General features: G+C 35.9%; 2 protein-coding genes across 2 annotated transcripts in view; one reads left to right on the plus strand and one right to left on the minus strand.

The window, feature by feature from the left end:
- Positions 1–10040: 10040 nt before the first annotated feature.
- On the minus strand, positions 10041–28901 carry POLR3G (RNA polymerase III subunit G). Its single transcript, XM_044657655.1, has 4 exons — positions 28772–28901; positions 25476–25605; positions 12100–12165; positions 10041–10114 (listed from the first exon to the last, which is right to left on the minus strand). Exons 1-4 carry the CDS (start codon positions 28886–28888, stop codon positions 10041–10043), a joined length of 387 nt encoding a protein of 128 aa, XP_044513590.1. The 5' UTR covers positions 28889–28901.
- A 30908-nt stretch (positions 28902–59809) lies between these two features.
- LOC123251292 (metallo-beta-lactamase domain-containing protein 2-like) overlaps positions 59810–60316 on the plus strand; it is a 4841-nt gene continuing 4334 nt past the window's right edge. Inside the window, exon 1 of the mRNA XM_044680529.1 lies at positions 59810–60280. Coding sequence (XP_044536464.1) covers positions 59810–60280 — 471 coding nt within the window. The remainder of the gene's footprint in view (positions 60281–60316) is intronic.

The following is a 60316-nucleotide window of genomic DNA, read 5'->3' on the forward strand; positions in this document are numbered from 1 at the left end:
TCATCAATTTGGTTTTCTTTCCTTTTTTTTATTAGATTGACCAGTACTTTGTCTATTTTATCTGTTTTTTCAAAGTACCAGCTTCTAGTCTTATTTATTAATTCAATAGTTCTTTTATTTTTGATTTTATTAATTTCTCCCTTGGTTTTTAGTATTTCTAATTTAGTTTTCATCTGGGGATTTTTAATTTGCTCGCTTTCTAATTTTTTGAGTTACATGCCCAATTCATTGATCTCCGCCCTCCTTAATTTGTTAATATATGCACTCAAGGATATAAATTTCCCCCTGAGTACTGCCTTGGCTGCATCCCAAAGAGTTTGGTAGGATGTCTCATCATTGTCATTTTCTTCAATGAAATTGTTGATTCTTTCTATGATTCCTTCTTTGACAAATTGGTTTTGAAGAATCATATTATTTAATTTCCAATTAGTTTTTGATTTTCCTGTCCAGTTGCCCTTAGTAATTATTATTTATATTGCATTATGATCTGAGGTTACATTTATTATTTCTGCTCTTTTGCATTTGTTTGCAATGATTCTATGCCCTATAACATGGTCAATCTTTGTGAATGTACCATGTGCAGCTGAAAAGAAGGTGTATTCCTTTTTGTCCCTATTTATTTTTCTCCACATATCAATTAAATCTAATTTTTCTAGGACTTCATTCACCTCTCTTACCTCTTTCTTATTTATTTTTTGGTTTGATTTATCTAGATCTGACAGAGGAGTATTTAGATCTCCCTCTAGTATGGTTTTACTATCTATTTCCTTCTTGAGCTCTGCCAGTTTCTCCTTTATGAATTTGGGTGCTATGCCACTTGGTGCATACATATTGAGCAGTGTTATTTTCTCATTGTTTATACTGCCTTTAATCAGGATGTAATGACCTTCCCTGTCTTTTTTAATCATATCTATTTTTACTTTGGCTTTGTCAGAAATCATAATAGCCACTCCTGCCTTCTTTTTTTCATTTGACGCCCAAAAGATTTTGCTCAAACCATGAACCTTAAACTTGTGTATGTCCACCCGCCTCATATGTGTTTCTTGTAGACAACATATGGTAGGATTTTGGTTTCTAATCCACTCTGCTATTTGCTTCCATTTTATGGGCGAGTTCATCCCATTCACATTCAGAGTTATAATCATCAGTTGTGCATTTGCTGACATTTTCAAATCCTCCCCTCTTCTTACCCCCTTTTTCCTTATACTTTTTCCTTTTAAATCAGTGGTTTGCTATTGAGCCTCTATCCCTTATCCCCTCCCTTGATTAACTTCCCTTCCTACCCCCTCCCTTATTTTTCCCCTCTTTTTGTTTTTAAAGGCCTTATGAATTCCTTCCCTCTTCTCTCCTCCCTTTTTTTTGACCTCCCCACTCCCCTGCTACCCTTGGTTTATCCCTTCTAACTTTCTCAGAAGGGTTAGATAAGAGTTTTATGTCCCAATGGATAGTATAGCTACTCCTCCCTCTCTGGGTTGATTACACTAAGAGTAAGGTTTGATTATTACCTCTTAATGCTCTCTTCCTCTCCTTCTTATAATAGTATTTGTCCCCTCTCCCTCCCATGCCCTCTTTGTGTGTAATAGAATATCCTATTTTTCTTATTCACTCAAGTTTCTCTTGGTGTCCCCTGCTATTCACCCCCTCTTTCCTATCCCCCATGTCATCTTAGATTATTTAGTGTTCCACCCTCACACTGTGAATTATTCTTCTGATTACTATAATAGTGAATATAATAATAGTGAATAGAGTTCACTACAGAGAATTATACAAAACATTTCTCTACATAGGAATACAGATAATTAGATCTCACTGAGGCCCTTAAAAAGGCAAATTTAAAAATTATAAATTTTCTTTCTTTCCCCTCTGTATCTTATTTACCTTTTCATGTTTCTCTCGATTTTTGTGGTTGGATATCAAACTTTCCATTTAAGCCCTGGTCTTTTCTGTGCAAATACCTAGAATTCTTCAATTTTGTTGAATGTCCATACTTTCCCCTGGAAATATATAGTCAATTTTGATGGGTAGTTGATCCGTGGTTGCAGGCCCAGCTCTCTTTCCTTTCTGAATATCGTATTCCAAGCCTTGCGATCTTTTAGCATGGAGGCTGCCAGATCGTGTGTGATCCTGATTGGTGCTCCTTGATATTTGAATTGTCTCTTTCTGGCTTCTTGTAAGATTTTTTCTTTTGCTTGGAAACTCTTGAATTTGGCAATTATATTTCTGGGTGTTTTCTTTTCTGGATCGATTGTTGCAGGTGTTCTATGAATCGTTTCAATGTCTATATTGCCCTCTTTTAGTAGGACTTCAGGGCAATTTTGCTGAATTATTTCTTTTAGTATGGAGTCCACGTTTCTATTAATTTCTGGTTTTTCTGGAAGACCAATTATTCTCAAATTGTCTCTTCTACACCGGTTTTCTTGGTCTGTCACTCTCTCATTGAGATATTTCATGTTTCCTTCTATTTTTTCAGTCCTTTGACTTTGTTTTATTTGTTCTTGTTGTCTTGAGAGATCATTAGCTTCTACTTGCTCAATTCTAGCCTTTAGGGATTGATTTTCGGCTATAATCTTTCGGTTTTCGGCTATGATCTTTTGATTTTCGGCTGTAATCTTCTGGTTTTCAGCTGTAATCTTCTGGTTTTCGGCTGTAATCTTCTGGTTTTCGGCTATAATCTTCTGGTTTTCGGCCATGATCTTCTGGTTTTCGGCCATAATCTTCTGGTATTCCTTTTCAATCTGGTCATTTCTGGTGTTCAATTTGCTTATCAGTTCATTTGGTTTCTGAGCCTCACTTTCCAATTGCAAAATTCTCCCTTTTAAACTGTTATTTTCTTGCCAGATCTCTTCCATCTTTCTCATCATCTCTGATTTGAACTCTTCAATAACTTGTGAGCAGTTTTCATTATTTGAGGAGGGTCCGGATGCTCGTTTGTTCTCCTCTTCTGTTTGCTTGGTTGTCTAGATTTTCTCGGTGTAAAAGTTGTCGAGTATTAAAGACTTCTTTTTCTTGTTGTTAATCTTTCTCTTCTGAACTTCCTGAGACTGGGTAGCCATCGTTAGCCCAGCAGCTTCTCAGGTTTATCCTCGCGCTCAGGGTCTGTCTGCGGTCAAGCCCCCTGGTGGACCCCCTTGCTTGATCGTCTGCCGGAGGTTTCTTTACAAGTCTCAGGGCGCTGCTTCCACAGTCGTATACCCATCTGCACTGGTTCCCCACTCAGGGTTTCAGAGCTTTAGCTTGTGGCTGTGTCTGCCTCCACCCACACCTCCACCCATACCTGCGCTCTGCACCCTGCATCCACTCTCAGCGCCCTGCTCCCACGCTCAGATTTTGTGTGCGTTCATTAGCTTTTTGGGGTCCTAAATCTTGCTGCTCTCAGGAAAAGGCCCCGGAGCTGCCAATGACTCGATGGGTGCCCCAAACTTGCTCTATTTCTTTTTAGCTGGCTTCAGCGCTCTAGGTGTTGTGTGTGGAGGGGGTGGGGGTGGGGTAGTTGCTCAGCCCGCGATTTAGTGAGAGCTGTTTCACCCCTTTATAGCATGGAAATGCCTCGATTCCACATACCTTCCACGCTGTACCCTGTTGTAGGGTCCCTCCGTTCGTCTGGACTTGTTTTATGTCCTCTTGAGGAGTTTTGTGTGTTTTGGTCAGGAGAGGTTAAGAGCTGCTTCTTACTCTGCCTCCATCTTAACCCGGAACCCACTCGACAACTTTTACACAGAGAAAATCCAGACAACAGAGGAGGACAAACAAGTATCGAAACCTTCCCAAAACAATGAAAACTGGTCACAAGCTATGGAAGAGTTCAAAACTGAGATTTTGAAGAAGATGGAATAGATCTGGCAAGAAAATAACAGTTTAAAAGGCAGAATTTTGCAATTGGAAAGTGAGGCTCAGAAATCAAATGAACTGATAAGCAAATTGAACACCAGAAATGACCAGATTGAAAAGGAAAACCAGTCCCTAAAGGCTAGAATTGAACAATTAGAAGCCAATGATCTCTCAAGACAAAAAGAACAAATAAAACAAAGTCAAAAGACTGATAAAATAGAAGGAAACATGAAATATCTCAATGAGAAAGTGACAGACCAAGAAAACCGAGCTAGAAGAGACAATTTGAGAATCATTGGTGTTCCAGAAAAGGCAGAAATTAATAGAAACTTCGACTCCATACTTAAAGAAATTATTCAGCAAAATTGCCCTGAAGTTCTGCAACAAGAAGGCAATATAGACATTGAAAAAATCCATAGATCACCCTCTACACTGGACATAGAAAAGTCAACACCAAGGAATATAATAGCAAAATTTAAGAGCTTTCAAGTAAAAGAAAAAATCTTACAAGAAGCCAGAAAGAGACAATTCAAATATCAAGGAGCACCAATCAGGATCACACAGGATCTGGCAGCCTCCACGCTAAAAGACCGCAAGGCTTGGAACACAATATTCAGAAAGGCAAGAGAGATGGGTCTTCAGCCACGGATCAACTACCCATCGAAACTGACTATATACTTCCAGGGGAAAGTATGGGCATTCAACAAAATTGAAGAATTCCAAGTTTTTGCACAAAAGAGACCAGGACTAAATGGAAAGTTTGATACCCAACCACAAAAACCAAGAGAAACATGAAAAGGTAAATAAGAAACAGAGGGAAAAGAAAGAAAACTTTAATTCTTTAAATTTGACTCTTTAAGGGCTTAAATAAGATCTAATTATCGGTATTACTAGGTGGAGAAATGCTATGTATAATTCTCTGTAGTGAACTCTATTCACTAGTATAATATTCACTATTATAGCAACCAGAAGAATAATTCATATGGAGAGGATAGGATACTAAATAGTCTAAGAGGACATACGGGGGGGAAAGAGGGGGGGGGAATAGTAGGGGACACCAAGAAAAATCTGAGTGAATAAGAAAAATAGGATATTCTAATACACACAAAGAGGGCATGGGAAGGGGAGGGGATAAATACTATCATAAGAAGGAGAGGAATAGGGCATTAAGAGGGAATAATCAAACCTTACTCTCAGTATAATTAAGCCAGAGAGGGAAGAGTAGCTTTATTATCCATTGGGACATAAAACTCTTATCTAACCCTTCTGAGAAAGTTAGAAGGGATAAACCAAAGGGAACAGGGGAGTGGGGAGGTCAAAAAAGGGAGGGGAGAAGAAGGGGGAGGGAATTCATTAGGCCTTTAAAAATAAAAAGAAGGGAATAACAAGGGAGGGGATAAGGGACACCAGCTCAAAGCAAACCACTGGTTTAAAAGAAAATAGTGTAAGAAGAAGGGGTGGGTCTAGAGGAAAATACAAAAATGTCAGTGAATGCACAACTGATAATTGTAACTCTGAATGTGAATGGGATGAACTTGCTCACAAAAGGAAAGCAAATAGCAGAGTGGATTAGAAACCAAAATCCTACCATAGGTTCTACAAGAAACACATATGAGGTGGGTAGACACACACAAGTTTAAGGTTAAGGGCTTGAGCAAAATCTTTTGGGCTTCAAATGAAAAAAAGAAGGCAGGAGTGGCTATTATGATCTCTGACAAAGCCAAAGTAAAAATAGATATGATTAAAAAAGACAGGGAAGGTCATTACATCCTGATTAAAGGCAGTATAAACAATGAGAAAATAACACTGCTCAATATATATGCACCAAGTGGTATAGCATCCAAATTCATAAAGGAGAAAATGGCAGAGCTCAAGAAGGAAATAGATAGTAAAACCATAATAGTGGGAGATCTAAATATTCCTCTTTCAGATCTAGATAAATCAAACCGAAAAATAAATAAGAGGTAAGAGAGGTGAATGAAGTCCTAGAAAAATTAGATTTAATTGATATGTGGAGAAAAATAAATAGGGACAAAAAGGAATACACCTTCTTTTCAGCTGCACATGGTACATTCACAAAGATTGACCATGTAATAGGACATAGAATCATTGCAAACAAATACAAAAGAGCAGAAATAATAAATGTAAGCTTCTCAGATCATAATGCAATAAAAATAATAATTAGTAAGGGCACCTGGACAGGAAAATCAAAAACTAATTGGAAATTAAATAATATGATTCTCCAAAACCAATTTGTCAAAGAAGAAATCATAGAAAGAATCAACAATTTCATTGAAGAGAATGACAATGATGAGACATCCTACCAAACTCTTTGGGATGCAGCCAAGGCAGTACTCAGGGGGAAATTTATATCCTTGAATGCATATATTAACAAATTAAGGAGGGCAGAGATTAATGAATTGGGTATGCAACTCAAAAAATTAGAAAGCAAACAAATTAAAAACCTCAGATGAAAACTAAATTAGAAATACTAAAAATTAAGGGAGAAATTAATAAAATTGAAAGTAAAAGAACTATTGAATTAATAAATAAGACTAGAAGCTGGTATTTTGAAAAAACAGATAAAATAGACAAAGTACTGGTCAATCTAATAAGAAAAAGGAAAGAAGAAAACCAAATTGACAGTATCAAAGATGAAAAGGGAGACCTTACCTCTAATAAAGGGGAAATTAAGGTAATCATTAAAAACTCTTTTGCCCAATTATATGGCAAAAAATATAACAATTTAGGAGATATGGATGAATATCTACAAAAATATAAATTGCCTAGATTAACAGCAGAAGAAATAGAATACCTAAATAATCCCATATCAGAAATAGAAATTGAACAAGCCATCAAAGAACTCCCTAAGAAAAAATCACCAGGACCTGATGGATTCACAAGTGAATTCTATCAGACATTCAAAGAGCAACTAATCCCAATACTATACAAATTATTTGATATGATAAGCAAAGAAGGAGTCTACCAAATTCCTTTTATGACACAAATATGGTACTGATTCCAAAGCCAGGGAGACCAAAAACAGAGAAAAAAACTACAGACCAATCTCCCTAATGAACATAGATGCAAAAATCTTAAATAGAATACTAGCAAAGAGACTCCAGCAAGTAATTAAGAAGATCATCCACCATGATCAGGTGGGATTTATACCAGGAATGCAAGGTTGGTTCAACATTAGGAAAACCATCCACATAATTGACCATAAAACAAACAAAAATCACATAATTATCTCAATAGACGCTGAAAAAGCCTTTGACAAAATACAGCATCCATTTCTATTGAAAACACTGAAAAGTATAGGAATAAAAGGACCTTTCCTAAAAATAATAAACAGTATATACCTAAAACCATCAACAAGCATTATATGCAATGGAGATAAATTAGAAGCCTTCCCAATAAGATCAGGAGTGAAACAAGGATGTCCATTATCACCTCTATTATTCAACATAGTACTAGAAACACTAGCAATAGCAATTAGAGAAGAAAAAGAAATTGAAGGTATCAAAATAGGCAAGAAAGAGACTAAGCTATCACTCTTTGCAGATGATATGATGGTCTACTTAAAAAATCCTAGAGATTCAACTAAGAAGCTTGTAGAAATGATCAACAACTTTAGCAAAGTTGCAGGATACAAAATAAATGCACATAAATCATCAGCATTTCTATATATCCTGAACACATTAGAGCAGCAAGAGGTAGAAAGAGAAAGACCATTTAAAATTACCCTAGACAATATAAAATACTTAGGAATCTATCTACCAAAACAAACACAGCTATTATATGAAAACAACTACAAAACACTTTCCAAAAAAATAAAACTAGATCTCAACAATTGGGAAACCGTTAATTGTTCATGGGTAGGACGAGCTAACATAATAAAAATGAACATTCTATCCAAATTAATTTACCTATTTAGTGCCATACCTATCAAATTACCAAAAAACTTCTTTGCTGAATTAGGAAAAACTATAACAAAGTTCATTTGGAATAACAAAAGATCAAGAATATCAAGGCAAATAATGAAAAAAAATGTGAAGGAAGGGGGCCTAGCAGTACCAGATATTAAACTATACTATAAAGCAGCAGTCAACAAAACAATATGGAACTGGCTAAGAGATAGAAGGGAGGATCAGTGGAATAGACTTGGGGTTAATGACATCAGCAAGACAGTGTATGATAAATCCAAAGAGCCCAACTTTTGGGAAATGAATCCACTATTTGACAAAAACTGCTGGGAAATTTGGAAAATAATACGGGAGAGATTAGGTTTAGATCAACATCTCACACCCTACACCAAGATAAATTCAGAATGGGTGAATGACCTGAATATAAAGAGGGAAACTATAAATAAGTTAAGTGAACACAAAATAGTATACCTGTCAGATCTCTGGGAAAGGAAAGATTTTAAAACCAAGCAAGAGTTAGAGAAAATTACAAAATGTAAATTAAATGGTTTTGATTATATTAAGCTAAAAAGCTTTTGTACAAACAAAAACAATATAGTCAAAATCAGAAGGGAAACAACAAATTGGGAAAAAATCTTTATAACGAAAAACTCTGACAGGGGTCTAATTACTCAAATATACAAGGAGTTAAATCAATTGTATAAAAAATCAAGCCATTCCCCAATTGAAAAATGGGCAAGAGACATGAATAGGCAATTTTCAGGTAAAGAAATCAAAAGTATCAATAAGCACATGAGAAAGTGTTCTAAATCTCTAATAATTAGAGAAATGCAAATCAAAACAACTCTGAGGTATCACCTCACACCTAGCAGATTGGCTAAAATGAAAGAAGGGGAGAGTAATGAATGTTGGAGGGGATGTGGCAAAATTGGGACATTAATGCATTGCTGGTGTAGTTGTGAACTGATCCAACCATTCTGGATGGGAATTTGGAACTATGCTCAAAGGGCTATAAAAAATGCCTGCCCTTTGATCCAGCCATACCATTGTTGGGTTTGTACCCCAAAGAGATCATAGATAAACAGACTTGTACGAAAATATTAATAGCTGCACTTTTTGTGGTGGCAAAGAACTGGAAAGGGAGGGTATGTCCTTCAATTGGGGAATGGCTGAACAAATTGTGGTATATGCTGGTGATGGAATACTATTGTGCTAAAAGGAATAATAAACTGGAGGAGTTCCAGGGGAACTGGAGAGACCTCCAGGAACTGATGCAGAGTGAAAGGAGCAGAGCCAGAAGAACATTGTACACAGAGACTGATATACTGTGGTAAAATCGAATGTAATGGACTTCTGTACTAGCAGCAATGCAATGACACAAGAAAGCTCTGAGGGATTTATGGCAAAGAATGCTACCCACATTCAGAGGAAGATCTGCAGGAGAGGAAACATAGAAGATAAACAACTGCTTGAATGCATGGACTGAGGCTGACTTGATTGGGGATGTGGACTTGAAACTACCACACCAATGCAACTAACAACAATATGGAAATAGGCCCTGAACAAGGACACATGTTACAACCAGTGGAAATGTGCTTCGGCCATGGGTGGGGGGATAGAGGGGGGTGAAGGGGAAAGTAGGGGCATAAAGTATGTAAACAGGTTAACAATGAATATTAATAAATGTTTAAAAAAAAAGATAAAATGAGATCAATTATGCAAAATGCTTTCTAAATCTTAAAACATTGTGTAAACACCAGATATTAAGCAAAATATTTAAGTTTTAACTTATTTCCTAAATTTAAATAAACATCTTAAGGAAATACTTGACTCCTACACAAAACTGAAAAGCCTTTATGAGCCTATCAAGAAACTCCAATAAAAGCAGAATCTTAAAGAACTCTTAGGTCATTAAGTTTCATCAATTAAATTTGTTCAAGAGAGAAAGTATGAAATAATTTATAGAAAGTTGATATATAAATAAGGTATACTTGAGTAGAAGTCTTGCTTTTTACACATGCTGGCTATGTAACCTTAGATAATCAATTAATCTTCTAATGCCTCAGCCATCTCTATAATAATATTATAGGTAGATGAAATGTATTAATAGGAGTTGCTCCTATTAAGAGTTCCCTGAACATCAATGAAATCACAGTTCCAGATTCCAGACATCCCACCCAGGAAAAAAAAAAAAGACACACCAAAGCTTTGAAACAAAAAATGGAAATTTGGATAAAGCCAATACCAAGTAGTAATTTAAGAATCTGAACTTTTTTACCCCCATAACTATCCTTTTGTATATAACATACCTTTTGTGGTTTTTTTCCTTGGCATCATCTCTCTTGGAAGTCTTCTCCAATCTAGGACAAGGAGCAGGAGCAGGGGAAGGAAGGAGACAGAGGAGAGAGAAAGAGAGAGGCAAAGATAGGGATGTTACCAGTAATTCTGACTGAGGAGACCATGTCTCTGGGTTCGATATATAATCCAGACCAATATTTTCTCTGGCAGAGATGAAAGGGGTCAAAGGCTCTCTGTTCAAATAACTTTAAGACTGTACTTTAATTCATAATGTTAAGGTTCTTAGAGTAAGCATACTACTGCTGTGTCTGCCACCTGCAAGGAACAGTAAAGAATTGACAGTTCTCTGCATTACTCTAGTATAAAATCCATATAGTTGAGATAAAAGTAAACTATTTCAATCAAAAGGCAGCTTCTACCTTTAGTCGCCTTTATAATTACTACTATTTTCCTTATTTCTTCAACTGTGTAGACACGGTACCAAGCCTAAAAATGAAGCATCATTAAAAAGTAATACATCCAAAACATTGCCAAACCACAAAGAAAGCTCATTAAATTTGTGGCAGAAAATATTTAAATCTCAAGTTCATGTGGCACTCCCTAACTAATGATTTCTACACTCAATAGTTTATACTTAACAGAGAAAATGTTTCATAGAAAACCAAGCTAAAGTATGAGGAGATAATGGTTTAGGGACCAGTTAGAGCTGAATAAGAAAAAAAATAAGACATTTGAGACTTTTTCCATGGAAACGTGTCCTCATCAACAATAAATGCTGACTGACCATGTATGTGCACATTGTAAGACATAAAAGAGGTAAAGCTCTCTTAAGCCCCTTTTGAAAGGTCAGATGCAGGAAAACACTGAAAATACTGATTAAAATATGAGATGGGTAGTACAAAGAAAACAGCCCTAGTTTGAGAGAAAAGAGATCTAAGTCCAGGCTCTGGCATTTCCACTAACTCATTTAACCACTATGGCCTCAATTTCCTCATCTGTTTCTAAATATGAGAGGGGAAATGGATTAGGTGTTTCTCCCCAGGAGTCTGCAGAAAAAACTAACAAAACAAAAATGTTTACGTTTAAAATAAGTATTTGAATAAGTTTATTTCCATTGTATTCTTACATGTTTTATTTTTACTATTTTTGATAAAAATTTTACAAATTTTTCAAATAATTTTTTACAAATTATTCTGAGAAAGGATCTATCATCTACTTCACCTGACTGTCAAAGGGGTTTGGGCACACAAAAAGCTTAAGAATCCCTGGGTTAGATGATCTTTAAAAGTTCCATTCATCTCTAATTCTGTATCAAAGGTAAAATTTGTGGATACAAAGCAAAGTAGATGCTGTTAGAAAATGTACCCATACAACTAAAAATAAATTACATATGCATAAAGGAAAGAAAGGTTAAGTATTGTGAGTAGAGTGGAGAAAAATACATTTGAAAAGTAGAGTTTTAAGTGTTCAAATTCACTCAGAAGAGGGGTAAACCATTATTGATTTAACAATAGGGTTAAAAAGTCTGCATATGAAACAGGAAAGTACTATTATCATGGAAATGAAATGTTTTTGAGACTATAGTAGTCCCAACAAAAAGAAATGTCTTTTGCTAACAACTGTAACTAGATATTACACCTCATCCTTGTTTTCTAGTTCAGCCCTGTTTTAAAATGTGAAAAATCCTCTTTTTATACCAGCTCCTGTAGTATTCACATATCAGTTTATGCCAAGGCATGGACCATGGGTCACTTATTTTTGTAACATTTCTGGTGCTTAACATAAAGTTCTGCACAGATTAGGCATTTAATAAATATTTCTTTAACTGAATTATTGAAGCCCTAATAGCATATTATTAACTCAGATTATGTAAGAGAAGACAGAATTTTGAATTTGGGAAGAATGCTTTTACCTTTAAGGTACAAAGATAACAAAGAGATGCTCATGTTATTTTTCTGAGGTTCTCAAACAACAAAAAAACTGTTCTATCTAAAAGAAGACAAGAAATGCTTAAAATAAAAGTGTTAGCTACATATTTTCTATTTACCTGGTACCCATTCCAAATCGTCATCTTTGCAACTTTTCAGATATCTTTTGCTGTATCTTTCGATTTCTAGAAACAAAATAGAAATTATCCATTAGCATAAAACAACATAGTAACAAATAACAGCACCTCACAAGCCTGACTTCAGATCATATTTATTATAATTAAAGATACTGAATATTTCCCTTCGTTTCATGGATTTTTTTCTTCTTCTAGTATATTAAATACACATTTCTAAGTATATACAGAAACAATGGGTTACATATATATATATATATATATATATATATACACACACACACATACATATACATATATATATATATTCCTGACTTGGTCACAATGAGATTAAGAATTAGATATTTTAAAGTTCAGAGAAACTTCAGAGATCCTTTAATTTTACACATACAAAAAACTGAAGCCCAGAAAATATACATTACTTGCTCAGTTCAAAGAGCTGATTAGTTCAAAGAGTCAGGAATAGAACCTATAACTCTAGATTTAAAAAAAAAAGACTCTTTCCCTTACTTTATACTTTGATGTATTCTTTTTATAATTTATTTTAATGAATTTTCTTTTCCTTCAACCTACCCTTAACATTGAAAAATAAAACAAAACTCTTTTAACAAACATTCAGTCAAAAGAAATAATTTCCCATATTGAAGATGTCCAGAAAATATGTCTCATTCTGAATTGTGAATAGATCATCTGTTTATCAAGGAGTAGTGAAGTATGCTTCATCATCAATTCTCTGGAATCATGGTTAGTAGTTCCATTGGATCAGAATTCTTAAGTCTTTCAATATTATTTATTTTTATAGTGTGGTTTATTGTAAAAATTATCCTCCTGGTTCTGATCACTTCACTACATCAAATCATATAAATCTTTATGGTTCTCTCTGATATTGTCCCATTCAACTTTTTTTACAGCACTATAATATTCCATTACATTTATATACCATAATTTATTCACCTATTCTCCAAAGGATGAGCACCTTCCTTGGTTACCATATGTACATGAGTTCTTTTCCTCTTTCTTGGTCTCTTGGATACAGACCTAGTAGTGATATCCCTGGGCTAAAGAGTATGTCCAATATAGTAACTTTTCAAATTTCAAAATAACAGTTTCAAATTGCTTTCCCAAATGGCTGTTAAATTCATAATGAAATAAAAATAAATAGGTTGATAGTGAAATACTTGGTACTTTGGTGGTATAGTTCTTTGGGCCATTTATCAAAAGTCCTCAGGCTTGGGAAGGCTTTCAGAGAGAAACTGACAACCTACCACACTAATGTAACTCAGGGTTTTATTTAAACAAGGACAGGTAAGGGAAAAGGAATTGGGACGACTAGATGTAGAAACTAATTCCTCCCACCAAAATCCAGTAGTTGTCTTTAAACAGATGGTATCTACACTGACTCTCTACCTAAAGATCCCAGCTGCCTGTAATATCTTCCTAACCAAATCCCCCCCCACCTTTATGACTTATTAGAGTAGGGGAAGGCTGGAAGATAAACAGACCCACAGGATCAAAAGGGAGATGTCTCACAGCCAGTTGTCCTCTGGAGTTTGGCAAGAGTCCCAGTAGAAATCACAGAAGTAACAGGAACACACACAGCAACCAAACAGGAACAGATGTAAATCAACAAGAAGTTTAACTCACACAGTCCACCTGTGGAGTTTAGGAACCACTCTCAAGCATTTCCCAGAAGGTAAAACTGCTTATAGGAGAAATCCATATACACTGTCTCCCTCTAGAGATTAAGTCCAACCAACTCTCCCTCCAGAGTCACAGTCTCTCCAGGGTTCTGGAATCTCTCTGCCTCTGCTTTGCTACTTCCTGCTTTCCCTAGCATTTCTCTATAACAATGACTACATTAAGAATGCATTCATGTGTCTCTTTTCCTACAGCCCCTTCAGGATCTGTCATTGTCTTTCTTTGTCAACTTTGTTGATCTGATGGGTATGCGTTAGAACTTCTGAACTGGTTCTCTAATGCCTAGTGATTTGGAGTTTTTTGTTTGTTTTTTTCATATGGCTGTTGATAACTTGGATTTCTACTTTTGAAAACTGCCTGTTCATATCCCTTGACCATTTGTCAACTGAGGAATGGTTCTTATTCTTAATAGTGTAAAGTTTGAACGGTACTGGGATAAGGATGGGTTGGGAACAAGAAATGGGGAGGTGCAGGGCTGGAGCACTGGAGAGATAAAATGGAGGAAATACCCACTGTGGCTGAGAAGCTGCTTTTGAAATTCCCTCATAAACACCCACAAGAGAGGTACTCCTGGGTAAGGTTAGGTTAGGGATAACAGGACCAGTGTTTTTGATTAAACATCTGGGGATTAGTTGATAATCTTGGCAAAGATTGACTAGTAGTTGAACCCCAGGAGTTCCCCTTGTCTGACACACAGACTGTTACTGTTGGTTCTAGTTGTTATGCGTAGGCTATTAGCCTAAGCAAGCTTAGCCACCAGCCTCTCATTCTTTGTTCTCCCTCTAATATGAATCTGACTGCGATTCTCTATTTCTCAAGTAGTTTAATAATTATAGTAAATTTAGAAAGGGAATAGGTTTGAGGGGAGAGGAGACCCTACTAGGTTTCTTGTTGTCTTCAACTGTCAAGATGGCTCCGCTCCAACTGATCTATCTTCTTCTAAGCTAAGCAAAATCTCTATCCTACCTTAATAAGTGGCAAGTGTCCTTCTTGGAAGGTCAAGGGAATGAAAGGATCTTCAGGGTGACCCCCTGAAATTAAGGGATCAGCCCCTTCTCAGCCTCTATTGTTGTTTGCTTTTACTCCAATGGAGGCTCTCCACAACAGGAACCATCTTTCTCCTCTGAGTAAGGAAGAAATGCCACAAGGCTTTTCCACCTGTTGGGATCTAGAGCTCCTAGTCTTTTTCTCCGCAATCAACAGAGTTCATTCAGAGGGCAAAAACACTTCAGTTCGCGTTTCTCCTACAATCCTCTTCTTTCACTCCAATTGTCACTCCCCCTCCCATCATATTTTAAACACTGTCTGCTCCATCTCAGTGCACATTAATGCATAAGCTTGATTCACAGTTTTCCTTTCCACAATAGTCTGACTCATTTCCTTATATATCTTGAAAATAAGATTCCTATCAGCAAAACTTACCATAAAGATTTCCCCCCAAGATTCCATGTATTGCCATCATTCCATACTGCCTGTCTTGAACAGAGCAAGTCAATAACCCCCATTGCCTAGCCTTTACCTCTCTTCTGCCTTAGAACCAATACATAATATTGATTCAAAGATGGAAGGTAAGGGTTTTTAAAAAATGCATGGAAGAGAGTAAAATGAGATTGCAAGGAAAAGATAGCCTTGAATGTCAAACATACCCCACTGTTTTGTTCATGCTGGTCCCTCCCCAAAGATATACATTTCTTTCCTAATTGCTCACCTCTCAAAAAAAACCAAGCAAAGACACATACGCTTTAAGATTTAGCTGAAATGTGACCTGCTTCCTGAAAGGATAGTTCCATCTCTTTAGGCATTAATATCCTCTTTCTACTGAACTCCCATAGAAATTTGTACCTTTCTCATACCATTTAACCTATGTAAACTATTACATCAAACAGAATGTGGTATCCTCTGTGTCTAATTCTGTTTCTTGAAATCAAGGATCATATCTTGTGGAACTTTGTAGCCCTCCTCATAAAATCATTTTCTTCTTGGGCTTTAACTTTGTATTCAGAAATAGCCAAATAAATGAAATGGACATGAAAGTTAAATGGTTTTTTTTTTGAAATGCAAACATTTCTCAGAAATCAAGCCATGATAATGAACTTCAAGCAGCTTTGTTTTTAAAAATTAAACACACTAGCTATGTTTTCCATAATTATGAAATGCATGTAACATTAAGATGGATTACTTTCTCTTTCTAAGCCTTTCTGATGACAGGAAAAGTGAATGCATTTTTAATACTAATGGAATGTGATATTTCTATATGCATTCATCATCATATCTTAATGGCAGTATCTTTGATAATACAAGGATGCTATTGATTAGTCTAACTACAACAATGAAAGAAAAAACTAAGATCAATGCACTATGACTAAACTAGTTGCTTAGCAGAAGCTGCTAGGTATTTATGAAGACACTCAGCTCCACTTTAATTATAGTTAGATGAATAAAGTGCTCATCACAGTCATTAGCTACAAACAATGGTCAATTTAAGGTCTCAAAAAACTGAAGAATTTGTTTCTATAGCCTTAAATACAAGTCAAAGTCCATGCATATTTACTGAATGCCTACTTCATGCAAAGCTTTGACAGTTCTAGACATTGTGAGAGATACTAAGAAGAGTAAGACAGAATTTTTGACCATGGAGAAGCTTAAAGCCCAATAGAAGACACAGATCTCAATGAAACTCTATGCATATAACCAAAAGAAAAAAATATATTTAACCAACTAATGGAAACGAAATGATCATAATGTAACCATCTGAGTTCCAACTTCTAACGTAAAAAACTTGAGAGATGTTTTACTATCCAAACAACCCCTAAGTTTCATAAGATGATGTGCTTACTGAAAAAAATAAGAGAAACTACATAATTAACAAGCATGATTTTTAAATTAATATTTTTGTGTAAAAGCCCCAAATATAAAAACTTTCATCAATGTTCAAGTGAAAATACTCAAGATCAAGATTCTTCATTTTTCTTAAAGAGGAATAATCACTGATGTGCATGAAGAATTATATCTATACTCATAAAGGCTCCTTTTAAAAATGCTAAATATAAATGAAACTCATAATCATATTCAATGTCAAATAGCCAGTGGAAACAACAAATCTTGGACATGGCCATTTGTGTGGATTAGTTTTGCCTGACTATGGGTATTTGTTAGAAGGATGGTTTTTTTCTTTTTTTTTCTTTAATTGGAGAATTTAGATGGGAAGAATTGTGGGTAATTAACTAGAGTGGTACCAAAAAAACCCAAGAGGATCATTGTAACATGTTTTTAAAAGCCATAAAGGAGAATAAATGGAAGTTCAGAAGGAGACAAGAACTAATTGACAATAACATGTAGAATTGATCTTATAATTAAGAAAAACACAGGCAGGAAGAAATACATTCATTATTTCATATATAAATCTTCTTTTTCATCCTGCTGTCAATATGGTGCTTTTGATATTTAAATTCAAAATAAAGGTGTTTTTTTTTTAAAGATAAGATCTGGAAAGAACTAAGTAGGTCATAGATTGAATTTAGGGAGAAATTTGGTGAAATTTCAGAGAATCTCAGGAAAATCTAAAGAACCTTCAGATACTGCTCCAGATTTTACTTCTGGGTTGAAAAAGGAACTGCACCTCTATTTCCATATCTAAAAAATGAAGGATTGGTACTTGATGTTCTCTGACATCTCTTTCAAGACTATATCTAGGATCCTGAGATTCTATTATAACTAAGGAAAACATAAAATGATGGAGAATCAAGTAGGATTAGACATTTAAACTGAAGAAGAAAATTCAAGAAAAAGGAGGAGGCAGTTGACAAGACCAGGTAAGTAAATAAAATTTATTAGAAAGTAAAGCAAAACTGATAAAATTATATTGGCTGGTAGGAAAAACTGATGAAACAGCTAAGAAGCTAACAAGGAAGGAGATATGGTTATGGAGTTGTTGGAACTAAAGAAAGGAAGCTGAGTGGGACTGTCAAATCCTTAAAAGGTGATAATTGGCTATAAACATTTTAACCAGGCACTTAAAAGTAAAGGAATCAATATCCATAAAAATAGCTGTGGTTTTTTTTTTTAAGGATGAAAATCTCAGCCATTATGGGAAAAACAGAGAAAAATTTAGTGATTTATATAAAGTGTGCTGAAACATTTTGCCATAGCAAGGTGACTTTCCTCTGTGTTCCAAATGAAGACTGATCACCCTTCCTAAAGAAGTCAGTGCATTTGAAGAATAATTATCCACAATTCAGATTGTTAGGAAGAATGAAGTGTTCCAAAATGAAAAAGAGGCAAGTATTCTATGGGAGGGAGAGAACAAAGTAAAGAAAAGGAGATTTGGCCATTGTCTGAGTACTACAGAGTTTAAGTAGTTGCTAAAGAGAAGAATGGAAGGGGAAAAGAGCTGAACAAAAATGGGCTTAAAAAATTTGGGGGACTCTTCTGAAGAGGAGGGAGCTGAGATAATCATGTGATTTTTGTTTGTTAGCTTGTTGATATGGTCAATTATGTGGATGGTTTTCCTAATGTTGAACCATCCTTGCATTCCTGGTATGAATCCCATCTGATCATGATGGATAATCCTCATGATCACTTGCTGGAGTCTTTTTGCTAGTGTTCTGTTTCGGGTTTTTGCATCTATGTTCAATAGGGAGATTGATCTGTAATCTTCTTTCTCTGTTATTGGTCTGCCGGACTTTGGAATCAATACCATATTAGTGTCATAAAAGGAATTTGGTACAACTCCTTCTTTGCTTACTATGTCAAATAATTTGTATAGTATTGAGATTAGTTGTTCTTTGAATGTTTAATAGAATTCACTTGTGAAACCATCAGGCCCTGGTGATTTTTTCTTAGGGAGTTCTTTGATGGCTTGTTCAATTTATTTTTTTTTTATATTGGATTATTTAAGTATTCTATTTCTTCTGCTGTTAATCTAGGCCAGTGATTCCCAAAGTGGGCGTTACCATCCCCTGTTTGGTGCTGCAGCAATCCAGGGGGGTGGTGATGGCCACAGGTGCATTTATCTTTCCTATTGGTTGCTATTAAAATTAAAAAAAAAATTAATTTCCAGGGGGCTAAGTAATATTTTTTTCTGGAAAGGGGGTGGTAGGCCAAAAAAATTTGGGAATCACTGATCTAGGTAATTTATATTTTTATAAATATTCATCTATATCACCTCTAGATTGCTATATTTATTGCCATATAATTGGACAAAATAGAGGATTCTGGGAATTTTCTCTGAGAAAGAGAAGGAGGAGAGGTCTTTGGGTGAAGGACTGAGAGGGAGGAGGTAGACACTAGCTTAGATCCAGTCTTGAGGGTCTCCTGAGGCTCTTTCTTTTGGAAACTGAAACCCTGATTCCCTGATCAAAGCCATTCCACCACATCTCACCCATCAAGACATCAACCATCGAGTCAGGTAAGTTTGGACTCCATTTTGGGAGCAATCTCTTACTCTCCTTCACCCATTCCCAACCTTGCCAAGAGACCCTTTTCAGTCAAAACTTACAATTATAGAAAAGGATAGAAACAGAAAAACAGAAATAGAAATAGAAGGAGAAGGTGCAAGGGGAGAAGCTTAGGAGTTGGAACTACTAAGGTTCCCACCTAAGTGAAGGACCCCTTAGAAATAGCGAAGAGGGCACCTCAAAATCCCTCTGCCTTTCACCACTTTCCCCAATCCCTGATTTGTAACTAATAAAAAGCCATTCAACAGTCAGATAGCATTCCAGTGTGCCTGAGAGACAATAAGGGAGAGGAGAACCACAGCTTGGTCTGGCTGCTTTCCATCTTGAAGCCAGACTACCCGCTGTGAATTTAACTGATTGGGGGGAGGTTTGTGTGAACCCCATCCTTATTCAGGATTGGATTGGAGTATCACATACCTCCTCTTATAGGGAAGCCTCGCCCCCAACTCCTATGGGGCAGCATGGCCTTCCAGGTCACCCAGTTTTGGGGTGACACCTCCTTAAAGTCTCTCAGTGTATATTCAGCCCCGGGAGAGAGCTGGAAGAGAGACTCACCTCATAGACTTTCTCTATCTCCCTTCTATCATAACATTCCTAACTGGCTCCTTTATTGTTACACTATTTTATCTGTTTTTTCAAAGTACCAGCTTCTAGTCTTATTTATTAATTCAATAATTCTTTTATTTTGATTTTATTAATTTCTCCTTTGATTTTTAGTAATTCTAATTTAGTTTTCATCTGGGGATTTTAAATTTGTTCACTTTCTAGTTTTTTAATTTACATGCCCAATTCATTAACCTCTGCCCTCCCTAATTTGTTAATATATGCATTCAATGATATAAATTTTCCCCTTAGTACTGCTTTGATTGCATCCCATAGGTTTGGTAAGAAGTCTCATCATTGTCATTGTCTTCAAAGAAATTATTAATTGTTTCTATGATTTGTTCTTTAACTTATTTTGGAGAATCACATTATTTAATTTCCATTTAGTTTTTGGTTTGCCTCTCTATGTATCCTTGCTAATAACTATTTTTATTGCATTATGAAGGTTGCATTTATTATTTCTGCTTTTTTGCATTTGTTTGCCATGTTTCTATGCCCTAGTACATGGTCAATCTTTGTGAATGTTCCATGTATTGCTGAAAAGAAGGTGTATTCCCTTTTTGTCTCTATTTATTTTTCTCCATATATCTATTAACTCTAATTTTTCTAGGATTTCATTCACCTCTCTTATCCCTTTCTTATTTATTTTTTGGTTTGATTTATCTATATCTGATAGGGGAAGGTTTAGGTCTCCTTTATATTATCTATTTCCTCCTTGAGCTCTGCCAGTTTCTTCTTTAGAAATTTAGATGCCAGAGGCAGCTGGGTGGCTCAGTAAATTGAGAGCCAGGCCTAGAGATGGGAGGTCTTACGTTCAAATCTGGCCTTAGACACTTCCTAGCTGTGTGACCCTGGGCAAGTCACTTGACCCCCATTACCTAGGCCTTACCACTTTTCTGCCTTGGAGCCAATACATAGTATTGACTACTAGATGAAGTTAAGGGTCTTATAAACAAACAAACAAACAAACAAACAAACAAATAAATAAATAAATGTTTAGAAAAACAAGAAATTTAGATGCTATACCATTTGGTGCATACATGTTGAGTGCTGCTATTTCCTCATTGTTTATACTGCCTTTTAAGGCTGGGACTACAAAGGCAAAGCTGCTTAATTGCACTTTACTTGTTTTCTTTGCCAATAAGTATGGCTTTGACAATGGAAATCACAAAATAAAATAAAAAAATGAGTAATGACTAAGAGAACACCTACAATGCCCTTGATGAATTCAAATCACCTGGCCCAGATGAACTCAAGTAATGAAAGAATGAGCAGATGTGATTGATGAGATTTCCAAGATAATGGAAAATAGGAGAGATACTACAAAATTGGGAAGGAGAAAATAACCTGAACTTCAAAAAAGAGGAAGACAGAATCTACAAATTATAAATCACTGAGTTTGATTTCGAATCCTAAGAAAAGCCTAAAACTGATCATTAAAAAGGTGGTTTCTAAAATCCCCCCCAAAAAAGTGGTAATGACAAAAAGCCAACATGGCTTCCCTGAGAACTGTTATGAGTAAGATTAGATTAGCTGGTTATTAGGTATTGATTATACAATCAATTGATTAGGAAGTACCTAGCAGGAAGGAGCTGGAGCTTGGAATTCCAGGTTGGAATGAAGGAGGAGGAAGTCTGTCTGTGCCCTGTGTGTGTGGACTCCATTAATGGTGGGCAAAACTGTTGCCAGCCTGGGAGACCTCAGAGCAAAGGACACCCTGCTTCCTGATTTCCCCTGGGATCCTATGTGATGTGGCATCTAAGAAAAGGGCAAATCTATAAAGCCAAGAGAGGAGGAGCAGTTTGAAAACTGGAGGACAGTGCTTCAAGCAGAGCCCTCTCTACTTGGTACCTGAGATCATCGTGACTCCTGGCATCCAGAGATCATCAGTGGATTGCAGTGAGAATCCCAAAGCCACAAAAGCCCTAGCTGTACTCAAGCCTGGCAGGTTCCAGGTTTGAGGCAGAAATCCAGAGACTCCATTTATAGCTCCTTGGGCCTTGTTAGTTTAGATCACTAAGTTAGAGTAGAATAAGTCCTCCCATTGCCCTGTGGTTTTATCCCTTAGATTTTAAGTATAGAAATCCTTTCCCACCTTTTAGTCTAACATAATTAAAGCTGTTAAGTCCCTTTTACCTTGTTAGCCTGTTACTATACTCTGGTCTAGAGGAAGCTGGGTGACAGTTAAGATCAACTGCCATTCCTGTGGAGATCCAGTAAAACTCTGGTCTCTTCACCCTGGTCCAGTCTCTCATAAATCCTAGAGTGTGTTCCCACAAACCACTTAGTTTATTGTAATATCCCTGGTGACCCCATTACCTCACTTATATTTTCCTATAGAACAAATCACCAAATCACTAAACTAGTCAATGAAGAGAAGGCAGGAGATATATTTTACCCTTATTTTTGGCAGGCTTTTGAAAAGTAAAGGCCGTGTGACATAGTAGGTAGAGTTAGCTTTAGATTGAAATGGACCTTTAAGTCCTTTCTTCAATACATTGATATGAATGACCCCTGACAAATAATTTAATCTTTCAGTGCCTTTGGCAACCCTCTTTCTTTTTTTTTTAAACATTTATTAATATTTATTTTTTAGAACTGGAAAATGAGGGTATGCCCTTCAATTGGGGAATGGCTTAACAAATTGTGGTGTATGCTGGTGATGGAATTCTATTGCGCTCAAAGGAATAATAAACTGGAGGAATTCCATGTGAACTGGAAAGACCTCCCGGAGTTGATGCAGAGCGAAAGGAGCAGAGCCAGAAGAACATTATACACAGAGACCAATACACTGTGGTAAAATCGAATGTAATGGACTTCTGTACCAGCAGCAATGCAATGACCCAGGACAGTTCTGAGGAACTTATGGTAAAGAATGCTACCCACATTCAGGGGAAGAACTGCAGGAGTGGAAACAGAGAAGAAAAACAACTGCTTGAACACATGGGTTGAGGCAGACATGATTGGGGATGTAGACTCGAAACTAACACTCCAATGCAACTATCAACAATTTGGAAATAGGTCCTGATCAATGAGACATGTTAAAACCAGTGGAAATGTGCATCAGCAATTGGGAGGGGGGGGGGGTAGTCGGGGAGTGAAGGGGAAAGTAAGAGCATGAATCATGTAACCATGTTAACTTTTCTAAAAAATAAAAATTATTAAATGGAAAAAAATATTTATTCTTTAGAAAAGTTAACATGGTTACATAATTCATGCTCTTACTTTTGCCTTCACCCCCCCCTTCAACTCCCCCCACAATGGCCGATGTGCATTTCTACTGGTTTTAACATGCGTCATTGATCAGGACCTATTTCCAAATTGTTGATAGTTGCATTGGAGTGTTAGTTTCAAGTCTACATCCCCAATCATGTCTGCCTCAATCCATGTGTTCAAGCAGTTGTTTTTCTTCTGTTCCCACTCCTGCAGTTCTTCCTCTGAATGTGGGTAGCAATCTTTTCCATAAATCCCTCAGAACTGTCCTGGATTATTGCATTGCTGCTAGTACAGAAGTCCATCACATTCTATTTTACCACAGTGTGTTGGTCTCTGTGTTCAATGTTCTTCTGGCTCTGTTCCTTTCCCTCTGCATCAATTCCTGGAGGTCTTTCCAGTTCACATAGAATTCCTCCAGTTTATTATTCCTTTGAGTACAATAATATTCCATCACCAGCATATACCACAATTTGTTCAGACATTCCCCAACTGAAGGGCATACCCTCATTTTCCAGTTTTTTGCCACCACAAAAAGCTCAGCTATAAATATTTTCATACAAGTCTGTTTATCTTTGGGGTACAAACCCAACAATGGCAACCCTCTTTCTTAAACTATCTGGTAAAGGGAATTTCATCACCAGGGAATTCCCAACACCAGTGAAATCACAGGTCTAGTTCCCATCCTTTTAATAAAATATCTCACAATATTTTTGTGGAAAAGGTAGGATGATAATATAGTTAGTTCAGTGATGGGCAAACTTTTTAAAGAGGGGGCCAAAGGAAAGGAAATGCTCATCTGTCAGTCTGTTTCTAAGGCAACTCTTTTGAAATTTCATGGTATCACATCCTACTCATTGTATTTGTCAATTAGAAATAATGTCACCAGCCAGATAGAATATTTCAGGGGGCCACATCTGGCCCACAGGCTGTAGTTAGCCCATCACTGTGTTAATTGTATTCAGAACTTGTTAAATGGTCAGAGTTTGATAGAATTGATAATGAAGAAGAGTTAATATTGAATGGTTCAATGTCAATGTGGTAAGAAATCTTCAGTCAAGTTCTCCCCAGAGATCTGTTCTTTCTTTGGCTGATGCTAGTTGACATTTTTATAAATAACTTAGATAGAGGAATTGATCGCAGACTCATCAAAATGGCAGATGATGCAAAGTTTGTAAAGATAACTAACATATGGCAGAGTTGGGATCCAAAAGAATCCTGATAGACCCAAGCACAGGCTAAATCTAATTAAATGAAATTCAACAGGAATAAATGTAAAGTCTTACAGAAAAAATAAATTTCACAAATATAAGAGCAGAAGGCATGCTTAGTCCATTGACTGTCTGAAAAAGATAAGTTTTAAGTGTACTACAATTTGAATACAGCCTCAATTCCAAGCAAATAGACCAACACTAGGCAATGTTAGCAGAAGATATTTGAGACAACTATTTTTCAGTAGTGGTTCAGAGGTCCTAGGCAGGTGGCATTTTTTTGACATTGTTAGGATTTTTTGACATAAAGATTATGTAAACAATTAAAATGTATATATGGGGGAGAGGGGGCGGGGCAGCTGGGTAGCTCAGTGGAGTGAGAGTCAGGCCTAGAGACAGGAGGTCCTAGGTTCAAACCCGGCCTCAGCCACTTCCCAGCTGTGTGACCCTGGGCAGGTCACTTGACCCCCATTGCCCACCCTTACCACTCTTCCACCTATGAGACAATACACCGAAAGTACAAGGGTTTAAAAAAAAATGTATATATGGAAACCACAAATTCCTTGTATCCAACAAAATCACTATTAAGCTAATAAAACTATTATCACACATTAACTGATGATGAAGATGCTTTCCATAAATAAAGATAACTCTTATTTGTTATGAATAAGATATGTGCTTTGAGTGATTCCAATTCAAGAAATATGTACTCAGTAAATCATTTATCCTGGCTCAGTTACAAACCTCTCTGAGTCTCAGTTTCCTCATCTGGAAAATGAGAGAGTAAGCTGAGATGACTTCAGAAAGGGTTAGATGAGATGATTTCCAAGATTCCTTATGGTTCTGATATGCTATGATTGTCAAGTATTTTGTTTTCCTGAAGCAACAGAGCAGAAAGGGGGCAGTATGTGTAAAATGCTGTTCTAGTAAACCTGAATGAAAGCACTGCTGAAAATTTAAATACCACCTATCCAGGTAATATCAGAGTAGGGGAAAAGGTAACTTAAAAAAAAAAACAGCTAACATTATCTTCTCTGGATGTTGAGAAGAAAATATGCTATTTCTGTAAATTTGGCATTTAAATTCTATCTAATGTGCATTAATTAAGCATTATCTTTGTACTTCAGCACTGTTATATTAGTAAACTCAAACAAATATCACCAGAAACTCTTGCATATACCTTGTTTTTCTTCCTCTGTGTCCATAAAATAAGGTGTTCTTCTCATGGTTGCTCTAAACTCCTGTTTTAAGGCTAACATGTATTCTTCTGCTTCTCCTGCTTTGAGAGGCACCGGCTTATAATCTGTGTCCTATATAATTAAAGAGAGAGGGAGCAAAAGTATTTTTTAAAAGAACATACATATATTACAATTCTTTATCCCATTAAATTTCCTTTTCATTTCAACAGGGGTAGCTAGGTGGAACATTGGACAGAGGTCTGAACCTGAAGTCAGGAGGACTTGATTTCAAATCCAGCCTCAGATAAATACTAGCTGTGTGACTGTGGGCAAGTGACTTAACCTCTGCCCTAGTTCCTCATCTGTTAAATGAGGATAATAACAGCATCTATGTCCCTGGGTTGTTGTGAAGATCAAATGAGATAATAATTATAAATGTTAGCAAATAGTAAGACCTAGGTAAATGTTATTTTATTTTATATATTATACTTTATTTTATATATTATACAATTCTTTACCCCATAAATTTCCTTTTAATTTTGAAAGAGATGGCTAGGTGGCTCAGTGGATAGAGAGCACCAGGTCTGAAGATAGGATGTCCTGGGTTCAATATCTGGCCTCTGACATTTCCTAGCTGTATGACCCTGGGCAAGTTACTTAACCGCAATTGCCTAGCTCTTACCACACTCTTCTGCCTTGGAAATAATACTTAGTATCAGTTCTAAGATAGAAGATAAGGGTTTTGTTGTTGTTTTTTTAAATAAAACACTAAAAGAGGGATACCAACTAGTAGGCACTGCAGTAGTTCAAGGGAGAGATAAGGTAGGTTTAAACCAGGATTGTTTTGTCAGGAGTAGAGCAAAGGAGACAGATATGGAAGATGTTATGCAGACATAATGAACAAGACTTATCAACTGATTAGATATGTGGGATGAGGGAGAGGGAAAAATCATTGGTGACTCTGAGGTTATAAATCTGGTGCCTGGAAAGATGGTGGTGTCCTCTCTAGAAATAGGGAAGTTCAGAAGGAAAAAGACCTTGATCTCTATTTTAGACATGTTGAGCCTGACATGCTTCTTGAACATCCTGAATTGCCCAACGGGTATTCAATAATCTAGGACTAGAGCATAGATATATTAGGGAATCACCTGAAGAAAGATGTTGGGTAAACCATCCAAAAGAGCTAGTGAGATGCCTAACATTCATAGTCCTTGATTTCTTAAGCAATAGACCAAAAATTGGGAATTGACTTAACTAATGTGCAACTGGATAATGTAAATAATTTGGAGTCAAGAAGATTTGAGTTTGTGATCCTGGAAAACTGACTCAATTTCTTCACCTGCAAAATTAAAATAATAATGGCAGCTACCCCCACAGGGTTGTTGTGAGGATCAAATAAAATGATATAAAATGCTATGTAAAACTTAGAGCTTTCCATAAATGTTAGCTATTATTAAGTTTCAAGCATGTTAATTAAATCTGGATTCATGCTAACTTGAAAAAAAATGTTTCAAAGTAACTTGAATAAGTTAGATAATTAGTTTAAATAGCATACTTAGGAACAAAATAAAATTTTATATATACAAGAGGGACAGAGAGTATTTTAAGTTATAGTTTGTGCTCTTTCTTGGGGGGTGGGAACAAGCTGGTTGTTTTATGTAACAATTTGAATACAATTTAACAAAGTAGGACTATAATTTTTTAAACAGATCATGATCTAGAGATATACTGGATTAGCAAAGAGTAAAACATTTAAAAGTAGTAAAGGCTATTATCCTTATGATCTATTTTGCTACTATTTGGTCCCATAATTGAATCCTATACCTAATCCACTCTTCCTCATTTTCTTTTTACATTTTATTTTCACAATTACATGTAATAACAATTTTACATATGTTTCCCAAAATTATAAGATCTAAATTGTCTCCGTCCCTCACTTCTCTCCCCATTCCAGTGTATAAATCTTAGAAGAAAATGTATATTTTGTAATCTATAATGTAAAGTTTAAATTCTTTTGAGAATAATTTCAGGATAAGGATCCTACCATCTCCCCAGAATCCAGACAACGAACCTGTTTGGTGAAGACACCATGAAGATGTCTGAAAAGCCTTCACTGTACCACAAAGACCAAATTTTGAACTTTGGGGTGCAGTTGATTGAACTATGGGGAGTTAAAATTGAGTTGTATATATTGTTTTAATTGTACACTGTTATACCAAGAGGGGACTGCCCCCAAATTGGTTTTTTGTCAATGCGGCTAATTCTACCCATTTGTTCATCTATTTCTTTTATCCCCCAAATTCCTAAATTTTAGAAGTTGTCTATTTTTACAGGTCCAGCGAAGAAAAAGGGCTAACCTTTTTTTTTGCCGGCCCTCAGGGGGAATTGTAAAAGTGAAATTTGGGAGATGCCATCTAAAAGTGTATATATATATATATATATATATATATTTACTATGGACACGTAGGGACCTTAAAACTACATTTCCCGTGGTCCAACAGAGACGGGAGGTAACAATAATGGCTGGGGCGGCAGTTTTACATTCTTATAAGCGTGTGGTCTAATGACTTTATCTATCAGCATGACTTTAATTAAAATACTAATTTATATTATTATATCAACCTTTATCATTTTTTATCTTTATACCAGGAAATAGTAAGCAACTTGACCTGGTTCATACATCGTACAAAACTTACCCTCCACATTTTAAAATAATGATGTAAATATGGTATAGTAAATAATATAATCAGGAAAATGTGGTTTTGTCCTCTGTTGCTTTCTATTTAGGTTACCATAGACAAGTCAACTAAATTCTTGGAGCCCCAGGTAATTCTCAAAACTATAACAAAATTGCTCATCTGCATTGGTGGAGGTAGTTTCTATACAGGTAATTCTCCATCTGATAAAATCATATATCTAGACCAAAAGAAGACTATGTAGAAACTGAAATCAGTTCAGAGAAGAATAAACTAATTGAGCAAAAGTAAGCAAAGTAAACTTGAATCTCTTCCATTATCACACAGGTTCATATAACTGGGATCCATGAACTTAAAAAAACTGCATTTCAATACAAGTGTTTCCCTTTGTAATTAATTCCATGTATTTTGTTTTATACATTTAAAATATAATTCTGAGGTTTCCATAATCTCTACCAAACTGCTAGAAAAGTTTATGGTTAAGAACCCATACGTAAAAAGAATGGAAATAATCAGTATAAATAATTTATCTAGGAGTAGTGAATTTTAAGATTTTCTGAAACCTGATCCAAAAAAGTAGAATGGCAAACTGGGATACTTACAGGATATAGAGGTGGAGGTTTCAATACCACATCAGGTAACTTTTCACCTCTAGCAAAACCAATAGCCTCGATATTAAAGGTAAAAGAAGCACGTCCTCTTCCTTTGTTTCCAGCCATTAGAACTTTTATGCTATAAAAACAGACAACCAAATCCCAAAGGTCAGTATGTTAGGGGGGAAAAATAAAAATTAATTTGAAAAGATTCATATTCCCCCATTCAATTATAAATTTGTCACTTCAGAGACCATCTCTTCAAAAAAGATTTACTGAAGCTCCTATTATGTTCCAGATACTGACTTAGTTATTAGAGGTTACCAAAAAAGAAAAAGAAAAAGAAAAAACTACTTATGTAAAGCTTTGGGGTAGGGAGAAAGGGAAAGAAAAGAGATAGGTGAGCAGATATGAACATTCTCAGCTAAATATAATACAAAGCAGGGAGAAATTGGTACAAATGAAAAATCCAGACAAAGTGCTCTAAGAAAATTTGAAAAGGGAGAAAGGACTAGGGAATCTGAAAAGATTACAGAGAAGCTGGCACCTGAGTAAAGTATTCTGAAAGGGAAAGATTAACAGGAAATGAATTCCAGGCATTGGAGATGTTCAATGTGAATACAAGGAGGAAGGAGATAAAAGATTGAGCTGAGGGAATGGCAAGTAATACAGATAGACTGTAAAGGGTATGAAGGAAAGTAATACCCCATTTTTCACCTTTGTAGTCTCATTATATAGCCCAGTGCCTTGCATGAAGTAAGCATTTAAATAAAATTCCATAAGAAATATTTATTTTTATGTAAAAATGTCATTAGCCTCAGTTTTATCTAGCACCAGAACAATAGAATACAAGATCTGGACAAGGCATGGGTAAACCACTTTCCAATTCTAGTTCTGTTTTTTTATTTGTAAAATGAAGGAATTAGGAAAGATAATCTAAATTGGCTTTTACCAGTGAGGATTTAAAAATTAAGTCTCTTAACCAGGAATTAACAACATAACTAATGGCTATAACCGGGAAAATGAAAAAACAACAAAAACAACAACTAAAGAAGCTAAATACCTCATATTATAATAACTTAGCCCAATGGAAGAGTTAAGAAATTTAACTTCTTTCCCTAGCAGAAGTAGAACTCTAGGAGTATACAATTTTAACATATGAATTCAGATACCATGTGAGTGTTAACTTTGCTTGCTTTGAACTGCCTTTTTTCTTTCTTCCTTTTAAAATATTTGTTAATGGGATGACTCTCTGGCTTTAAGGGCAGAAAAATTAATTCAGAAAATTCAGAAATGAATGAGATATAAAAACAAAATAGTATCAATAAAAAAAATTTAATCAAAAAGGAAACCAGATCTCAAAATTTGAAAACCAAAGCTCTTTCTATCACATCTTGTTTTAAAGGTTTTATTGTTCCCTTCTACTTTTATGACCATATCATTTCCCCCTCATTGCTTGTCCTTTGTTTCAAAGAGGGCCAAATGGGGAGTTGTCTTGACTCCAGTGTGAATTGGATTTAAGTAAGGCAGAGTTGTACTAAGTCACTCTCTCTTTTCTTATTAATTGATTTTTTTTACAAGTGTCTTAGCTCCTCCCTCTCATCCCTATAATCATAGTGGCATCATTCACAAGATAGATATGTATGCATAAAACAGTCTTTCATGTTTCTGATTTTCATTTCTTCTTTGGAGGTAATATTCACAAGTTATTCAAGTATTAAATCTGTAGCTGTGTATAGTTTTCTTCTTTCTACTCATTTTGCTATTCATTATCCAATGTAGTTCTTTCCAAGTTTTTTTTTTAATTAGCCTGCTCATATTTTCTTATGGCATAGCAGTATCCCATCACAATCATATACCACAATCCATTTAGTCATTCCCCAATTGCTGGGTATTCCCTCCATTTACAGTTCTTTGTTACCACAAAGAGAGCTGCTATAAATATTTTTCAATGTATAGGTTCTTTTTCTTTTTCTCAGATCACCTTAGGAAATAAACCTAATCATGGTATCATAAACAAACAAACAAACAAACAAACAAACAAACAAACAAATAAATGGTATTAGTCAAAAGGTATATACAATTTTATTACTATCTGGGCATAATTCCAAATTGCTTTCCAAAATAGTTGGATCAGTTCACAATTCCACCAACAGTATTTTGATATCCTCATTTTTCCATATCCCTTCCAACATTTGTCATTTTAGGATATCTGATGGGTGTGAGAAGATATCTGAGAATTGTTTAGGTTTGTATTTTTCTAATCAGTAGCTATTTAGAATATTTTTTCATATTTTCTTCACTGAAAAATTATCTATCCATATCTTTTTGCCTATTTATCAACTGAGGGATGGTTCTTATTCTTATAAATTTGACAAAGTTCTCTACTTATGTATTTATTTTTATTTTCAGTTACATGTAGAAACACTTTTTGACAATTCTTTTTTGACATTTTAAAATTCAGCTCTTCTTCCTCCCTACCCTACCTGAAGTGGTGAATACTCTGATATAGAGGTTATGCCTGTACTTTAATGTAATAAATATTTCCATATTCTTCATGTCATTATAGAAGCCATATATCATACATAAAACAGAAATCTGATGAAGGAAATATAATGGAAGATGGCATGTTTTGATATGCACTCAGTGTGGATAGTATTTTCATCACAAGCCCCTTGCAATTGTCTAGAAAATTTGCTTTTCAATTTTTTTTTGCTGATACATTTTAAAACACAGTTCAGAAGTAGGTAATTATGTTAAGTATCCTCATTAAAAAAATGTTTTCCTCTTCTGCTAGCTGACATTTTGTGATTCCCTGCTCTTTTTGCTACAAGACCAAAAGACCAAAGAGATTAATAAGAGGAGAGAGAGAGAGAGAGAGAGAGAGAGAGAGAGAGAGAGAGAGAGAGAGATGCCCTAAAAAATAAAATCCTCAGGAATTAACATACAAAAAAGCTAATCTTTTAGAGTTCACTTAGCACCTTTCCTCCATGAGCCATGAGGTTCCTAGGGCAGAGGCACACAAATCAATTGGAAGCTTGGAGTTGGGGACTATCCTTCGTACATCTCTCCTCATGCTTATCATACTGCTCCAACCCAACCAAACCCCCCCCCCCCCCCCCGAAGGCTGTAGAGGCTGTTAAGGCAGATTCTGATTATGCTGACCAGTGAAAAAAAGGGAGGAAAACCAAAGGAACTTCTAGGACAAGCTAGCATGAGTCTGAAAAGAAAGAGAACTAAAATTCGGTTAGATCTACTCTTGTCCCCTACAAAGGCTATGTGAGGCAGGAACTCAAGTCACTATATGGTAGGTCCCTAATGAGGGAGGAGGCTAAGATAGCTTTGCAGTGAAGCTCCAAGATACCCATCAGCAGAGAGGGAGGAGTCATAAAGTAAGCACAGGAATATTGAGGGAAAAAAAGGCAAATAAAACAACAGAAGATAAAACTAGAAGGAAGGATAAGCACTAAACAGATTACAAAGCTCTTTTAATAAATATTACAATTTATGGTAAAGAATGCTACCCACATTCAGAGGAAGGACTACAGGAGAGGAAACATATAAGAAAAACAAATGCTTGAACGCATGGGCTGAGGAGGACATGACTGGGGATGTGGACTCAAAACTACCACACCAATGCAACTAACAACAATTTGGAAATAGGTCTTGAACAAGGACACATGATAAAACCAGTGGAAATGTGCGTCGGCCATGGGTGGGGGGACTGCGAGGGGTGAAGGGGAAAGTAGGAGCATGAACCATGTAACCATGTTAAAAATGAATAGTAATAAATTATTAAAAAATAAAAATAAAAATAAATAAATACATATTACAAAAGGAAGTGAACCAAAGCCTGATGAGGCACAGAATTTTGTGGCATCCCAAGAAATTTTGGAACAAAAAGAATTTCAAGGATGTGTCAAAAGATGAAGAGAGGAATTTATGGCATTCATGAAAAGAAAAAGGTAAATATAATATTAGGTGTACAAATACCTCAAACAACAAATAAACACAATAAAATAATAAAAATAAATTCTAGTACATTTAGAAGTTGTTGGTTTTTTAAAAGAAATATTAACCTAGAGAATAAAAAAAAATTAAGGGGAAATCATCAAGAGATAAAAAGCACATAAGGAAATAAAGTAGAATGTAAAGAAATAGTAAACATAAAGCAGAGGAGCAGAATTGGAGCTTACTATTGGTGAATTAATGTATTTTTATGGGACAAAACTATAGAATGGTAAGAGTGAACAACAGAGAGAAGGGAGGTCAGAGTAGAATAGGGAACATGCCTTTCTAGAAGTCCAAGAGAACATGTATAGTCTCTTAGCAAGAAGCTGGGGTACAGGAGAATGGAAGAGAGGTGGAAGAAGTGAGAAATTTAAACTGAAAGAACAAAAAAGAGGGATCTTAACCCAAGAGAGAAAGAGGAGAGGGTTCAACAAAAAAGTAGTAACTATAGGAGAAAAAGAAATATATGACTATGATGGGAAATGTTGACTTTATAATGGGTTTAATCTAAGGGGAGTTGGGACATGGAAGAACCCATCCTCTAAGATTATGTTGCACCATGGTAATACCCTGTGCCAGGAGGAAGAAAATTTGAACTCCCAGGAGCAGCTGGCTTCCTAAAGTAGGAAGGCATGGATTAAAAAGTGGGATAGCCAGGCAAATCAAGATATCGTAATGGAAAGAACAGATTATAAAATTTGACATTTTGGGATACTAATTCCTATAATTAGACTATTTCTATCCTATATTACTTCCCTATTAAATTTCTAAGAGTAAGATACAGAAGAAAAAAGAAAAGGAATATTTGGACAGAATCTATGAAGGCAAAATGTTAGAATAGAACATTCCAGTACCTCAAAAGCTTTAACTCGGGGGGCAGCTGGGTAGCTCAGTGGATTGAGAGCCAGGCCTAGAGACGGGAGGTCCTAGGTTCAAATCTGACCTCAGACACTGCCCAGCTGTGTGACCCTGGGCAAGTCACTTGACCCCCATTGCCTACCCTTACCAATCTTCCACCTATAAGTCAATACACAGAAGTTAAGGGTTTAAAAAAAAAAATTAAAAAAAAAAAAAAAAAAAAAAGCTTTAACTCCATGAGAAAAACAAATAAAGAAAAAAATTAGGATACAGAAAATGAAATTGCATAAAAGACAAAGGAAAGAAAGTGAAAAAATTACTTTTAGAAAAATCTTCAAAAAGACAACAAAATCTGTTGTAGGAAAGAGCAGGAAGATTTTATTTTAATTAATCACTTGACTTGGAGTGAAAGGAAGGAGAGGAAGCAAAGGAGAACCAAATGAATGACTTAAAATTTTCTTAAGTAAACCTTTCCAAACTAGAAAAGAAGTTAACAAAGGTGAAGAAACCTTTAGGAATAGGGTTACATGTGAGAGCTAAGATTTTAAATTTCAATTATAAATTTACAAAATTAAATTTTGGACTTAATGAAGGAACGGGAAATGAAATGAAGGAAAACACAAATATATCTCTCATGACATTTAATGTCCAGCCAAGATGGAGAGTAAGGCAGAGCAGCTCAAGGTCACCATCAGAATCCTCCACCACAATCAATATTTTAAAAAACACACCACAAAATGAATCCAGGAGTAAAAATACCAATAAGGAGATAGACAGAAACAAGTTTCAAGAAAAGAAAGACTTAAAAGGTAAGCAGAGAACATCTGGGGCACTGGGGTGAGAGGGGAGAGCACAGTCAGCAAGCTACACACTGCTACCTTACATCTGTTGTCCCAGGTCTGGAATCTAAATCCAAGTCAATATACAGACCCTGAGACCCTTCTTGGGCAAAGAGAGGTCCAAGCTAACCCACACCCCTGGAGGTTTAAAACTGTGGTGAAGTTTGGGATCCCAGCCCAAGGCTAAAGTGGGCTGATCTGTGTGGGCTTAGAGGAAGCCAGGAGTCCCAGTCTGGCCCTGTGGTGAGAACATAGACCCCAGCTTGGAGTAGTTGGTTGATGTAAGGGGGATGAGGTTCTGGATCTTTTTTCCAGGGGCTCAAGGCAAAGCTCACTGTATACCTGATTGTATCAAGTTCAAAGTGAGATCAAAAACTTATGCCCAATTCTGAGGGACTTATGGAAAAGAATGCTACCCACATTCAGAGGAAGAAAGGCAGGAGTGGAAACAGAAGAAACACAACTGCTTGAACACATGGGTTGAAGCGGACATGGTTGGGGATGTAGACTCGAAACTACCACACCAATGCAACTATCAACAATTTGGAAATAGGTCTTGATCAATGACACATGTTAAAACCAGTGGAAATGCGCATCGGCTATGGGGGGGAGAAGTTGGGGGTGAAGGGGAAAGTAAGAGCATGAATTATGTAACCATGTTAACTTTTCTAAAAAATAAATATTAATAAATGTTGGGGGAAAAAAAAACTTATGCCCAAGCCTGAAGCAAGTCTTAAAGCTATCAGCATCTCAGGGGTTAACTGAATCAGCACTGGGAGAAGGCCCTCAGAACTCCAAGCCCTCAGGCCATCATACTATCTTGGAAGAACTAAAACTGGCAGAAACCCAAAAAATAAGCTAAGGTTAGCATCAAGGAAGGACTGAAGTTTAAGAGGGTAACCTAACCTCCCAGAAAACAAAGCCCTACCTACAAAAAGATAGAAAAATGAGCAAGCAACAAATAAAAGCACCTAACTCTAAAGACTTTTTATAGAGACAAAGACCAAGGTACAGACACAGAAGGGGACAGTGAAAGCAAAGCAAACACACACAAAGTCCAAAAGAAAAATACGGATTGGATACAGATTCTAGAAGATCTCAAAAAAGACCTCAAAACCAATTATGAGAGGCAGAGGAAAAATGGAGAAGAGAAATGAAAGTATTGCAAGAAGAAATGGGCCAATTGAAAAAGGAGAACCAAAAACTGACAGAGGAAAATCAGGCCTTAAAAATCAGAATTGACCAACTAGAAACTAATGATTTCATGAGAAATCAAGAAACAATAAAGTATAATCAAAGGAATAAAAAAAGAGTAAAACATGAAATATCTTATTGAAAAATAACAGACCTAGAAAACAGATCCAGGAGAGACGATTTGAGAATTATTGGACTACCTGAAAACCATGATCAAGAAAAAAGCTAGGACATCATAATACAAGATATTATCAAGGAAAACTGCCCAGATATCTTTGAATAAGAAAATAAAATTGAAATTGAAAGAATTCACAGATCACCTCCAAAAAGAAATCCTCAAATAACAACTTCCAGAAATGTAATGGTTGGAATTCAAGAGCCTCGCCCCTCCCTTCCCCCCAAGTCAAGGAAAAAATAATGCAAACAGCCAGAAAGAAACAATTCAAATACCATGGAGCTTCAATCAGGATCACATAGGACCTAGAAGATTCTATATAAAAGAATTGAAAGGCTTGGAATATGATATTCAGGAAAGTGAAAGATCTAGGTTTACAACCAAGAGTCACCTACCAGCTAAACTGAGTATATTCTTTCAGGGGGAAAAATGGACATTCAATAAGATAGAAGATTTCCAAGCATTCCTGAGGAATAAGCCAGACCTAAACAAAAAAATGTGGAGTCCAAACATGAGACCCAAGAAAACCCATAAAAGATAAATAAGAAAGAGAAAATTTAAGAGACTCATTAAGGTCAAAATGTTTATATTTCCACGTGGAAAGAGGATATCTGTAATTCTCAACAATTACTCTTAGCAGTAGAGAAGATAGAAGGAATATACTTAGAAAGAGGGTGGGAAATAAGATGATTATGTTGATATGATATATATGATGATATATGATGATATAATGTATATCTAAATGTGATGCTATGAACCAATATCTATGTATGATATAATATGTATGCATATGATGACATATAAAAAATCAAGGGGTGAAAGTGAGGATTGCACTGAAAGTAAAGGGGAGGTAGAGATAGAATGGGTAAATTATATAACATAAAGAGTTGTGAAAAATCATTATAGGGAGGGGAGGATAAGGATGGTGATGGGCAATGCTTAAACTTTACTCACATTGTAACTGGCTCAGAGAGGGTAAAACAAATATACTCATATATATACACCCTACAGAGAAGTAGAAGGGGAAGGGGAGATAACTGGAGGGAGGAGGAAGTGGAGGAGGTGATAAAAAGCAAAATACTGGTGAGGAAGAACAGGGTGAAAGGGAAAAGAGCAGGATCTAAAGGGGAAAATAAGATGGAGGGCAATACACAGTTAGTAATCATAACTCTGTGAATGGAATGAACCCACCCATAAAACAGAAGCGGGTAACAGAGTGGATTAAAAACTAGAATCCTACTATATATTGTTTATAAGAAACATATTTGAAGCAGGATGACATATACATTAAAGGTAAAAGACTGGAGCATTATTTATTATGTACATCTAAAGTAAAAAAAGTAGGTGTAGCAATCATGATATCAAACAAAGCTAAAGTAAAAATCGATTGGATTAAAAGAGATAAGGAAGGAACTTACATCTTGCTAAAAGATACTATAAACAATGAAGTAATATTAATACTAAACATTTATGCACCAAATGGTATAGCATCTAGATTTCTAAAGGAGAAATTAAGAATCTAAAGGAGGAAATAGATAGTAAAACCATACTAGTGGGGGACCTCAACCTTTCCCTATCAGAACTAGATAAATTGAACTAAGAAATAAATAAGAAAAAAGTAGGGGAAGTGAATGAAATGTTAGAAAAATTATTATTAATAGATATCTGGAGAAAACTGAACAGAGACAAAAAGGAATATACCTTCTTTTCAGCAGCACATAGTAAATATACAAATATTGACCATGCATTAGGGTATAAAAACAATGTAAACAAATGCAGAAAAACAGAAATAATAAATGCAAGTTTTAGATCATAATGCAAAAAAATTATAACTAACAAGGGATCATGGAGAGGCAAATTTAAAATTAATTGGAAACTAAATAATCTAATTCTTCAAAACTGGGGGTCAAAAAACAAATCATAGAAAAAATTACTGATTTCATTGAAGAAAATGAAAATGAGAAGATAACATATCGAAATCTATGGGACACAGCGAAAGTAGTGCTCAGGGGAAAAATTCACATCTCTGAGTCCATATATCAACAAAATAGAGAGGGAAGAGATCAATGAATTGGGCTTACAACTAAAAAAATTAGAAAGCAACTCCTTCCCTGGCTCCTTTTGTCCCAACCCCCTTGCACAAATCCCGTCCTTACAAAAGAGAACAAATTAAAAATCCCGAGAAGAAACTAAATTGGAAATTCTAGAAATTAAAGTAGAAATTAATAAAATTGGAAAGTAAAAGAACTATTGCAATAAAAAATAGCAACCAGTTTAGAAAATATAAACAGAAACCTAAATTAAGATATAATAATGAAATCTTAATGAATATATGTCAAGGATAACAATATATCAAAATTTCTGGGATGCAACTATAGCAATCCTCACAGGGAAAATAATATAGCTAATGTATACAATAAAAAAAATAGAAAAAAACAAACAAATTAACTTATGAGAAGGAAATTTTAAAAATCAGAAAACCAACCAAAAAAAACCTCCAAAAAAGTAATTGTGGAAATCAGTGTAAAATTAGAGAAGAAACAGACAAATTAAAACCCCAAAGCCTATAAAACTGATTTGCTGAAAATATTATAAATTATAAGCCCTTAATTAACTTAATGAAAAAGAGTTGAATCAAATGAAATAAAAAATGAACAAGGTAAAATCACAACAAATCCAGAAGAAAAATTATCATGACTTATTCAATACCAACATAACAGAGAATTCAAAGATACAGAGAATTATCTAAAAAAATATAAAACACCTAAATTATAACACCAAACAGAGATCTTAATTAATTCAATTTTTTAAAAAGGAAACTTTTTAAGTAACTTTAAAAGCTTTAGAGCTTTTAAAAAACTTTAAAATCCACTACCATTGATGTGGTACTGACTAAGAGACAGAAGGGTGGATCAATGGAATAGACTACGGGTAAATGACCTCAGCAAGTTAGTGTTTGATAAACCCAAAGACTTTGGGGACAAGAACTCACTATTTGAAACAAACTTCTGGGAAAATTGGAAAACAGTATAGGAAAAATTAGGTTTAGACTAACATCTTACATCCTATACCAAGATAAATTCAAAATGGGTAAATGACTTAAATATAAAGAATGAAATCATAAATAAATTAGGTGAACTGAGAATAGTATGCCCATCAGATCTGTGGGAAAGGAAGGAATTTAAGACCAAGCAAGAGTTAGAGAACACTGCAAAATGTAAAATGAATGACATTGACTATATCAAATTAAAAAGGTTTTGTACAAACAAAACCAATGCAACCAAAATTAGAAGGAAAACAACAAACTAGGAGAACATTTTTATAACAAAACTCTCTGACAAAGGTTTAATTTCCTAAATATATAAGGAACTAAGTCAAATTTACTAAAAATCAAGCCAATCCACAATCAACAAATGGTCAAGGGACATGAATAAGCAGTTTTCACATGATGAAAAAAAACTATCAATAAGCACATAAAAAGTGTTCTAAATCACTCCTTATTAGAGAAATGCAAATTAAAACAACTCTGAGGTAGTATCTCATATCTAGCAGACTGGCCAATATGGTAGCAAATGAAAGTGATAAATGTTGGAGGTGCTAGTGGAGTTGTGAATTGGTCCAACCATTCTGGAGGGCAACTTGGAACTATGGGCAAAGGGCTTTAAAAGAATGCCTACCTTTTGATCCAGACATATCACTGCTAGGTTTGTACCCCAAACAGATAATAAGGAGAAAGGCTTGTACAAAAATATTTCTAGCTATGCTCTTTGTGGTGACAAAAAATTGGAAAATTAGGGTGTGTCCATAGAATGGGGAATGGCTAAATAGACTGTAGTATCTGATGGTGATGGAATATTATTGTGCTGAAAGGAAAAATTAACTGGAGGAACTGCATGTAAACTGGAAAGACCTCCAGGAATTGACACAGAGTGAAAGGAGCAGAACCAGGAGAACATTGTACACAGAGACTGATACATTATGGCACAATCGAATGTAACAGACTTCTTTATTAGCAGCAATGCAACGATCCAGGACAATCCAGAGGAACTAATGAGTAAAGACAATATCCACATCGAGAGAAAGAACTGTGGGAGCAGAAATGCAGAAGAAAAACATGTGATCGATCACATAGTTTGATATGGATATGATTTTTGATGTTAAAAGATCACTCTACTGCAGATATGAATAACATGGAAATAAGTTTTGAACAATGATATATGTATAACCTAGTGGAATTGCTTGTCAGCTCTAGGAGCAGGGAGGGAAGGGGGAGGGAATCATGAATCATTCAACCATGGAAAAATATTCTAACGAAAAAAAAGAACTACTAATGTATGGAAGCTGGGGAAAGGACCTTGGGTTAAATGTATTTTCAGTAAAGTTCTACCAAACTTTTAAAGAATAATTAATACTACAATAAGGAATTGATTCAAATATATTAGAATAAGAAACATTTCCCAATGATATATGGTCACTTAAACATGTAAATAGGCAGTTTTCTTAGGAAGAAATCAATAGAATATTAAATAATATTCCAAATCACTAATCATTAGAGAAATGCAAATTAAACAAACTGTGAGGTAGTTTGACACACCCAAAAGGATTGGCAAAATTTACAAAAAGGGAAAGGACAAATGTTGGAGAGCCTGTGGGTTAATAAGCACACTGATGCACTATTGATGGAGCCGTGAATAAGCAATTATTGTGGAAAGCAATTTGAAACAATTGCCACAAAACTTATTGAACTGTTCATACTTTATGACTCAGCAATGTCACTTCTATGTCTGTACTTCAAAGGGATGAAAGACACAAAGAGCCTGTATGTACACAAATGTTTATAACATCTCTTTTTTGTAGAGGCATAGAACTAGAAACTAAAAGGATGCCTAAAAATTACAGAATTGCTGACTTCCCTAGTTTCCTATAAGAACCAAGTGAAATCCTACAGTAAACTTTCCCCAAACCTTCTTACTTCCACTGTATTCCCTCTCTTAATTACCTTCTGTTAATCCTGTATTTCAGCCACAGTGAATGGAACACTGGTCCTAGAGTCAGGAAGACCTACAGTCAAATTCTGCCTCGGTCAATAACTGTGTGACCCTGGGCAAGTCACTTGCCTCTGTTTCCTAATTTATAAAATGAGGTGGAGAAGAAAATGACAAATTGCTCCAGTCAAGAAAACCCCAAAAAGAGTCACAAAAAATGGAACATGTCTAATTAAACTCCTCTGTCTTTTGGCTGTCTTTATGCATCCTCTGTAGCACATAGTAGACCTAATAAATGTTTTTTGATTGATTATATGAATGTAATGGAATACTAATGTGTTATAAAGAATGATGAAGGGGACAGCTTCAGAAAAAAAAAATCTGAGAAGAAATTTGTGAATTAATGATGCAAAAGTGGGCAGAACCAGGACAACAACCAATACTCTTAACAAAGTACATTGTAAAGAAAACAACTCTGAACGACTTCTGAGTTTTTATCAATGTAATAACAGGATATAATTCCAGAAAAGAGACTTGCGCCTTCTGACAGGGTGATGGTAGATAAAAAATGCATGAGACAATTTTTTTTTCTATAACCAATGTGGAATTTCTTCTTCTTGATTATGCATATTTGTTATAAGGGTTTTGTTTTTTTCTTTCTTCTTCCTCTCCTCTCCCTCAAAGGGGAAAGAAAATATGGCAAAAAGGGAAAAACAAATATTTATAAATTTTTAAGTTTTTTAAAAAGCATATCCAGTTATAAAAAGTTTTAAAGGAGAAAGTTGTAAATCAATATTATTAGTGAATATAAATTCAAATGCTAAATAAAATCCTGGCAAAAAGCTAGCAAAAAAACGAAAGCAATTTTTTCAAAAAGTCATTTGTTCTGGGGCAACGGGGTAGCTCAGTGGATTGAGAGTCAGGCCTAGAGATGGGAGGTCCTAGGTTCAAATCTGGCCTCAGACACTTCCCAGCTGTGTGACCCTGGGCAAGTCACTTGACCCCCATTGCCTACCCTTACCACTCTTCTGCCTAGGAGCCAATACACAGAAGTTAAGGGTTTAAAAAAAAAAGTCATTTGTTCTGATTAAGTTGGATCTACAACAAAGATTAAAGGATAATTCAATATTAGTAAAACAATTAACATAATCATATGGGGGATCTAAAACTGCATCATTATATCAATACTCAAATAGATCTATAACCTCATCGATTTTGGACTTCCTGAGTTCCCTTCAACAATTTATGTGACAATGCATCCTTGCCTGCCCACCCTGCTGGGTATGACTCAACTATATTTGCCCTAAATTTTACCAACATTCTGGATGAATGAATGAGTGGATATATAGAGAAAGAAATGTAGATATAGATATAGAAAGAAAAAAGCATTTATTAAGTACTATCTGCCAAGCACAGTGCTCTGTGTTTTTTGGCACCTGTGCTTTGGCACCTTCACTGCCCTAGGATTACAAATAAACCTATGCAAAAAGAAAGGCAATTCCTACCCTCAAGAAGCATACATTTAAATGAAGACAAAAAAGAAAGGAAGCGGAAAAGCAGGAAGAGGAGTAGTGTGGGAAAAGATAGAAAAGCAGTCCAGAAAGCCCAAGCTGATCTAGAAGTACTCATGGCTAGCATGGGGAATTCCTCAAATGGAAGTCTGAAGGGAGGAATCCACTACTTTAGAAAGACCACAGAGCTGGCAGTATTATTTCCTTGAACGAGAAAGCTGCTGGCACAGAGTGAGAAATGGTCTGATGAGTGGCTGAGCCAGGTTTCAAATAAGCATGGCTGGAGGCCTTTCTTACTTTCTCCTGATTTTGCAAGGATACCAGCAGAGAACTGTGGTTGTCCACCTGTCATCTTTTATTTTTGGCATACATCCAGTCCTTCTTCTATTCCTGTCATACAGTTCCTTGGTAATCTTTTACTTCTGTTCTTTGGAGTTATTCATTCTTGTATATTACAGGCTATTCATGCCCGCTATAAGATTTTCTGTTTTTGGCCATGGTAAACCATTATTATATCAATGAATGAATAAAAAGTCTTTGTCAGATTCCAACCTTCATTTATGGTTTTTAAAAAACCTACAAAAAAGATCATAGAGGGAGTTTTAAAAAATAAGATATAAATTATCTAGCCTAAAACCAAGAGCTAATATTATTTGCAACAGGAAAAAAGTAGACTCTTTCCCAAATAAACGCCAGAGTATAAAGTAGGAATGCCATCTTTCATCAAATAATCTTGAAATGGAAAGAGTAGCAATAAGACAGATATTAAAAATGCAAAGATGAGAAAAGAAGATCCAAAATTATCCTTATTGGTTGATTACATAAAGTTTTACTTAGAAAATCCTAAAAATTAGTAAATAAACTAGTTGAGAAATTCACAGCTTCACTAAAGTTTCAGGCTATAAAATGAACCGATAAAAACCAACATTTCAATATAGCAAAGGCTAAATCCAGAGTGTTAATTATAGAAAGAGGAGTCACACTCAAAATAACCAGAAAATGCATAAACTGGGAATTAGGCTGCCAAAAAACACTCAATACCTTTATCAATATAAATACAATAAAGAGATAATGAATAACTTAATAACTTGAGGAATATTCAGTGTTCATGTCTGGGCCATGCCTATACATTAAAACTGAAATACTAGTGAATTTAATTGACAGATATAATACTATACAAACTATCTATGGGATACTTGACAGAGAGAGACAAAATGGAATTTGTTTAAAAGAACGAAAGCTCTAGAACATTAAAAAAATAATAAAATAAGATAAAAATGAAGCAAGAATATTACTTTCAGAACTCAATTTAGAGTACAAAAAAGTAATTAAGTTGTTTCCTACAGGTTAAAAATATAAAAGTAGATCACTGGAATAATCTAAATAAAGAAGAATCAGAAGTAATTGAACATCTTAACAATCTATTGATCTTCCTATTTGACAAGAAATTGCAGGGGAAAGCAAAAACGCAACTTTGTAGAAATTAGAATTAGACTAAGGTTTCATGGACCCCTTTGGCAATCTAGTGAAGTCTAAGGACCCCTCAGAATAATTTTGTGAATGCATAAAATATATGAGATTAACAAAGGAACCAATTGTATTGAAATAGTTATTAAAATATAAAAACACACACACATATACATGCATGTACAAGTTCACATACCCCCCAATTAAGAACTCCTGATTTAGACCAATATCTTATATCATCTTCCACAATAAATTAAAAATGGATATGTGATCTGAATATTAAGGATCATATCATTTAAAGATATTAAAAAAACAATAGAGCATATGCCTTTCACAGCTATGTAATGGGGTTGAATGCTTAACTAAAGGAGGAATAGAAATGATTACAACTGAAAATTTTTTGTAAAAGCAAAATGAAAGCAGCAAGGATAAGAATGGAAGGTATCAAGTAGAGAAAAAAAAATCTTTGTTTCAAATATCTGATAAGGGTCAAGATAAAGGACTAAGGGAAAAAATTGGTAACCAAAAAGCCATTTCCTCATGGAAAAGTCTTTGTTTTATCTTTCCTCTTTAAACCCTAGAACTTAGCAGAGAGCTCAGTGCATAATAAGAATTTTAATAAATGCTTTTTCATTCATTCATCAAAAACTAAAGTTTTCTAAAGAAAAACTAACAACTATATGAAAGAATGTTCTAAATCATTAATAAGAGAAAAAGAAAACATAACAACCTGGAAATCTCACCTCACAAGTAGCAAAATGACAAAGATGACAAAAGATAGAAGGGTCAGTCATTGGAGGTATTATATAACTAAGCATACTTGGTGATATGAATTGGCCCAACCATTCTAAAAAGCAATTTGGAATTTTGCAAAGAAAATTAATAAAATGTTTATACTATATAAACCAAGAGATTTCTATTACTATGCATCATACACCTTAAGGAGGTTAATGACAAAAAGAAAGGCCTCAAATACACCAAAATATTTTTATTTTTAATAAGAGTAAGAGACTGAAGACAAGTTATATACTTCTGATTGGAGAAAAGCTGAACAAATTATAGTACAAGAGAATTATGGAATGTTACTAGCACCTAAGAAACTAGGCATATAACAAATATGAATAAGCATGAAAGAACTTGGGAACAGATGCAAGAGAGGTAGGAAAGAACAGAAAAATCATATAGACAATAACTATGAGAATCTAAATGGAAAGTATCAACAAAACAACTAGGAACTAAATATTACAGAACAGTAACCACCAAGCCTTGTCCTAAAAGAAGAGAGATGATTTGCAAGATAATGTACCACTGATATAGAACTTTGTATATAATGGAAGTTTTTCAATGGTTTGGCTAGTTTTGCTTATCTTGTTTGGTTTTTTTTTAATATTTTAAAAATATTATGTGGGTAAATATTTTTTAAAATATTATGTGGGTAAATATTTTTTAAAATATTATGTGGGGAAAATTTATCACACCAATACAGAACTCCAAGCTAAATAATAGGCTTACTGATCAGAACCAGAGACCCAGAAGGCTTTTTAAAAATAGAGAAATCTTATGACATAGTGACAGTGATACAAAAAAAAAGAAAGAAAGAAAGAAAGAAAGAAAGAAAGAAAGAAAGAAAGAAAGGTAGTGAATGCAAAAGAAGATCACTTTGGGTGGTAACTTAAGTCTATTATTATTGCTGACCCTTCAAAAAGGCCTTTGCACTCTTGGTGTCTTTTACTGACAATATTAGGAGTCAGCAGTTTGTAAAAACAAGAGTAGTCCTCCACCTTCTGTGTGACTGTCTTGAGCTTGCACCCAAAGCAGGCCTCCACCTCTTTACCCAAGGGAAGCCTCCTTCCTGATCTTCATGAGCATGTTCCCAACAAGATGTGGTGGGCTTGGTAGTAAGTTTTGGATATAGCAAAAGATGAAAACAAGATTTTATGCCACCCCAAACTGTAACTTTCTTAGCTAATTCCTGTAATTTATAAAGCAAACTGTATCACTTTGACTATTAACTCAAAACTAATGATTGATTATATTATGAAAATAATCATAAAGATAAAGACTATTATAATCATAAGAGGGGGTAGGAGGTTTTACACTCAACAGTTATTAAGAGAGATGTTTCTTAGTGGGAGTTGGCACAGGAATATAGTGGGACATATAGGAAAAAATGAAAAATATCAATAAAAATTTGTTTAAAAAATAAGGAATAAGGCAAGGCAAGCAAGAAGCAGCAATTCAAAATATGTGGACAGTCAACAGTTTAGACAACAATCACCACTGACTATCTAGACTAAGGGCTGGAAATTCATCTAAATTTGTAATAACTCAGAATTAAATAATCTTTTTAAAGAAAGTATTTTATTATTTCCAAACACTGTATAGGTGACACAAAATAAAGGCTTTCAGTGGATTCACAAAAAAAGTATCTGACCTTTTTTAAGAAAGACAAAGAATTATTTGGAGTTAACATTTGTAAATTTGAAAACAAGTTGCCAACAAACATTTATTAAGGACTACTGTGTGATAAGGTGAAGGCAAAAGGCAACTCCTGCACAAAAGGAACTCGGTCTTAAGTGGAAGACAATACACAAAAACCTTTGTACAAAATATATGCAGCTTAAATTGGACACAATTTCATGGATTCTTAAATAGAAGATCTCAGTGCTTTATTTCTACTTTTTATAAACTCCCTATTCTAGCCTCAAAAAACTCAAAAAGCAAGTATTTTCTTTAGGTATCTTTTTATTCTCTCCAGGCTCAGAAGAAGTATTCCTTCCCCACTCCACCATCATTAAGTCTTTCCACATGGTGTTATCTCTCTAATGCACTCTGGTCCAGACTTCTGTCTTTCAATTATTCTCCCCTACCATCTTCTGTGAAGTTCTCCCATCCAGTAAAAAACAAACAAAAAAAACTTTTGCTTGAATTTCTACTCTAAGAATTAATTCCCTTCTTTCTATTGGCAAAGTTCTCAAATCAGCCAAACCTTTCACTGGAACTAGTCACTGCAATCTGACTTCAGTTCCAAATCTTTCTATAGAAACTTGTTCTCAAAAGTCAGATAGTCTCATACAGGCCTAATCCTAGAACTTTATTTCAAATCCTCATTCTTCTATATCTCCTTGAAGCACATACCATATATAACCTTCCTGCTTCAATTTCAGCAAACCTTTAAAAGGGACCTAGTACACAAAACACAAAACTGTTGCTATCTCCAAAGAATATATATTATACTGGGGGGAGGAGAGGAAATATGTTCAAAATAGTGAGTGATGGAGAGATTTCTAAGTGCTCAAGGAATATTTAATGAGAAAGAGAATACTTTCAGCTGTTAGGATTAGTTAAGGTTATGTGATAGAGGTGGTACCTGGGCAGAGGCCTTAATGGTAATGATGCTAGAAAGTGAAGATCATGTCTATTCCATGCATGAGGAACTAAATGTGATGCTTTCTCCATTTTAAGATTTTCTCTTCTCTGGACTTTGCATTTGTTTATTTTTTTTTTATTATTATTCCAAAATTTACAAAACAAGTATTTACCTATACAAAGAAAAAGAAGACGGTACACAAATGAAATCACTAATCTACATCTTTAGCAAAATTTTCATCAAATTGACATAAAAAATCCTGCCCACAAGTGTTCCAGCCCCTCCCCACTCTCCCTATATCAGAGAGATATCATCAAGGAGACCAACATGTACAAATAAATTAAATCTTTCATGCTTTCCCTTTCTGTTCATTTTCTGGAGTTAACATTCAGTTTATTCTTCCAGCATTAATTTTGTGGCTGTGTATAATGTTCTCCTGGTTGTACTCACTGCACTGTTTGTTATCTCATGTAGTTCTGTCTGAGTTTATTTAAAATCAGTCTACTCATTGTTTCTTATGCACAGTAGTATTCTATGACAATCATATACCACAATTCATTGACCCATTCCCCAATTAAAGGGTATCCCCTCAATTGCCACTCCAAATAGAGCTGCTATATATTTCTTTTCCTCTTTCCCTTATCTCCTTGGGGAGCAAGAGTTTTATAATTCTCTAGGTATAATTCCAGATTGCTCTCCACAATGGTTATCAGTTCACAATCCCACCAATAGTGTATTGGTGTCCAAATTTTTTCATATCCTCTCCAACATCTGTCATTTGTCTAATAGTTCTAAGGTGATATCTCAGAATTGCATTAGTTTACATTCCTCTAATCAGTAATGATTCAGAGCATTTTTTCATATCCTGATATAGGGCTTGATTTCTTCATTGAGATGATCTGTTCATATCTTTTGTCTATTTATCAATTGGAGTATAGCTCTTATTCTTATAAATTTGACAAAGTTCTGTACATATTTTATATATATATGTGTGTATATATATATGTTAAACCTCTACTAAGAGGCTGTCTAAAAATTTTTCCCCCTAATTTTCTGCTTTCCTTCTAATCTTGGCAGCATTTGCTTCATTTGGACAAAAACCTTTTGACTTAATGTACACAAAATTACTCATTGTGGTTTCACAATGTTCTCCATCTCTTGTTGACTCATAAATTCCTCTCCTATCCACAAATATGATGGATATGTTGCTTATTCTTCTAGTTTACTTATAATATTTCCTTTTATGTATAGATTATTTAGCCATTTTGGTCTTATCTTAGTGAATGGTGTAAGATATTGGTCTATACCCATTTTCAGCCAAACTAGCTTCCAGTGGTCCCAACAGTTTTTAGCAAGTAGTGATTTCTTATCCCCAAAATTTAGATGATTTTGTCAAATATCAGATTGCTGTAATCTTTTACATTTATTTGTTGTATGTCTATTCTATTTTATTGATCTACCTTTCTATTTCTTGGTCACTACCAGATAGTTTTGAGACTTAATGCCTTATGATACAATTTAAAATCTGGTACTGCTAAACCTCCTTCCTTTATTTTTTTGCATCAATTCTTTTGATATTTTTTATCTTTTATTCTTCCAAATGAATCTTGCTATTATTTATCCTAACTCAATAAAACATTTTTTTATCATTTAATTGAGATGGCATTCAGTGAAAAATGTCTCTTACAGAAGGTGGAATTTGAAATGAATCACTCAAAATGTTCAACCAAAATAATTATCTTTTCTTCAAAACCAGCTATTCTGGAGTACTGTATTGGAATCAGAGAACCTCAGTTCAGTGCTATCTTGGACAAGTCATTTCAACTTTCAGAAGGCCCATTTTCTTCTTCAGTATAATGAGGAGTTTAGATGAAATGATGTCTTTGAAGGTCCCACCCAACTTGAATCTAAAATTCTAATTTCCCTGACATTAGCTTCCTTGCTGTTCCACAAAGAAGAAATTCACTCTCTTGGCAGTGAGCATTTTATTTGATTGTACCCCATGCCTGAAATTCCTCCCCTTTTCATCTTCACCTAGTGGTGTCCAGTAAGTCTCAACTAAAATCCCAAATTCTAAAGGAAGTATTTTTCCAAACCTCTTTTCATTCTACCATCTTCCCTCTCTAAATTAATTCCTATTTATCTTGTTTGTACATTTTATTTGTCTGCTTCTCAGCCCAATTGGATGGAGAGACCTTTGAGAGCAGGGATAATCTTTTGTCTGTTTTTGTATACCTAACCCTTAGCACAATATCTGGAACATAGTAGGTGTTTAATAAATGCTTACTAAATACACAATATGCCTATTGAATTAAAAAAAAAAAACAAAACTCTTACCATCTGCCTTAGAATCAATAATGTGTATTGGTTCCAACACAGAAGGGTGATAAGGCCTGGGCACTGGGGTTTAAATGGCTTGTCCAAGCTTACATAGTTAGAAATGTCTGAGGCCACATTTGAACCCAGGACCTCTTGTCTCTAGGTCTGGCTTTCAATCTACTGAGCCACCTAGCTGCTCCTTGAATTCTTTTAAAAATCTTTCTTATATTTGTCCCTTCCTCTTCATTCTTATTTCAGTCTTATTACCTCAAGCCTAGACTGTGTTGAAATCAGTAGGGGTTTCCTAGTCTCTTCCACTCTCTCTCCACCTCCAAACCACTTTATATATTGTTATCAGATTACTTCTCCTAAAATACTAGCTTCCTCAATAATATTCAATGATTTCTCACTTCCTAAAGACTAGATCTTCAGGCCCAGAAAAAAAAACATATCTAGCTTTAAATGGCAGGGGCAAAAACTAGTAATTTTCCTAGTGAATTCCAAATTAAGTACACCATCGTCTATGCTTTTAATGAAATACTCTTACAGAAAGACAGAGCTAAAAAATTTCAGCAAAGCCACCTATTTATTTGGGGTAAGAGGGCAGAATGATCTAATCATTTGCTGCCTTCCTTCTTCTATAATCATTTCTTCTTATTCTTCTCCTTGCCTTAGTCTTTCCCAATCATAGGCTTAATCCTTTTTTAAAAAAAATTTATTTATTTTTAGAATACTTTTCCATGGTTACACGATTCATGTTCTCTCCCTCCTCTCCCCTCCTGGAGCTGACAAGCAATTCCACTCTTTTATACATGTCTTATTACTAAAAATCTATTTCTATATTATACATATTTGTAATAAAGCAATCCTCTAAAAACCACAACCCCCAAATCACATACTCATATAAACAAATAATAAATCACATTTTTCTTTTGCAATTGTACTCCCATAGTTCTTTCTCTAGATGTGGACAGCAACACATGACTTGGCTGCATCCATATGGAAGGACCGAAGGCATGGAATATGATATTCCAGAAAGCAAGGGACCTGGGTTTACAACCAAGAATCAACTACCCAGAAAAAAATGACTATATTTTTGCAGGGGAAAGTATGTTCATTTAATAAAATAGAAGATTTCCAAGCATTCCTGAAGAAAAGACCAAACTTAAACAGAAAATTTGATGCTCACATACAGAGTTCAAGAGAATCACCAAAAGGTAATTAAGAAAGGAAAATAAAATTTAAGGGACCTAATAATAAGTTCAAATGATTTGTATTCCTATATAAAAGATGGTATTGGTAACTCTTAAAAATTATTATCATAGAAAAAGTATACTTAGAGGATACAGTGACAAACTGCATATGATGGTATATCAAAAAAACTAGGAGTAAAAAGGATAATACTAAGAGAAATGGGAAAAGAGATAAAATGGGGCATATATATATTTCATAAAGAAGTGCACAGGGGGAGAAGACCAATACAATAGACATGGTTAGCATTCTTTTGCATAAGTTCCATGGAAATTTGTTCTTGATCAGTGCATTGCTATTAATAGCAGAGCCTATTATATTTGATCATTCCACAACATTTCACTTTCTGTGTATAATATTCTCCTGGTTCTACTCATTTCACTCCACATTATTTCATGGAGGTCTTTCCAGTTCATATAGAAATCAAGCAGTTCATCATTCCTTATAGCATAATAGTATTCCATCACCATCATATACCACAATTTGTTCAGCCATTCCCCAGTTGAGGGACATCCTTTGTTATCCAATTCTTTGCCACCACAAAAAGTGCAGCTATAAATATTTTTGTACAAACTTTTTTAACTCTTTGGGGTACAAAACCAATAGCGGTATAGATGGATCAAAGGGCAAACAATCTTTTAAAGCCCTTTGGGCATAATTCCAAATTGCCAGGGTTGGATAAATTCATAACCACCAGCAATGTGTCCCAATTTTGCCACATCCCCTCCAACATTTATTATTTTCCTTTACTGTGGCCAATATGCTTAGGTGTAAAGTGGTACTTCAGAGTTGTTTTGATTTGCACTTCTCTAATCAGAATAGATTTAGAACACTTTTTCATGTAATTATTTATAGTTTGGTTTTTTCATCTGAAAATTACCTATTCATATCCCTTGATCATTTGTCAATTAGGGGATGGCTTGATTTCTTGTAAATTTGACTTAGTCCCTTATTATTTAGGAAATTAGTCTTTTTGTCAGAGAATTTTGCTATAAAATTTTTTCCCAGTTTACTGCTTCCCTTCTGATTTTGGCTACATTGGTTTTGTTTGTACAAAACCTTTTTTAATTTAATATAATAACAATTATTTATTTTACATTTTGTAATGTTCTCTATCTCTTGGCTTGGTCTTAAATTCCTTCCTTTCCCACAGATCTGACAGTTATACTATTTCCTGTTCATCTAATTTATTTATGATTTCACTCTTTATATTTAAGTCATTTACCCATTTTGAATTTATCTTGGTAAAGGGTATGAGGTGTTGATCTAAACCTAATTTTTCCCATACATTCCAATTCTCCCAGCAGTTTTTGTCAAGTAGTTAAGTTCTTGTTCCCCAAACTGGGATCTTTGGGTTTATTGTAGACTATCTTGATGCTGTCATTTACCTCAAGTCTATTCCATTGATCTACCCTACTAATCAGTACCATATTGTTTTGATAATTACTGCTTTATAGTATAGTTTGAGATCTGGTACTGTTAAACCTCCATTCTTCCCATTTTTAAAATTAGTTCCCTTGATATTCTTGATCTTTTGTTCTTCTAGATCAGTGATTCCTAAAGTGGGTGCTGCAGCGATCCAGGGTGGGGTGGTGATGACCACAAGTGCATTTATCTTTCCTATTGCTATTAAAATTTTAATAAATTAATTTCCAGGGGGCTAAGTAATATTTTTTCTGGAAAGGGGCAGTAGGCCAAAAAAGTTTGGGAACCACTGTTTTAGATGAACTTTGTAATAATTTTTTCTAATTCTATAAAAAAAGTTTTTTGGTAGCTTGATAGGTATTACATTGAATAAGTAAATTAGTTTAGTAGGATTGTCATTTTTATTATATTAGTTCATTCTAATGATGAACAATTAATTGTTCCAATTGTTTAGATCTAGTTTTATTTGTGTGAAAAGTGTTTTGTATTTCTGTTCATATAATTCCTGAGTTTGTCTTGGCAGATAAATTCCCAAATATTTTATATTGACTAGAGTGATTTTAAATGGAGTTTCTCTTTCTAACTCTTGCTACTGAGTTTTGTTGTAAATATATAGAAATGCTGATGATTTATGTGGGTTTATTTTGTATTCTTCAACTTTGCTAAAGTTATTATTTCCTTTTGGATTCTTTAGGTAGAGCACCATATCATCAGTATAGAGTGATAGTTTAGTTTCCTCATTGCGCTACTTTAATCCCTTCGATTTCTTTTTCTTCTCTAATTGCTACTACTAGCATTTCTAGTACAATGTTAAATAATAGTGGTGATAATGGGCATCCTTGCTTCACTCCTGATCTTATTGGGCAGTCTCCTAACTTATCTCCATTGCAGATGATACTTGCTGATGCATTTAAATATACAGTGATCCCTCATCTATCACAGGAGTTACATTCCAAAGACCCCTGCGACAGGTGAAAATCCTCGAAGTAGCAGCATTATATTTATTTGGTTATTTATGTATATTTTAAGGCTTTATAAAACCTTTCCACTCTCCTTTAAACCTTTTCCAGACTCTTATTAACCTATAGTCATTGTATTAATCAGTGTCCAGGATACAGAAAACAGTGCTGTGGTTGGTCACCTTTCATTCCATCAGCCAATAGTGTCTTGTGATAAACATAACTCAGTGATACAGAATTAGATTTTTTTTTAAATTCATGATACAGTGAAGCCAAGATAAGTGAACTGCAATATAATGAGGGATGACTGTACACTGTTTATTATTTTGAGGAAAGGCCCTTCTATTCCTATACTTTCTAGTGTTTTCATTAGGAATGGGTGTTGTATTTTGTCAAAGGCTTGCTCTGTAATAATTGAGATAATCATGTGATTTCTTTTAGTTTGGTTATTCATATGGTTAATTATGTGGATGGTTTCCTAAGATTAAACCATCCTTACATTCCTGGTATAAATCTTACCTAGTCTTAGTGAATAATCCTTGTGATAACTTGTAGTCTCTTTGCTAGTATTTTACTTACCATTTTTGCATCTATGCAAAAGGGGACTTGTCTATAGTTTTCTTTCTGTTTCTGGTCTTCCTGGCTTGGGAATCAGCACCATATTTGTGTCATAAAAAGAATTTGGTAAGAGCTTTGCTTATTTTGTCAAATAGTCTCTGTAGTATTGGGATTACTTGTTCTTTAAAAGTTTGATAATTTTTAATTTGCTTTCTTTCCAATTTTTTAAGTTGCAAGCCCAATTCATTGATATCCTCCCTCTCTATTTTGCTGATGTAGACACTCAGGGATACAAATTTTCCCCTGAGTACTGCTGGCTATATCCCATAGATTTTGATATGTTGTCCCCTCATTGTCATTCTCTTCAGTGAAATCAGTAACTGTTTCTGCGATTTGTTCTTTGACCTCCCAGTTTTGAAGAATTAGATTAGTTTCCAATTAATTTTAAATTTGCATAGGCTTAATCCATAAAAAAAATCCTGTTCTAGTCTTGTCTCCTAGTCACCCAGTACTAAAACTTTAGAATGGACTTTATTTTTCATTCCCCACATACAATAGATTACCATCCTAATGAATCTTTACCATCCTAATGATTCTTTCATCTGCCTTTTTAATCCATCTCCTTTCCATTTTTTCACCACAATACCCAATTCCTCCAATTATCATTTCACACTTGGATTACAGAAACCCTCAACTCATTAAATCATCCTCTTAGTCTCAGACCACTGTTGCTTCTTGGGTTACGTATCCCTCTTTTTCAACCTATTAATTCCCCGAATTCCCTGTATTTTAGGCAAAGGACTACACTGTTCCCTGAACAAGAGGTGCATTATCTAGTTTAAGCTTTTTCTTGGGCTTAACCTTTTCTTCTATCTTAATCTCCCCCTCCTTCACCTCGGAGTCCAAGCCATAGGGAACTGCCAAGAAACTCCCTTTGCTATTGACATAAAGTACATTCTCTGCATCTTAATTCTAAGAGTAGCCATGGAACACTTAAGAGGTAAAATGACTTACCCCCAGTTACAGTCAGTATGTAGATATGCCAAACTAGAACCTAGATCTGACTGGCTTTGATCAGGTCTCTACTACATCCCACTGCTTCTTAAAAAAAAGCAAAACAACAAAATAACACTGACAACAACAAACTTTACCTTAAGTCTTGGAACTGATACTAAGTGTTTGTTCCAAGGTAGAAGATCAGGAAAGGCTAGGCAATTGGGATTGAGTGACTTGCCCAGGGTCACATAGTTAGTATCTGAGGCACCCCATAGCTTCTTAAAAGCCTAGCTGAGGTCATCTCCTTGTAACATGAGACCTTACTTTACATGATCTTTTCTGTAATCTATTTCCTGTTAGAATCTCTCATTTGAGCCTCATAATTGTAGATGTTTTTCTAAAGCTCCCTTAACTAAGTGTAAATTCACAGAGCAAAAGGGTATCTTATACAATTTACAACTTTAACAGTGCCTTTTACTAATAAGGGCCTTAATAAATGTTAGTTGGATACCTTTTCCTATATCTTCATAGCTACTTAAAAATATGAGCATGTAAACAATAATAGTGGTTGGAAGTTACAAATTTTATACAGTGCTTTGGGCCTATTTAATTAGCCACACATTTGGAGCCCATGAAATCTGAGGGAAATTAATTCATTATTACCTGATCAGAAAATGCAACTTATATACTTTTGAAAAATTCAGGGCAAAAAGTTTCCATGTGTTTTAAGAACTACAACATGTCACTCAATAGTCTTCAATAAACCAAAGAAAGAAGCCATCATGTAAACCTGCTAAATGTGGCAAAAATTTATCACACCAATGCAAAAACTCCAAGCTAAACAGGTTTTTCTGAGAAGAGGCCAAACTCCCAATAAAGTCAGATCCTGGTCAAGATCAAGACCAGAGACCCTGAGTCTTAGGAAATAGTCTCTTTTTATGCCAAGAAATTTGATGAAGCAGTGACAGTAAAAAATAAGCAAAATTAAAATCAGATGGATGCAAAAATCTTTCACATGGGCAATTCTTAATTAATGACTCAATTGCTAATTAAATTAGCACTAATTAAATTAGTGAGTATAAAGATGATCACTTTGGGTGATAACATCTATTACTATTAACCTTTCTAAGGCCTTAAGTCAGGGTCTTGGTGTCTTTTACTGATGATTATGGTGTAATATTAGGAGTCATTTGGTTGACAGATATATGCAAACAAGAGTAGCCCCCTACTTCCTGTGTGACTGTCTTGTTACACAAACAAGACCAGACTTCCTCTTTTTGTTTGACCATTGTGTTATACACCCAAGAGGAGTATGGTAGGATTAATGGAAATTCTTGAAATATAGGCTTAAAATCAAATAAATGCCTGTAAACAAGATATGATACCACCCTAAAATATAATAATCTTTAAATTTTTTATAAAGCAAACTATATTATTTGACTATTAACTCAAAACTAATGATGGTGTTATGATAATAATCATAAAGGCTAATGCTATTATAATCACAAAAGGGGGTAGGAGGTTTTATGCTCAGATAAGGTATCTCTTAGAGAAATTTAACAAAATCCTCTGACTTTCAACCTAATCATTCTACTCACATGGTTCTCTCCAAAGTTACTCATGATTTCTTAGTTGCCAAATCAAATGGCTTTTTCTCAATCCTCATTCTCCTTGACCTCTCTGCAGCCTTTGATACCACTGGTCCCTCTCTCTTCCTTTAATAATCTCTTCTCTCTGGGTTTTTGGGACACCACTCTCTCCTGGTTCTCCTTCTACCTATCTGACCATACCTTCTGCCTTTTTTGCTAGAACATTTTCCAGATCACAACCTCTAACTGTGAAGGTCCCCTCTGTGTTCTGTCCTGGGTCCTCTTCTTTTCTCTCTCTATACTACATTACTTGGTGATCTCATCAGCTTCCATGGATTTAATTACTATCCCTAGGTTAGTGATTCTCAGATCTACTTAATCTGCCCCAATCTCTGCCGACCTCCAATCTGGCATCTCCAAAAGTCTTTCGGACATCTAGAACTGGATGTCCAGTAGACATCTTAAACTAAACTTTTCCAAAACCAAACTCTATCTTTCTACCTAAAACCTTCCTTACCCTTCACCTTCCCTATCACTGTAAAGGGCAATAAATCAAGCTTCCAGTCCCTCAAACTCCCAATATTGGTGTCATCCTCAACTCCTCACTATCTCTTAACCCCTCTTTACCCGTTGTCAAAGCCTGTCCATTTCACCTTTGCTGTATCTCTTGAATGTACCTCTTTCTCTATGATTCTGCCATCACTCTAGTGCAGAACCTCATCACCTTGGAGATGGACTATTATAATAGCCTGCTATTTGTCTACTTCAAATCTCTTCCCCTCTCTAATTCATCCTCCTCAGATCAGCTACTAAAGTGATTTTCCTAAAGTGCAAATCCAACTATATCACTTCTCTACTTAAAAACTCCAATGACTTCTTATTGCCTCTGGGATCAAATACAAAATGCTCTATTTGAATTTAAAGCCCTTAATAACAGAGTTCCCTCCTACCTCTCTGGTCTTATATCCTACAGTCTCCAACACATATTCTTTGATCCAGTAATGATGACCTCCTGGCTCTTCCAAGAATAAAATAGTCCAGTTTTTGGCTTTGGGCATTTTCTCTGGCTGTCCCTCATTTCTGGAACACTTTCCTTCCTCAGCTTCCACTACTGACCTTTCTAGTTTATTTTAAATTTCAACTAAAATCTCTTCTTTGACTGGAAGCCTTCCTTAATTTGCCCCTAATTCTAGTACTTTTCTTCCCTTAACTATTTCCTATTACTCTATCTATTTTCTGTTGTCCCCTCTCCCCTCCTACTAGACTGTAGGCTTCCATTAGACAAGGACTCTGCCTCTATGTGTATTCACAGTGCTTAGCATGTTGTAGTTGTTGTTGGTGTTTAATAAAGGTTTATTAACTTATTAACATGAATTATATATTACATAAAAAGCATATACACACATAAAAAGGAACTCTGCCTGCCTCCCAATCTATTCACTATCGCCCTAACCAGAGTGGCTTCTCCAAACTTTTTCATTTCTCTTCAAACTTCCAGACATCTCCTATCCCCTCTACTTCAGTGGAAAACTGAAAAAAAAAAATCATCTCACATCACTCAGATCTCTGTTTGTAGCCTCCATTAGACTGTGAGCTGCTCTGAGAACAGTAACTGATTTTTTTCCCTTTCTTTGTATCCTGTTAGTAAGGCATATAGTAAGTGCTTAATAAATGTCTTTTGGCTTGACATTCTACTGGGGTATAAAATATATGAGCAGAAAGGTAAATTCGAAATATTCAGGCAACATTTTCATAACTAAAGTCATCTTAAGCAATTTTATAGTCTAATAGTATACTGTCCTTCAAACAGAGAGGCATGTTACTATTTGCCTCCATAAAATACAGCTTGTCTAATTATCTTTTATGACTCCATATAGCAGACTTCAAGAAACTCTCAATCTTGGAGGGCCTGTGTGAATAGAAAAGCTCTTACTGGCCAAAGCCTGAAGCTACAACCCAGGGGAGTTTTCCAAATCTTGGTGGATGTAGTCAACATATACTTGGGGTGAGAGAAGATGGGGAGGGCAAGTTAAAAAAGGAAAACTTATTTTAGGTTAGCTAACAGGGCCACACCCACCTTACCCAATCTTCTCCAATTCATTTTTTGCCAGCTAACTGCTTTTACTTAGCTTGGCCTCTTTCAGTTCCCATCCTCTTACCTAGCTTTTATTCCAGCCATGAAAAAAAAGTGTCAAAAATTTGACTGTATTTTGTTTTTAACATTGGCAGCCCTCCTCACCTCATGAAATGGTTTAATGTGCTGACAGGTAAGTAAAGAGATACTAAAGGTTCTGCCCTTTGCTGCATGCTTGCTGCAATGACCAATATAATAGCTGAGGGGAAAACCCTCCACTACAGAAGGTTATGTTCACATAACGTGCTCAATGGCCCACAGAGTCTTCAGTAATGAGTAAATTACTTTCTAATCCCATTGCAGTCAATTCCAGCAAGGGGTGGGGGGGTGGGAGCACACTAGGTTACAATCTGATAACAACCATTATAGGACATTTGAGGTTTAATGTGAGCAGGAAGAGGCAGCGAGGTCCAAAACTTCCTTCTAGCCGGGGGCTATGTACTCAATTAACTTCTCCTAACCGAAAGCCCTTTCCTCAAGGCTCCACGTTAATCCCCCTTTCCCCTCAAGGTCCCCATTGCCTACCTCTCCTCCCCGACCGGACTTGGCTGGGGCTGCTTAGGTTCTCAAACTCACAAGTGTGCTCTCGAAGGCTGGCAGGGAAAGGGTGTTGGGTTACCTGGGCAGCTTCTCCCCGTCGCAGGGTTCCACCTCCAAGAAAACTGGGCCCCTCCCTTCTCTTTTCCCCCTCCAGAGCAGCATTCAAATTCCAGCTTGCTGAGGCCTCTTAGCCCCGCCCTAAGCCCCGCCCCCTGCACAGCAGGCTTTTTCAGCCCTGGGCAAGCGCCCTGACTGCTGCCAGACTAGCCTCGCCCCCACCCTTTCCAGGCCGGTTTGGTGAGCACGAGTAGGCGGGCCTGGGCCCCGCGAGCTTCGGGCACGCGCTCTCAGGCCTCGTTCGCGCGGGACCTGTGGCTTTGCGGACGTCGCTCTCTCTGGCTTCCCCCTCCCTGCCGTTGCAGCAGTTTGATCCACCCCGGGGTGAGGAGGGTGGAGCGAGAAGGTGCCGCTTTCCGCGCTCTCTCTCTCTGCTGCAGTGGGCTCTGCGTTGCAATTGGAAGGCGCTTCCCCTAGACGCCCATTCGTGGGGGCTCAATCGAGGCTGCTGTTGCTACAGCGTCCTTCCCACCTCCCCCAACCCCCATCCCCCGCCTTTCTCCCGCCCCTCCTCTTGGCCCTGGGCAGCGCAGCCTCTCCCGCGCCCAGCCCCCCTGGACTGAGCCCCCAGTCGAGCCCTCCTCCTCTCCAGACGGCGCCGACAGCCTGTGGGAGCTGCAGCTGTGTCAGCAGCCCGAAGAGAGGGAGAGGCCTGGTCGCACCCCTATCTGTTAGCACCCCTGCACCCGCACCCCCACGCCCCCCTGCGGCTCACATCCCCACCCCTGCGCTCCCTCCCCATCCCCGACATGTCGGCTCTGGAGTGGTACGCGCACAAGTCCTTGGGCGACGGCATCTTCTGGATCCAGGAGCGCTTCTTCGAATCCGGCAACCGTGCCAACATCTGGCTGGTGCGCGGCACTGAGCAGGACGTAGTGATCGATACCGGGCTGGGGCTTCGAAGCCTGCCCGAATATCTGTACTCGGCTGGCCTCCTGCAGGACCCGGACAAAGGGGAGGACTTGGTGCGACGGCCGCTGCTGGCCGTGGCCACCCACGTCCACTTCGATCACGCCGGTGGACTCTACCAGTTTGACCAGGTAGCCGTGCATCGGGCCGAGGCGGACGCCCTGGCCCGCGGAGACAACTTTGAGACGGCGACCTGGCTGTCGGAGAGCGAGGTGGTGCGGGCGCCCAGCCCTGGCTGGAACGCCAGGCAGTTTCGAGTGCAAGCGGTGCAGCCCACCCATATCCTGCAGGAGGGTAATGGAGCCCTAACCGTGCTGGCCCCTCGGGGGGAGAGAGGGACTAAGGGA

Source organism: Gracilinanus agilis, chromosome 1 (genome assembly GCF_016433145.1).
Source record: "Gracilinanus agilis isolate LMUSP501 chromosome 1, AgileGrace, whole genome shotgun sequence".
NCBI classification, from domain to species: Eukaryota; Metazoa; Chordata; class Mammalia; order Didelphimorphia; family Didelphidae; genus Gracilinanus; species Gracilinanus agilis.

Excerpts from the sequence above, each read along its gene's own strand:
- POLR3G (XM_044657655.1), bottom strand. The coding sequence starts at position 28,888 with ATGGCTGGAAACAAAGGAAGAGGACGTGCTTCTTTTACCTTTAATATC. Across the intron at positions 12,166-25,475 it reads CACAGAGGAAGAAAAACAAG|AAATCGAAAGATACAGCAAA; the intron begins GTATATGCAAGA and ends TTTTGTTTCTAG. Across the intron at positions 10,115-12,099 it reads CGATTTGGAATGGGTACCAG|ATTGGAGAAGACTTCCAAGA; the intron begins GTAAATAGAAAA and ends TCCTTGTCCTAG.